General features: G+C 48.6%; 4 protein-coding genes and 1 long non-coding RNA gene across 8 annotated transcripts in view; 3 read left to right on the forward strand and 2 right to left on the reverse strand.

Annotated features, from left to right (window-relative positions):
• The first annotated feature begins 10976 nt into the window (after positions 1 to 10976).
• On the forward strand, positions 10977 to 36364 carry MAJIN (membrane anchored junction protein). Of its 2 annotated transcripts, none has more exons than XM_019645570.1 (8): positions 10977 to 11071; positions 19594 to 19710; positions 24747 to 24792; positions 29318 to 29409; positions 30651 to 30714; positions 34397 to 34469; positions 35561 to 35678; positions 36276 to 36364. In XM_019645570.1, exons 2-8 carry the CDS (start codon positions 19610 to 19612, stop codon positions 36319 to 36321), a joined length of 540 nt encoding a protein of 179 aa, XP_019501115.1. In that variant the 5' UTR covers positions 10977 to 11071; positions 19594 to 19609; the 3' UTR covers positions 36322 to 36364. The 2 variants fall into 2 exon arrangements, with proteins under 2 accessions (XP_019501115.1, XP_019501114.1); XM_019645569.1 differs by lacking the exons at positions 10977 to 11071; positions 30651 to 30714; positions 35561 to 35678; positions 36276 to 36364 and adding exons at positions 18517 to 18564; positions 27765 to 27840; positions 28019 to 28144; positions 28988 to 29019 and having other exon boundaries at positions 34397 to 34529.
• LOC109384309 (uncharacterized) lies at positions 34475 to 38456 on the reverse strand. The gene is made up of 2 exons (XR_002124379.1): positions 37881 to 38456; positions 34475 to 37324 (listed from the first exon to the last, which is right to left on the reverse strand). It is a non-coding gene; the product is annotated as an uncharacterized LOC109384309 (long non-coding RNA).
• A 33-nt stretch (positions 38457 to 38489) lies between these two features.
• GPHA2 (glycoprotein hormone subunit alpha 2) lies at positions 38490 to 39691 on the forward strand. 2 transcript variants are annotated; one of them, XM_019645572.1, is made up of 4 exons: positions 38492 to 38628; positions 39017 to 39119; positions 39250 to 39434; positions 39537 to 39691. In XM_019645572.1, the coding sequence occupies exons 2-4, from the start codon at positions 39017 to 39019 to the stop codon at positions 39636 to 39638; spliced, it is 390 nt and encodes a 129-aa protein (XP_019501117.1). In that variant the 5' UTR covers positions 38492 to 38628; the 3' UTR covers positions 39639 to 39691. The 2 variants fall into 2 exon arrangements, with proteins under 2 accessions (XP_019501116.1, XP_019501117.1); XM_019645571.1 differs by having other exon boundaries at positions 38490 to 39119.
• A 96-nt stretch (positions 39692 to 39787) lies between these two features.
• On the reverse strand, positions 39788 to 48437 carry PPP2R5B (protein phosphatase 2 regulatory subunit B'beta). The gene is made up of 14 exons (XM_019645568.1): positions 47730 to 48437; positions 46791 to 47244; positions 45820 to 46016; positions 45105 to 45206; positions 44853 to 44945; positions 44596 to 44726; positions 43386 to 43445; positions 43177 to 43285; positions 42618 to 42671; positions 42489 to 42539; positions 42248 to 42367; positions 41258 to 41385; positions 40890 to 40991; positions 39788 to 40585 (listed from the first exon to the last, which is right to left on the reverse strand). The coding sequence occupies exons 2-14, from the start codon at positions 46987 to 46989 to the stop codon at positions 40438 to 40440; spliced, it is 1494 nt and encodes a 497-aa protein (XP_019501113.1). The 5' UTR covers positions 46990 to 47244; positions 47730 to 48437; the 3' UTR covers positions 39788 to 40437.
• A 4579-nt stretch (positions 48438 to 53016) lies between these two features.
• The window catches only part of ATG2A (autophagy related 2A), a 19400-nt gene continuing 7557 nt past the window's right edge, over positions 53017 to 64859 (forward strand). For both annotated transcript variants that reach the window (XM_019645564.1, XM_019645566.1), the window contains exons 1-26: positions 53017 to 53277; positions 55305 to 55467; positions 55570 to 55722; positions 55857 to 55959; positions 56326 to 56461; positions 56617 to 56715; positions 57014 to 57110; positions 57199 to 57363; positions 57467 to 57607; positions 58120 to 58357; positions 58442 to 58586; positions 58675 to 58767; positions 59201 to 59359; positions 59459 to 59702; positions 60005 to 60101; positions 60223 to 60382; positions 61033 to 61175; positions 61256 to 61395; positions 61499 to 61659; positions 61990 to 62140; positions 62280 to 62473; positions 62577 to 62657; positions 62803 to 62909; positions 62998 to 63090; positions 63997 to 64067; positions 64269 to 64345. In XM_019645564.1, coding sequence (XP_019501109.1) covers positions 53107 to 53277; positions 55305 to 55467; positions 55570 to 55722; positions 55857 to 55959; positions 56326 to 56461; positions 56617 to 56715; positions 57014 to 57110; positions 57199 to 57363; positions 57467 to 57607; positions 58120 to 58357; positions 58442 to 58586; positions 58675 to 58767; positions 59201 to 59359; positions 59459 to 59702; positions 60005 to 60101; positions 60223 to 60382; positions 61033 to 61175; positions 61256 to 61395; positions 61499 to 61659; positions 61990 to 62140; positions 62280 to 62473; positions 62577 to 62657; positions 62803 to 62909; positions 62998 to 63090; positions 63997 to 64067; positions 64269 to 64345 — 3582 coding nt within the window. In that variant the 5' untranslated portion in view covers positions 53017 to 53106. The remainder of the gene's footprint in view (positions 53278 to 55304; positions 55468 to 55569; positions 55723 to 55856; positions 55960 to 56325; positions 56462 to 56616; positions 56716 to 57013; positions 57111 to 57198; positions 57364 to 57466; positions 57608 to 58119; positions 58358 to 58441; positions 58587 to 58674; positions 58768 to 59200; positions 59360 to 59458; positions 59703 to 60004; positions 60102 to 60222; positions 60383 to 61032; positions 61176 to 61255; positions 61396 to 61498; positions 61660 to 61989; positions 62141 to 62279; positions 62474 to 62576; positions 62658 to 62802; positions 62910 to 62997; positions 63091 to 63996; positions 64068 to 64268; positions 64346 to 64859) is intronic.

Raw genomic sequence — 64859 nt, forward strand, 5'->3', positions numbered from 1 at the left:
GACTCCCGCATGGGATGGTGGCTACGCCCACCTGCAGCTAAGATTGAACACAGCACCTTGAGCTTAGAGGTCATGAGCTGCAAACGGGAAGCCAGATGGCGACTGGCATCCTCTACAACAAAGATTGAAGAACAACTTGGCTGGACCCCTTCCCCAATTCCCCAATACTGTCCCCCCGCCCCTCAATTCCCCAATAAAATCTTAAAAATAAAAAAAAGGCAACATACTGTCTGATTTCACTTATGTAACATTCTCAAAGTGATAAAATTGTCAAGATGGGGAACAGATGAGTGGTGGCAAAGGGTTAGAAATGGTGAGGGGGAGGGGATGGGTGTGACTATAAAGAGTTGCATCCTTGAGTTGATGGGGCAATTCTGTATCTTGTATGTGGTGGTTGCACAATTCTACACATGTGCAAAAATGACACAGAACTTTATAGCAATGATGATTTTCTGGTTTTGGTATTGTACTAAGTCACATAAGATGTAATCATTGGAGGAAAGTCAGTGAAGTGCACAGGACCTCTTTGTACTGCCTTTGTAACTTCTTGTGAAGCTATAATTATTTCAAAATTAAAAAAAAAAAAGAGCACAGAAAACCCCACTGTTAACACATTAGCATATTTCCTATGAATTATTTTCTTCACACAGGACCATATTGTATATCAATTTTGTATCCTGAAATTTTTTCTTAATAGAACATCATCGGCACTTTCTATGTCACTCACTACTCCACAAAGCAATCGCTTTAATAGCTGTGTAACAGGCCAATTTCATGAACATGTCATAATTTACTTAACCATCCATTCTCCGTTGAACACACTCAGGCTGTTCCCATTTTGTCACTGCTTTACATAACCTCATGGTGAATATCATAAAGGGAAATTATCAACTCAAAGGAAATAATTAAAACAATTCAAATAGTTTATTTTTAAGGGGGAAGCCAGTTGTCATGTTGTAAGCTCACTCAAGCAGCCCTCTGGAGAGGTCCAGGCAACGAGGAACTGAGGCCTCCTGCCAACAGCCAGCACCCACTTGCCAGGCATGTGAGTGGTGCTCTAGAAGCAGATCCTCCAGCCCAATCCGGCCTTCAGATGACTGTACCCCCACCAACAACACCCTGACTGCAACCTTATGAGAGACCTCAAGTCAAAAGTACCCAGCTGAGTCACTCTTTGTTTCTGACCCACGGAAACTGTTTTAAGCCATGCAGTTTTGGGGGGAAATTGTTACACAGCAATAGATAATTAATACAAGGAGCTGGCTAGATGATGGGGGAGCATTCAAATGGCAGGGAGAGAAGGCCAGGCAAAGGGAGAAAATTGAATACAGAAGGGCCAAAAACAAGAGGGAGGATGCTTGTGGGGATGGAGTAGGCCAGGCCTCGGGGGACCCTAACCCAGCTGTGGGACTGCCTCCCCCCTCTTCAGAGTTCCCAAGGGCACAAAGGGGTTTGATCTAGACCTACAGCAACATCCAAGGGTGTCTGAGATGGCAAGCAGGGGGCAGCTATTGAGGTCACAGGCAGTGACTACATCTGAGTTCTGAAAGTCCTCGGTTTGAACAGCGCTCCAGTAAGCAGCAGGGACCCTAGGCCAGGGCCCAGCCTGGGGAACAAGGAGCCAGCAGGGGCTTAGCTAAAATCCTCATCGCTGTCAAGAACTGGCAGATGCCATGCGAGGCAGCTGACAGGGAGGAGAGAAGGCCAGCCTTACAGTCAGACACACCAGGTTCCATTTCTGACTCTTTCATTTACTGTGTGGCCTTAAGCAAATTATTTAACATGAACAGAGCCTGTTTACTCATCTATACAGGTGAGACTCCTGACAAGGCTCACTTGGCTGGGCTGGGTGTAGGCTAAGTGGGGTGGTGCACGGGAAGCCCCAGGTAGAGGGCCTGGCACACATTCACATTCGGTGTCTGTTCATTCCATTTATTTCTTCCCTGGGTAAAAATGGGGTGGGGAGGTGAACGGATGTATGTGGTTACAAGACGGTGGGCTTGTTGGGCTCAAAAGTGTCTGGGACTCATCCTGGACACCCAGTTTCAGCAGCTTAGAGGCAAACTCAGGTGTCCAGGAGGAGAGACGGTGAGTTGTCCTGAGTTAGGGCCAGGGCCATTCAGCTGCTTGGGGAGGGCAGAGAAGAGCAGATCTGAACAGATATTTCAGAGAGGAAAATAGATGAATAGTCAATAACCTCATGAAAAAGTGCTCAATATCATTAGTATAAAACCACAGATGTCAATAAGATACTAGTACACATCCACCCAGAAAACTACAATAAAAAAGAACGACAACACCAGAAGTTGGTGAGGACTCACACATTTTTGGTGGGTGTATAAAATGGTATAATCACTTTGGGGAAAGGTCTATACAATGAAACATACATCTAGCTGATGACACAGAGATTCTACTTTTAGGTCTTTACCCAAGAGAAATGAAAACATGCCCACAGAAAGACATGTAAAGTGTTCATAGCAGATTTATTCATAATATTAAAAAACCAGATAAATCCCAGGTATCCATCGATGGGCAAATTGATAAACTATTGTATATTCGTATAATATTGGGTTGTCAGAAAAGTCATGATGTATTCTTTCTATGTTTTTCGTTGTAAAAATGTGTCATGACTTTCTGACAACCCAATAGAATAGTATTCAGCAATTAAAAGGAACAAACTGCAGAATTATGTAACAATATGGATAAATTGCAAAAGCATTATGCTGAATGGAAGAAGCTTTACACAAAAGAGTATACATGATATGCTTTCATTTATATGAATATTCTAAAACAAGCAAACAATCTATGATGAAAGACAATGAGGACAGTGGTAACCTCCAGGATGGGGTGGAAGTGGGGGGCAGAGATTGACTGGGAAGGAGCATGAGAGAATTTTCTGGCATGTTGGTAATGGTCCATATCTTGATAGAGGTTTGGGTTACACAGGTATATGCATTTGTCAAAACTCAGCAAATGCACACTTAAGATTGGGGATTTCACTTTATGTAAATTTTATCTCGAGAAAGAACTTGTAAATCAATATTGATCTCTATTTAATGATGTACATGCTGAAGTATTTAGGGGGACATATACAGATGTCTGCAACTTCTTTGAAATGCCTCGAAAATAATGGATTGATGGATGGACAGAAGAATGGGTCGATGGATGGGTATGTGATAAAGCAAGTAGAGTTAAATTGTAACGGCAGAGTCCAGAAGGTGGTTGTACAAGTTTTCTGTATGTTTGAAGATTTTCATAATACACTTTTTTTTTTCTTTTACCAGCTTATTATAAAGGATACAAATCAACAGCCAGATGAAGAGGTACGTAGGGAGAGGTCAGGAAGAGTCCCCATGAAGTTGGGGCCCACCACCCTCCCAGCATGTGGATTTAGTCACCAACTCCGAAGCTCAATAATTTTTTAAAAAATCATTTGGGATCCTTGGTACAAATGCAGAGTGCTGCCTCCCCTGCCCCCACCCGAATGTGACTCCCTGGGCTGGGCCTGGGTCCCACTATCTAGAACAGGTTCCACAGAGGATTCTTGAGCCTCCAAAGGGCTCCGCCTCCCAGCTAGGTGCAAACACACAACCCTTCCAAGGAGCACTTTTCCGAAGGGGTCTCGCCAGAGTCTCTTTCTCACTTCCTTCCTGGGGTTCTCTGCTATGGCAGCCACCACCTGCAAGAATCAGCCCTCATTACTAAATGTGCAAAGACCTCCAAGGTCTGAGCTGAGCCCAGAAGGATTTTGAGGCCTCTCTGAGCAACCCTAGGCCACCCCATCACCTCCCTGAGCTCTACAAGGCTCGCACCTTGATAATGACCAGGTTTCCCAGCCTTGCTGTGACCCAGATACCCAACAGGCAAAGGGGGAGAAAGAACTGGCCAACCGAATGATCGTCTCCATAGTCTCCACCCTTAGGAGACCCCCTGCTCCCACCCCCAGGGCTTCCTCTCTCAGCTGGTCAGTTCTCCCCATGGCCCTGCCAGGCCAGTCTCTGGCCTCCAGCTTCCCTGAGCTGAGGGCTGAGAATGGTTGCCTGGCAGGTAATTAGTCTGGGAAGCCTAAAGGGAGGAGGTGGGGGCTCAGCGGAGGGAGAGTCCCAGGTGCTGCAGGAAGTGGAGCTGTTGATTAAGTGGCTCCTTCTCAAGGCCTGGGAGATGGGAGCTGTAGAGCCCTCTGGAGCAGAACTCTTAAAGGAGACAAGACCCCATTCTGACCCTCTCCTGGAGTTAGCCGGTCTGCCTGGGGGGTGCCCTAGTTGCTGTCGGGGACTCCTCTGCTCCCAGCACTCTACTCTTCCTTCCTACACCCCAGGCTTCTTCTCAGGTCATGCTCAGGATTTGTCTTGTCCTCTGGGGCTCCCTGGTGGAACCACCTAGTGAGAAGGAAGCCAGTTAAGGGATCTATGTGGCCAGGGCTCCCCTGAGAAGCCCTAGGGAGTCCCTGGGAGAAAAGGACCAGGAGAAAGTACAGTAACTCCTAGCTCTAGCTCAAAGCAGGTGGGACAAGAGTCAACACCAAGGAAATTTCCTGAACGGGCAGGTGGTCAGATGGTTGTGAAAACTGCAGCAATGCCAGCCCTTAACAATGCCCAGCCCAGGGCTTGGCGGTGAGAAGCACCTGAATTGAAACCACAGCCACATCCAAGGTTTCCTGAGTGTGGTTTCTACCGGCAGCACAGCATGACCTGGGAATTTACCTCGCGTGTTTGACATGCAAATTCTCAGTGGCCCCCACTTCCTCACCTGTCCTCCCCAGACCTGTGAATCAGAAACTTGGGAGCTGGGCCCAGCAATCCACAAGCCCTCTAGGTGATTCTGACTGCACACTCAAATGTGAGAATCCCTGGTATAATCTGACAGGACTCGGAGAGGGGCTGCTTAGAAAATCTTCACAAATTCATTAATCAAACATTAATTAGCACCTTCTATGGACTAGGCTCTTGTCAAGCCTCACAAGGAACCCAAAGTGGGGTCAATTACAGTTCTTACCCTCCAGGCAGACTGACCAGTAAGTTCAAGGCAGGGCCAAGAGCCCCAGGAAGAAGCCAATCTTTCTGGCTAGGAGGATTTAGAGAGGGCTTCCCAGAGAAGGTGGCCTTGGAGCTTGGCCTTGAAGAGTGAGGTGGAATCAACAAGCAGAAAGAGAGGGCACCAGAAAAACATTCTTCTAAAACCCAAATCTAAGTTTTCAAAGCATCTTCTTGCTTTGGGGATAAATTCAAGTGCCTCAGCACAAGCTTCTCCATGATCCAACCCTTATCTCCTTCATCAGCCCCATCTCCTCCCCTCCACACCTCCATTCATATATTTGAGTAAAACTGAACTTCTCATAGACATGTACACACACACACACACACACACACACACACACACACAGCATGCTGTTTCTTGTTGCCAGGCCTGTGCTCATGCTGTCCCTTCTGCCTAGCATTCCCTCTTTGTGTCTCTTAGCCCAATGCCTACCCATCCTTCAGGACTCGTTTCAGGTGTTTTCTCCTCCAGGAAGCCCTCCTGACTCCTGGCTGGTGAAGTATCATCCTGTAGGTCCCTCAAGGCCTTGAACACAGATGCATCCGTGCCCTCACTGCATCGATCTGCCTTATGTTCATCCCCATTAGCATGTGAAATTCTTGAGAGTAGGCACCTTCTTTACCTTTGTGACCTTAGAGCCCAGCACGGAGGCTGGCATGCAGTGGGCTTTCAATAAATATTTATTTAATGAAGGGAACATGTTAAATACGAGGACCAGGAAAAACCAACAGCGGGAATGCTGAAGAGTCCCATGGGGAATACACCCCGAAGGCAAAAACACAAAACATTTTCCTCCACATAAAACCTAGAACAGAGGAGACAGTGCTTAGCAGCCAGGAAACTCTTGCTGCCTGCTTGCTGGTGTGACAGATCTGGCATCCGTGCTTTGAATCCAGTTGCCATCTGCTGAGCGTTGCTGTTAAAATGTTCCAGTCAGGCCAAGTGTGAATCCAGATAAGTCTTTTTAGCACTGTAAGTTGGTTTCTGAACAGGGGTACAAATTTATTAATTCTCAAGAATCCCAAGAGCAAGTGAAAAATGCTCAACATCATTAGTCATTAGGGAGATGCAAATTAGATCTACACCTAGATACCATTAACGTCCATTAGGACGGCAAAAAGTTTAAAAACTGAAAATACCAAGTGCTGGTGGGGATGCAGAGCAAGTGAACTCTCATTCTTTGCCAGTGGGGATGCCAAATGGTACAGCCTCTCTGGAAAACAGGCTGGTAATTTCTTATAAAGTTAAACGCACACTTGACTATAACCCAGCAACCCCACTTCTAGGTACGACTTGAGAAACACAAAGACTGCAGTTCACACAACAACCAGTATGTGAATGCTTATAGAAGCTCTATTCAAAATTGCCCCAGACTGGAAACAACCCAAATGTCCATCAGTAGGCAAATGATAAATAAATGGTGGTCTATCTATACAATAGAATAGTACCCACTAATAAAGAGGAAGGAATTAGTGATATCTGCAACAACATGGATAAATTGAAATGCATTATGCTAAGAGAAAGAAGCCAATTCCAAAAGGTTACATACTGTATGATTTTGTTGATATGACATTCTGGAAAAGGCAAAACTTGAGAAATGGAGAACAGGTTGCCAGGGGTTGGCGTGGGTTTGACTACAAAGGCACAACTTGAGGGAATTTTTTGGAATGATGAAATTATTCTCTATTCTGATCTATCCTTGAATCTACGTGTATGTTAAAAATCATCTACATATACACCAAAAACAGTGAATTGTACTACATGTAAATTAAAAAAGAATACCAGTTTAAAGAAAAAAAGAATCCCAAGGGACAAGGCAGACACTAGAGGTGGCACCCCGTCTCACTTTGTTAACTGTGTTGGCTAGGGTCTGTCCCACCTCTAGTCAGTCCATACAACCTTCCTGGGTGGCTCACTAACGCAAGCTCCACATCTGGCTGATGCTCTAGATGATGTCACAGGATTGAACACACCCCCAAACAATTCTGCCACCTCATTTGACCTCAGTATCATCTCCATGATGGCAGTTGACTTTGTATCCCCAAGAACCTAAAACAATGCTTACATATAACAGCTGTGTGTGTGTTATGTACCGTTGACTCAGCTCCGACTCCTGGTGACCCTGAGAGTGATGTCCACAATGTCCCATCCTCAACAACTCTGCTCAGCTCCTGTAGACTTATGCTGATGGCTTCCTTTATCTAGTCAATCCATCTCATATTTGTTTTTCCTGTTTTTCTGCTGCCTTCAATTTTCCCCAGCATTATTGTCTTTTCTTGCCTTCTTATGATGTGCCTGAAGTAGGAAGCTTCAGTTTTGTCATTTTTGCCTCCAGAGATGTTTCAGGCTTAATTTGCTCTAGGACCCACTTGTTCATCTTTCTGGTGGTCCAGGGTATCCGTAGAGCTCTCCTCCAACACCATATTTCAAATAAATCATATTTTTTCCTGTCAGCCTTCTTCACTGTCCAACTTTCACATCTGTACGTAGTAATTGGGAATACGAGGCTGTGGATGACCTTAGCCTTGGTCTCTAATGACACATCTTTGCTCTTGGTGATTGCTCCTAATTCTTCAACTGCCGCACTTCTGATTTCTTGGCAGCAGTCTCCTTTTGAATTGATGACTGAACCAAGGTAAACAAAATCTTTAACAATTTTGATGTCTTCATTGTCTATGTTTAAGTTGTGTATTCCTTCTGTAGTCATGACTTTTGTCTTCTTGATGTTCAAATCCTAACAAGAATATGTTCACATATGGAAACAAGACAATGACCTACAGACTGGAAACATTCAATATACATCCCAATTTTCAAGAAAGGAGTGCAGTAACTATAGAACCATTGTTCTAATTTCCTACGCAAGTAAAGTGATGTTCAAGGTGATGCAACAAAGGCTTCTACCTTATATGGAGCAAGAAATGTTGGATGTTCAAGCTGGATTCAGAACAGGAAGAAGCACTTGAGATCCAATTGCGAACATTCGCTGGATACTGGAGTGCTCCAAAGCATTTCAGAAGGTTAGTCTATATTTGTAGACTACAGTAAAACCTTGACTGCATGGATCATGAAAAGCTCTGGGTTGCTCTGAAAGAAATGGGCGTGCCTAAGCATTTGATTGTCCTGATGCGTAACCTGTATTGTAGATAGGAAGCCCCTTTTGGGACAGACTATAGAGACAGAATGGTTTTCTATAGGCAAAGGTGTCAGACAAGGGTGCATTTTATCTCCTGATTTGTTTAATCTGTACACAGAACATGTCATGTAAAAAACTGGGCTAGACTCAGAGGAAGGAGGAGTGAAAATTGGTGGAAGGAATATCAATAGAACAGTTGCTCAATCAATGTTTACTGATTGAGCAAATATTTGTTATCCCTTTATCTCACTGCCTCCAAACTCCTGAATCCACTCTCTTAAAAACTCACCTCAGCCCCTCCACTTCAGTTACTTACCCTAACTCCTCTCCTGGAATTTTGGCATTTAACATTCCCTCTCAGGTGTTGGCTCTGCCCCTCCTCTGGCCCAAGGGTGTCCTGAGGTTTCAGGTGAGAATTCCTCCCTCTCCCTCTTGATGCAACCCATTATGGCCCCTCAGCCAGAGACCCACAGGAAGCAGCCCTGGCCTCATCACAAACAATGATGCCCAACATGGAGCTACCTCTCTCTTCAAGCAGGAAGGAAATGCCAGTGGGCCACATGGACTGAAAAGCCATCTCAGGTGCTGCTCCCATGCCTCAACAGCAGTGTCTGTGTCTGCCAGGAGGTACTTTGGTTCAATCTCATTCACTCAAAGTGTTTGTGCGTTCCTTTTATTTCGCTTGACACTCTGTAGTTCATGTGAGATGTTCAGTTATTTGGGGTTGTAATAAAGCCCTCTGGTTGGAATCCCCTGGGTTTTTGCCTATTTCCCTCCAGGCTGGTTGAAATTGAAGGCTATTTGTATCTAACCTGCTTATTTCTTCTGCCCTCCTCTACAGGAAATCATCATGCACATCACACAGGTGGCCACTTGACTCATGACCTTCTGTACCACAATCTTAGGTATAAATAATATCCAAGTAGGTAGATTGCAAGTAAACAGCGTAGGTATGGAACAGTTTTCTCCAGCCTCATGAGAAGTCTGATTCCTTAACCCTGCATTGACTCCATCTCCACCCCACCCAAGAAAGGGTCTTTCCCTTGGTTCCCAGGAATAGAGAGCGCAAGGGATGTGCACCCAAAAGCAGTCAGAAGGCAGCCCTGAGCTGGGACTCTAGTCCTATCAACTTGGTTAACTTTTACTCTGTGCCAAGCAAGGTCAGTGTCACAAATTGGGTGGTTCAACAGTTGGGACTGCCAACAAGTGTTAGCTTCAGTCTACACAGTGTATTCAAGTTTTTCAATTAGTAGCCAACTTTTTAAATTGGGAGATTTCCCATGAAAATAAGATCTGGCATTACCAGACCACACTTCCCACAGGGCTCCCTTCAGTGGGGGACTGGATAGCAGATGCCCTCTTTAAATGAGGCAGATGCCCTCCTGATATCCAGTTTCCTTTCTCTCCCCTTCTCCCCCACTTCTTTCCTTTTTTTGCCCCCCTGCCTTGCTTTCCTAAGCCTCTGTGAGTACCATCCAGTAGTAGGCACTTACTTGCCCTGAGTTCGAAAAGATACACAAGATTCAGGCTTCAAGGAGTTTACTATCTGGGCATTGCTGATATAAGAACGTCCAAACCTGTAGAGAATTGGGAGTTTATTTGAGCAAACTGACAATTGCCAGGGAGCAAGATCTCAAATGCTTTGGAGAATAACAGTTTTGCAGTTTTATGCAAATATGTTTTACATATTTGAGATTAAGGAGGGCAAGTAAGGAAGATTACATGAGGGTGGGAGAAAGCAAAGTGGGGATTGGATTACAGGATAGTTAAACAGATTATGTGCTTTCTTGAGTGTGGTTCTGCTTATTTCAAAGGTGTGATAACATAGATGCACAAAAACAATGGACAGGGCTGGCTTAAGGCAAAGACAAACCTTTTACTAAAGTTATATGCCTGGGGTGTGACTACCCACCATGACCTGCCCTGTTAGGAATTTATGATCAGATCACCCTGTGAGGTTACTTTCTGTAGAACCCCTTTTCCTTCCACAGCACGGTGGGGTAGGGTTTAGGAGTAGAGGAGGCATTGCATGCAGAGGGAGTAGCATGGGCAGTTAAGTTAGAGACAGGATAATGAAGGACAATAGGGATGAGTTGCCCCAGGAGTAGCTCCCAAGTGGGGAGGTCCATTATCAGGAAGGCAGACCCTGGCGCCCCCCCCGGTCCTACCCAGCAGATGTGGAGCCAAATCACTTAATATTGCACAAAACTGTCAGAATTTGATCAGCAGGAAGCGCAAGGGAAGGTGCTGGGTGCTAGAATCACATATATCCGTGTTGGAGACCTTGTACCTCCACAATTCGCTCCCATTTCTGGGCCTCTATAAAATTGGGATAGTCATAGCTGCTTTACAGCACGGGCGGAGAGGATTAAAGGAGAACAGGTACAGAAGTTCCACACACAGTAGGGGCTCTGCACTCCATAGTACCTGACCTGACCACTCGAGGCACGTGCTTGGCGTGAAATGAACTATTGCTGGGTACGTCCCGGGAACTACTGAAAGATGCCCAGGGTCTGAGCTCCAGCAGGTGGGGGCCACAGGCCGCTCTGGGCCTCGGACTTGCGTGACCCTAGGACCGCGTCGCAGCGGCGCGCGCATGCAGACCCCGGCCAAATCTGGGGTCGCGCGCCCGCGGACGCGCCCAGCGGGGAAGAGCATTTGCGAGTGCGCAGAAGGCACGGCGGGCGGGGTGGGGGCAGCGTAGCTGCGCGTGCGCAGAAAGCCTGGTGGGCTCGCGTCACGAGCTGAGGGCGCGCGGCTCAGCCAGGCCTGTGTCCTGCCTTCGTACGAGGTCGTCGCCCGCCTTTTTCAGAGAGCGTTCCTTAGTCGGTATTCCTGACGAGGCCACTTTTATGAGGCGCGAAGAACCCTTAGTGTGTGAAAAAGAGTCTGACTGAAGCTGTGAGGTTCTTGGGTGTGAGGTAACGGCCCCCTGCGGCCTGGTGCTCCTGTGAGGTTGGCTTTTCATTGCTTCCCCCGCGCCCCCCCCGCCCCCGGTGATTTCCGGCCTGGTCCCACGGTGCCACAGCTGTCCCCTGACGTAACTTTCATAGTCCCAGGCCCCTTCGGACGCCCAGGACACCTGAGGGAGCGCCTGGCTTTGCCTACCTCAGGGCTTCCTGGTCGAGGCGGCAGCCTGGTGCTCAGGTTGCAGCTGCGCAGGATGGAGGGCGAGCCGGGGTGGGCAGGGAGGGCAAAGAGGTCTGGGCCTCTGCCAAGCGCCGGGTCTGTGCCGAGCCGGGTACGGACCCCCTTCCACAAGCAGCACGGAGGCGGACAACGTCGTCCGCCCGTCTGTCCACTCGACTTCAGGGACCGGTCTTTATGCCATGCCACACCCAGCGCAGAAGGCTGCCTCTCTGGCAGCGCTCCAGTCTTCTCAGGCCCCGGGCTCCCCACACCCCACCCTCTTTCAAAACCACAACAACAACAACAAAAACCTCTTTTCGTAACAAAAGTGTGCATGCCGATCTATAGCCACCCTCTCAGAACCCAGGCTTAGCAGTTGCCAATAAAGCAAGACTTCCGTCGAAGCGCTTCTTGTCACATCATGTCTCAATGATTGGAATGCGTTTCTGGCTTTCAAATGCCTGTTTGAACATAGGAAGTTAAGTATTTGAGTCATGGCGCTCAGTGAGGTATCTGCTCAGCCCCTCGGGGCCTTGGATCTTGGCCTCTGGAAATGTGGACAGAAAGGTTCCAGCAGGTATCCTTTTCTGTACACCCTTGGCTTTTGTAACTTCAGTGTCTTCATCCGCATGCCTGGAGACAGTAGACCTACCACCGTATCCAACAGTCTACCTAGACCCTGGGTATCTCGTGGCATGGGCACCTCCAAATGGAGCATGTCCAAATAAGGACTCAACATCTTCCCCTCCAAGGCTCCTATTAAGTGGCACCTTTGTCTTTTAGCCTATTTCAAGCAACTAGGAATCGTCCTTGTCTGTCCGTCACCCTATCAAGTCACCGAATCATGAGTAGACATCTTCCTAGTCCACATTTCTTCATCTCCACTTTCATCGCTGTAGACCAGACTACTATCAGCTTCTGCCTGGAATCACAGGAGTCTCCTAGCTGGTGCTCTTTCATTTGCTCTTGTCCTGGGTTATTTCCTACATTACAACCAGAGGGATTTTTTTCCCCCCCTAACTCACAGCTATGTGGTGGTGTCATTTTTTTAATTATGCCTTTCAGTGCTTCCCTATTGCTCTTAGGATAGACTCCATCATCCATAACCTGGCCTATAAGGAAGGTCGTCATCCCTTCTCTATGTTGTCTCCCTACATGGTCTTACCTGTTCCAATAGCTTCAAATGCAATCTAAACACTGATGACTCAAATTTATATTTCCATCCTGATTTTTATACCTTGCACAATAGGATACCACCCCCTTGGCATATCCACTAGGATGCCTAATAGGCCTGTCAGACTTAACCAAAACAGAACTATTGATTTTTCTCCACAAACCTCTTTCCCTAGCATCCTTACCCATTTCAGTAAAGGGTGTGTACCAATATCCACCTAACAGCAAAGTCTTCAGTCTAGCAACATCCTTGATTCCCACATCTAGTCCATCAGTCTAAAATACACCCCAAATCCAACTATTCACTAACTACTAAGACCCCAAAGTCCAAATCAGCATCTTTCTCCTACACTACTATAAAATTTTCCTAACTGGTCTTTCTGTTTTTACTCTTGCCTTCTTAACAGTTCATCTTCTCAGCAGCCAGTCATATTCCTAAAGTATAAATAATTTTACTCTCTATAAAATCTTTAGCATAAGGGCCGGCCGAGTGGCTCAGTTGGTTAAGAGCTCGCTCAAGAGTTTGAGCTCTGAGCAACAGCGGTTCGAGTCTAGCCCGAGCTGAGCAGNAAAAAAAAAAAAAAAAAAAAAAAAAAAAAAAAAAAAAAAAAAAATTAAAATCTTTAGCATAAAACCTGAACTCTTTACAATGGCCTGCAGGCCTTATGTGATCTGGCTCCTGCCTAGCTCTCTGACTTCATCCCTCTCTATTCTTGTCCTCATTCTCTATGTTCTAGTCACACTGATCTTTTTGTCCATTAATCCACCCATCACAGGGCATCTGTGCTTGCTGGGGTTTTTTGGGGTTTTTTTCTGCTTGGAATACTTTTCCCCTTGACTTTGCGTGGTTGTTTCACTTTTCTTTAAGGCCTCTACTTGGTTGTGATCTCTTCCGAAAGGCCTTTGCTAGCCACACTTGTTAAAGCAGCCTCCCAGGCACTACTACAAAACCCTATTTTATTTTCTTCATAGTACTTGGTGTACTTCAAATTACACTTATTTATATGTTTATTGTTGCTCTCCACATCTCCTAAAGTGTACTCCCTTAAAGACGGAATCATGTCTCTTTTTTTACCCACTCTGTGAGTGTTCAGAACAGTGCCTGATGCATAGTAGGCTATCAAATGTGTGTTGACTGACTCACTTGTAGTCTTATTTTGTAGAACTGTCCTTATTGCATACTATATTCCAGGTTACTATACTTCTCTCTTTGGAAATGGCCATGCTGCTCCCAACTGAGGACTCTTGCATCTGCTGTTTCCTGTACCCATTCTCCATTTGTGCCTCCCTAACTCATACTCATCTTTCAGATAGGAGTCACTTACTTAGAATGGGCTTTCCTGACTTTCTAGGTTAGGATTCTCTATAACATGTCCCATATCACCCTATCTTTTCTTTCTTTTTTTTTTTTTTGTAGCAGTTGGACTTAAAATTATTTGGAAACTCTTTGCAGGCAGGGAACAAGTTTTTATTCTTCCCCATTTTATTTCCAGCACTTAGTTTCTGGAACCTAGTAGACATGCAAATATTTGTGAACTGAATGAATGTATGTTGAATTAACACAATTTTGAGAGAATCAAATCAGATAAAAATTAGAGCAGTTAGCATGGAGTGTAAGTGAGCTGAATCTGCCCTCCCTACTTCAATAAACATTTTTGAGTCTTGTAAGATAGGGATAGGAAAGCATTGTATAAACTGAAAGTGCTTTATAAATATGAGATTTTTTTTTTTTTGCTAAGGCCGATTTACTCTCAGATCCCTATGGTTTGATGTTCTTTCAAAGTACAAAGTTTTATGTTTTTTAGTGTTAATGCCTGATTCTGTTATTTCAGAGCTATGCTTAGGTGGTAAAATAAAAATAATTGAGGCTAATATTGAGTCTAGGCCAGTTTATAAGGTAACTACGTTCTTGACATCCTTTATTCAGCTGGACTTTCTTGCTTTAGCAATACATCTGAGTTTTTATTTTTTAGTCTTGCCCTTGATGTGTGACCTTGGCCAAATTAGATGATCTCCTTGAGTCAGGTATATCTTTTTGTAAACTTCATGATTATAATTCTTTTCTACCCAATATCTTATCAGAACTGGATTAAAGTTAGTAAAATATTTCAAATTTCCTGTATGAAATTTGCTCTCCTTATATATATAAAGTACTTTAGTTTTCTTATTAACTTAATTTCTTCAGAATCTGCCATTGTTTCATGCCAAGAATAAAGCTGTATATTTTAGAAGCCTTCTTTTCACACTTTATCCTATCCTATTTCTGTCTTCTATCACTAAGACCCTTGAGATATGTACATCAAGGACTCAGAGTTTATAGTTCAAAATTGTAAAAGATGTTTCTTTTTCTCTAGCTAAGGATATTCTTCCACCATTTGCCCTTCTGAAACTACTGATGTTTTTTGGTTTTTAAAATTTTCTTCCTTACATGTACTGCTTCAGGGCAATTCACCCAATGGTGTAACCAAAAAAATAAAATGTCCCTCATTGTTTACAGTTTTATATCCAAGTGCTTTTTGGATTCCTGGGCTTGGTGGGATTTTTAGAGTGCTGCAGTGAATTCAATGTAATGTGAATGCTAATAAGTTCATCATGTAACAAGCCACAACTACTGGGCAGGATGGTGAGAGGAGACTGTTATTACTTTTCCATAGTAAGGAGCACAGTCCTGGACCTATAACAAAAGGTAGTTTCTCCATTAGCTTTTAGGATGGTTAAGATGGAAGTGGAAGAGTCACTTCGATGCAAAGAGTAACTTAAGAGGTTGACTTAAACACCTTTCTGGGTCTGTGGAGTTGTCTACTAAGGTCTTTTGATTTCATTTTAGAGCATCTTCCTACCTCTCTGTGAGGAGGTTTAGTTACTCTTCTCCTCCCAAACAAAAGAAAACAAAATCTGACACAGTTCCAAGGGCAGATCTATTCCTGAACAAATGCCAGTGACATTTTAAAGATTGTGTCTTACCAGAAAGAGTAGGAAGAAACCTAATGAGAAAGAGAATTACATCAATAAGCATGTAGTCTTAGACTAGCCTCTTCCTGGCCCGTATTTTAACACTTTGTTTTTAGAAAGGCTGTTCTTTATTGAGTAACCTACATTTAGAGCCCTACAATAAGCAATTATACGTGCATTATTTCATTAACCATCCTAATCACCCTGCAAGGTGAGGAAACTTGAGAATAGTTCTTTTGAAAATAGAGCTTGAAGACAAATATGAATATAACCCTTTAGACTCCAAGATATAATTCTAAGAACCTTTAATCGGAAAATCTCACATTTTGGTTTGATGCCTTTGTTTTGGTTTGATGCCTGAGTTTGCCTTGAGTCATCCAGAGTCATGAGAGTGACCTTTTGATTTCTGTTACAGTTTAATAAAACTGGGTGATGTATTATAATATAAAATGTATGGGCCAAAGGAATCAATAATCTTTGGGTGTCTAAACCTGGTTCCATACTGAGTTATGTGACCTTGTGGAAGTTACTTTCTTCTTTGGTGAGGTCACTTCTCTCTTGTCCCCCCTGAAACAAAGGATACTTCTAGCTATAGGCAACCACAGATCTCTAGTTGGAAATACAGACTTTCAGAATCTGAATCTGCTTCAGCAAAGGCAGGTAAACCTCTGAGACCAGCCAAGGACTTTTCAAGGTAGAAGGAGGAGCTGGTCATCTGTCCTTAATTTCATTTCTAAAACTTGGATGTTGGATTCATAGCATCAGTGGGATTTCCCTATTTTGTTGCCCACATTCGTTACTGGTCACAGAGCCTGTCATGTTCTTATAAGTAAATATTTTGAGTAAATGCTTATGGAAACTCTTTTATTCTTTAACACTGGGGGGGATTTCCCCATCAACTATCACCAGATGTATTTAGTGACAGTGGGTCCTTATTATCATCTCCTTCGACTTCAGTAGTCAATGTCATTATCCTCATGTAGCATTCAGCCCTGCTTCAGGTTCTGTGCACTGACCCAGATGTTTCTTTATGTGAAACAAATTACTAAAGCCTTGAAAAATCTTTCTAACATCAGTGCTAATGTGTCATTTAAGTCTTAATTACTCAGGATTTTCAAGGAAAGATTATTGATTGGGATTTGTCAGATTGTGCACGAATATTAAAGCTATCAGTTTTCCTCTCTTGAATTTGCTTTTCTAGCAAAGCATTAAGAGAGAAACCCTTCAAATCTATCAAAACAGCTGATGTTTATAAAACACTGTAGAGTTTATGAAGTGCTGTTTATAGCATTATCTGTTAATGCTCACAACAATTCCAGGGGTAGGTGGGATCTCCATTCATAGATATAGAAACAGAAATGAAGAGGCTAAGTGACCTGTTCATGGTCTAATGACTAATAAGAGACAGAGCTAGGACTCAAGCCTTGGTCTTCTAATTCCAAATCTTTTGTCTTTCCCACTATCCCATATGGCCTATAACTTTTTTTCTTTTGTTTTAAAGCCATCATGTTTTGTGATTGCCTAAAAATGGGTTGAGAGTCTGACCCTTCATCTGCAATATCCCATCAACTTAGTAATAGTTATAGGGACATATGATGCTTAGTGTCACAATGACTGCAGTACTCATATTGGAAAATAACCTTGTGAAATCTTTGAACCACTACTACTGTGTGGTTGCTTTGGATTATTCTGTCTAATCTTTATTTTCAAATGAGGTAATTAGTGTGTGGTGTTTGTTTCTGAAGCTGGCAGCCAACAATTAACAGGAACAGGCCCTAGCTAGAAGAGGGCTGTTTTGACTTCTTTCAGAAAGCCAGATGTAGCACAGCACATGAAGTTTCCTCTCTGGATTGTCATTTCCAGCACATGTCCTTAATTTCCTTTGCTACGATGTCCCCAGCCCTCAGTCTATGGGGAGAGATGACTGCATTTTAGAAGAGCCCTCTGAATAATTGAGAGCTAAATTTTTGTGGCAGCAACCTAAGTCTCACCAGGTGGACTCCTTGTCTACTTAGAAAAGTCATCTAGCACCCAAAACACCATCAAATCTAGACTGAGTTCCTGGTATGCCTTGGGCATGGGGAATCGGCAAGATTTTTCTCAGGATATGAACAGTACTTCCCCTCTGGTAACTTTGCAGTTGGCACCAACTGTTTCTTTTCACTTTTTATGCAGTTCTAGCCTAAATAGTCTCCTGGGCTCTGGCTCCAACCTCCTGTCATTCTAATCCCAAGCAGCTGAGATCAGACACTGGGATATCTCTTTACTGGCAGCCCCAGGCATGAACTTTGGAAATTGTGGGAAATTTCATTTTTGGGCACGTAGATCTCTGACTCCACCATATAAGAGTTTACCCTGCTGAGTAGAAATGGTATCGGGGTAATAGAAAAAAGAATAATGAAAATAGTCCTTATGTGTATATGATATTTTGGTACTTACAAAGTGATTTTATATTCATTATTTTGTTTTTTTCCTCCTAATAACCCCAGGAAGCAGAGTGGAAAAGTGGTTAAGAGCATTAAGTCTGGATTTATCAAATATTTTTTCAATATTTGATCAAATAATGTTTTCAATATTCAAAGCTATGGGAAGGTTATTTCGTTTGTCAGTGCCTCAGTTTCCTCATCTATCAAATTTAGACTAATCTCATAGGCTTGTTGTGAGGATTGAGATAATAGGGCATGAAAAAAAATGTTAGTTGTTATTACTGTATAAATAGAGAAATTAAGTAGGAACTTTGGAGCTGAGATTCAAACCTAAATTGTTCTTACTTTGTGCCTGTTCTGTCTTTCTCACCTCAGCTGCCTCTGAAATCAATACCTTGCATTGTATAAAGGTAGCTTTGATACTCAGGAAGTATGGACCTCTTACTCTCATTATTTATTATTTAAGCTTCCATATCTTCATATGGACAGAAAGTGTAGGGTTTAGTATCTCTACAAAGAAAAAGAGGCACAGAAAAATTGTAGTGACTTAGAAAATCACAGTGTGCTTGATTCTTATCTCTGAGCACATACAAAATGCCCTATTGAAGAAGAAGAGACATGCCATTCTTGTTTTTCCATCTCTCCCCTTTCTTGAGTTTCCCGCAGAGAGGAACTTATGTGGAAAGAGATTCTGGAATAGGAAAACTAAAACTAGTAAATGCTAGGAGGATAGTTGGCACTTTTGTGGCACAGGGCAGTCTTCACAAGTAGTGAAGATGAGTGATTGAGAGGTCGGGAAGATATGGCATTGCTCGGCACTATTGGGAAACATTAGTGTACATAATTATTTGCTGCATTGACTGTGGCAAGGAGGTGTGTTCATCCTTAACTTCATCTAAAATTAATAGCAAAGGTCTTCCTAACTGTGCCACTTATTGGTGTATCCTTTGGATTGTTTCATTATTTGACTTGAGCCCTGTTCACATTGGTCTAGTTTATAGGAAAAGTGGGGACAAGAGAAGAGAATAGATTCAAGAGATATCCAGAGAGATATTTAATCCTAACAAAAACCCTGTGATTAATCAGATGTTAGTATCATTAGCTTCATGGAATAGAAGTGATTTGCACAAGGTTGTAAGGTAAATGACAGTACTCATTCAGGTCTTTTCAAGTATAGGGATCATTCCAAAATAGCATATATCCTCCCCATGCAGGTAGAAGAATGGTCGAGGTGATTAATATCAAAACTGAGCCTGAAACATAGGCAGTGGTACTGAGTGTTGGACATTTTACTCATGAAGAGATGCTACAGATTGGGCAGGCTCTCTTTCCCATACCTAAGGAGCCATCTTTAACTTTTTTTTTTTTAAGATTTTTATTGGGGAATTGGAGGAAGGGGAACAGACAAGTTTCTATCCTTTTGTTCTTCAGTCTAGTTGTGGAGGAAGTTGCTTCACTGGCCCAACTTGGCACCGTCATTGCGCTCTTCCCGGGCGAGGCAGATCAGTCGCTGGCTTCTGGACGGCCGCTCACAGCGGCTGCTGGACGCTCACGCTGGCTCCTGGCTACACATAGTAGCCCATGGCAACCCACTGCAGCAGGGGCTGCAGCCTACGCTGTCACCGGCGACTCACGGCAGCCCAGCTCCAGGTNGCATCCCAAGCCAGCTCTTAACCAACACGCCACTTGGCTGGCCCCATCTTTAACTTTTTAATAATTCTGTAATATTTCTACTTTATATAGGCTGTCTTTGGGAGCAATGAGTTTAAAATCCTTCACCTACCCATTTCCAGAGACGAGGTTTTTTCATGCAGGATCCAATGTGTATAAATTCAAAATCAGATATGGCAACAGCATCAGGTAATTTTAAAGCTAAGAGGGGTAGCCTTTGCAAACACAGGTTACTGCATTCCCACAGTCATCCCTTCTCTGCCTCAGCCTCATGAGACTGGCTGAAGTAGCACCTTATAGGACTTCCTTTCCCTGGTATTTTATATTCCATATATTATTATTCACATAAGTTTCTTAATTAGTGATGGCATACCTTTGGGGCAATGACTCTCAAAATTTGTTATCTCACGATCCCTTTGCACTCTTAAAATTATTGCGTATCCTAAGTTTTTTATTACGTGGGTTATACCTGTCAATATTTATACAGAAATTAAAATAACATACTTATTAATTTAAAATGACATATCATTAAATGTAAACAGAAGATTAGCATGGTTTACATTCCTGGAATTTACTCCAGAATGCAAGGATGGTTCGACATACAAAAGATAATCACAGTAATACACCACATTAATAGAAAGAAGGTTGGAAAAAAAATCACATGATCATCTCAATTGATGCAGAAAAAGCATTTGCCCAAATCCAGCACCCTTTCATGATAAAAATACTAAATAAAGTAGGGATAGAAGGGAATTTCCTCAACACAATAAAGGCTATCTATAAAAAACCCACAGCCAACATCATACTCAAATGGTGAAAAACTTAAAGGTTTTCCCTTAAGACTAGAAACAGGACAAGGATGCCCACGTTAACCATTTCTGGTCAACACAGTAATGGAGTTTTAGTCAAAAAAGGAAATAAAATGGCATACAAATTAGAAAGGAAGAAGTGAAACTATATTTGCAGATAACATGATCTTATATGTAGAAAACCCTAAAGAATCCACACCAAAAAACTGTTACATCTGATCCATGAATTCAGCAAAGTTGCAGGATACAAAATCAACATGCAAAAGTCAGTTGTATTTGAATACACTAGCAACAAACAATCTGAAAAGAAAATTAAAACAATTGTATTTCCAGTAGCATTAAAAAAGAAAAATATACTTAGCAATAAATTTAACAAAGGAGGTGTAAGACTTGCACACTGAAAACTACAAAAAATTTCTGAAATAGATTAAGGAAAACACAAATAAATAGAAAGACATCCCGTGTTCATGGATTGGAGGACTTAATATTGTTAAGTACTCAAAGCAATCTATAGATTCAGTGCAATCCCTATCAAAATCCCACTGGCCTTTTTCAGAAATGGACAATCCCATCCTAAAATTCATACAGAATTTCAAGGGACCCCAAATAGCTAAAACAATTGTGAAAAAAAACAAAGTTGGAAGACTCACACTTCCCAATTAAAAAATTTACTGCAAAGCTACAAGTAATAAAAAAGTGTGGTGTTTTCACGAAGATGGCAGTGAAAGTGAAGAAGGAAACCCCTACCCCTCCTAAGTTCAAGCCAAAGCAAAGGCTTTGAAGGCAAAGCAGTGCTGAAAGGCGTTCACAGCCACACACACACACACACACACACACACACACACACAAAGATACGCATGTCACCCATCTTCTGACCTCCCACGACACTGTGGCTCTGAAGGCAGCCCAGACATCCTCAGAAGAGCGCCCCCCAGGAGAAACAAGCTTGACCATTATGCCATTATCCAGTACCCCCTGACTACTGAGTCAGCCATAAAGAAGGTAGAAGACAATAGTACAGTTGTATTTAATGTGGATGTCAAGGCCAACAAGCTCCAGATCAAACAGGCTGTGAAGAAGCTCTGTGACGTTGACGTGGCCCAGGTCAACAACCTGATCAGGCCTGATGGAGAGAAGAAGGCATATGTTTTCCTGCCTCCTGACTATGATGCTTTGGATGTTGTCAACAAATTTGGGATCATCTAAACTGAGTCCAGCTGGCTAATTCTAAATATAAAAGTTTTTCACTGTAAAAAAAAAAAATGTGGTACTGGCATAAGGACAAACATATAGGCCAATAGAATAGAATTGAGAGCCCAGAAATAAACCCTCACATCTATGGTCAATTTATTTTTAATTAGAATGCAAAGACCATTCAATAGGGGAAAGAACAGTTTCTTTAACAAATAGTCTGAGAACACTTGATATCCACATGCAGAAGAATAAAGTTAAAGCCTTACTTTACACAATATACAAACATTAACTAAAAATGGATCAAAGACCTAAATTTAAGAGCTAAAACTATAAAACTCTTAGAAGAAAACATAGGGGCAAATCTTCATGACTTTGGATTTGACAATGGTTTATTAAATATAACACCACAGCACAAGCAACAAAAATTAGAGAAATTGGATTTATTAAAAATTATTAAATTTTGCTCAAGAGGACACTATCAACAGAGTGAAAAGGCAACCCACAGATGTGAGAAGATATTTGCAAATCATATATCTGATAAGAATTTAATATCCAGACTATATGAAGTACAACTCAACAATAAAAACATAAACAACCCAGTTTTAAAAAGTGGACAAAGTACTTTAATAGACATTTCTCCAAAGAAGATATATACATGTGGTCAGTAAGCACATGAAAAGATACTCAATATCATTAGTCACAAGGGAAATGCAAATCAAAACCACAATGAGATAGCATTTCACACCTCTTAGGATGGCTACAATTTTTTTTTTAATGGAAAATGACAGTTGTTGGCAAGGATGTGGTGAAATTATAACCCTCTTACATTGCTGGTGCAAATGAATATAACATGGTGCAGCCACTATGGAAAACAATTGGGCAGTTCCTCAAAAAGATAAGTATAGAATTACCACATGACCCAGCAATTTCACTCCTAGATATATGCCCAGAAGAATTGAAAACAGGAACTCAAACAGATGCCTGTACAGCAATGTTCATAACAGCATTATTCACAATATCCAGGAGGTGGAAACAACCCAAGTGTGCATCAGTAGGTGAATTGATAAATAAAATGTGGTTATATGTGTGGTATCTCCATATATACAATGGAATATTATTCAGCTGTAAAAAGTTGCAAAAGGAATGAAGTTCTGATACGTGTACAACATGGATGAACTTTGAAAACATTATGCTAAGGAAATAAATGAGTAACAGACAAATATTGTATGATTCCACTTATATGAAATATTAGAATAGGAAAACTCATAGGACAGAAAGTAGGAGCTGGGTGGAGGGGAGAATGGGGAGTTACTGCTTAATGAGTATAGGGTTTCTGTTTGGGGAAATAAGCTTTGGAAAAAGAAAGTGGTGATGGTTGCACACCATGGTTGTGAATATAATTAATACTACTGAATCGTATACTTAAAAATGGTTAAAATGGCAAACTTTAGGTTATATTTTACCACAATTTTAAAATGTATTAATTTTAAAATATCCATTAAGTGTTAACACATTTTTATTAAAAACAGCTATATTTTCCAAAAGAAAAAATGAGATTGTTTCAATTTCTGCAAATCTCATTAATGTCTGGTTTAATAGAAGACTGCTAGATTATTATATCTGCTTCTGCATTCAGCCTGTTGTGAATTTTTTTGGTTGAGCTATAGTGAAAAAATCTAGCCCCACATAAATTTGTAGTTGGGAGAGGTAGAAATATATATTAATAGCCTTCTCAGATCATTGTGGATATTCTTTGACCCTACATCAAAATTTGACAAGTAGTAGTTGTTTGGGGTTTTTTATTAAGTGGTAGTTTTTTAAAGGTTAGCTGCAATGTGGAATCTGAAATTTTATCGGTGAACTTTCAAACTCTGCTACATTAAAATCCATTAGTTTAACTTTTTCTTTGAATGAATTTTACCTAGGATGGTTTTGTAACATGATGCATTTCATTGGTCGTTTGGAAAAATACTGGTTCACTGACATGCAGATCGTCCAAATGTCGACTCATTTCATTATACAGGCATACCTCAGATATTGCGGGTTCAGTTCCAGACTATTACAATAAAGTGAGTCTCACAATAAAGCAAGTTGCGATCTTTTTGCTGGTGGAGAGTTTTGGCTTTAATTTGTAAAAAAGGCAACATCCGTGAAGCACAATAAAGCAAAACACAATAAAACAAGGTATGCCAGAACAATATTAAAAAAAGCATATTTGCTAATATCGCTACCAGTCTTATCAGAAAAGTATTTAAGTTATTTGGAACCTGTCAGCCGTGGTGGACAGAAGTTTTCCAAAATGCAAAATTTTGCTTAAAATCCCAAAATTTATTATTGACAACAAATACTATTAGTCATTGTCAATTGACAGCAAATACTTGAATTGATAAGCTCACTGTTCACTCTCGAGAAAATGTCACATTACAAACTCTGAATGACAACCATAGTTTGTGTGTCAGCTGATCATTCAAGTAAAATACTGTTCCGTGAAAAGAGTAGCTAGTTCAGTTTGCAACTTAAACAGTGGCACACATCTTTTTCCTAGAGACAACCATCATATTTTGGTAAGCAGCACAAGTGCTTTATGCATACTTCCCATTTTATCACATAATACATTAAAAAGACATACATTCAAGGGTTGAAATTTTATCAAGTTATTATTATTTTTTTTACTGCTTCCTCAAGGATACTAAATGAAACTGGATTTTCCCCCTCTGTGAGGCAGTAAAGATTATTCAGCTGCTAGTATGGTTTAGCGCAACTGGCTAGATTTGTGCTAAGACACAAGCAATTTTGCCCACCATTGTTTTTGCACTAACAATTACAAATGTTAACACAGTAAAAAAGGCAAATAGTATTTTAGTATTCTATTATGACAATAGTTTTGCCCTTGAAAGCGTCGTGGGGACCTCTAGGGGTCATCAGACTACACTTGAGTACAAATGGTCTAACAAATTATTAACTTTCACAGTGGGAATTTCAGGTCTTGGCAAGTGAGTAGAGAAGGTATTTTGGTATACAACCTTGAACCAATTCTCAGACCACACCACCTAGGTGATCACTTCCTCCTATGATCACTGTGTCAGCCAGCACACATAATTGTTATTTAGTCATGTTTCTTTAGCTCAGTGGAAGTGTCATTTTTGCTCTACTGTCTACTGTAGAGTCTACTTTCCTCAGAGCTTTCCTTCTTGGCTTATCTCTTGTCTATTTACCTTCTAGAGGAGAAGATATTGAAAATAAGGAAGTCATCTTCCAGGAGCTGGAGGTAGGGAAAGAAGCTAACAACTTTTGGGAAAGTGATCCTTTAAACCAAGGATGCACCCGTATCCAGATTTTAATTATTTCTTGCCACCTGAGTCACAGCCTCCACTTGATTACTTGGCTTCTCCCTGACATATTTCCTCTGCAGAGAAACTTTACTGTTTTTCCAGGGAAGTTAAAGCCTGTATTCTTTCTCAATTTTCCTAGTTGAAGTGTCAGCACCTTTGAGGCTGAGTTATTTTGTTTCTACCAGAGTTCCCAGCCCTGGGCAGCTCTCTCTTGTGGCGGCTGGCATAGAGAAAGCTTCCGGAGGACTGGGAGGACTGCTGCCTTCCAGGGCTCTGGGAAACATCATCATCCCAACCACTGCCTGGTACTTGACGTTCAGGAAACTCAACTGTAAATACACAGACAAGGCTGCTGTGTCTTCATTTTAATTGGAAACATTTGCAATTGCTTTATTTCCACTTCATTTTCATTCCTTTTCTATCCAGCTCCTCTAGCTTTAGGTTTTCCCACAGAAAGAAGACTGAGCAGGTGGACATTTTTGTAAATTGGTAAAAGCACTGGGCAAGGGGTTAGAGTTCTGGGGACTAGCCCTGGATTCCAATCCTGGCTGAGCCACTAATTAGCTGTGTGTAACTCTGGGTCTTAAATGCCTCATTTGTAAAATGAGAGTTTTAAACTAGTTTATTGTCTTCTGACTTCACAACTCAGTGATTTATGAGTATTGTGATTTATGAAGACATATGCTGCCACATTTCAAAGAATTCAAATACAATTAAATACATAAACACAAAACTCTATGAAACCAAAAATTTGAATCATAGCCCTAAATGTACCTGTGAATCTTTGGCTAAGTGTTGAAAGATATGTTAGGATCTTGCGGGACCCGAAAGACATCATTATAAATAGAAATATAGGATCATGACAGTTTTCTGTTTATTTTAATTGAGTAGAACAGAATTTATTTCACTTTGCTTCAGTTAATTTGGGCAGAGAAAAGCACAAGGCAGCATAGTAAAGTGGAGAGTGCATAGACTTTAGAGGCAGCCAAAACTGGGTTTGAATTCCAGTTTGGCCTTCACAGTATGAATTTGGCCAAGAAACCTACCTTCTCAGAGTCTGTTTTATTACCTGTCCATGAGGTTGATAAATAATGCCTGTTTTCAGGATTGTGGTGAGGATTAGAAATAGATGTGTTCAATGCCTGCCATATAGTAGCTCAATAAATGGTAGCTAGAGAGCATTTATATGTATTTATAATCATTAAAGTTTTCAAAGTACTTTTTAGATGTCCTCTTTCTCCTGCTCTCATTAGTTTTAAGGCAGGTGTTATCATCCTCTTTTAGTCGTTTAGAAACATTTATTTATAGGTAATATAGCCTAAATGTTAAGGGTGTAACCTCTGGAACCCCATTGCCTGGGTTCATATCTTGACTCCACCATTATTAGCTATGTAACCTTGAATAAGTGACTTCACCTCTCTTTGTCTCACTTTCCTCATCTGTAAAATGGGGATAATAGAAATGTCTACTTCATAGGTATTTTGTGAGTGTTAAATTAATATGTATCAAAATAATACTTGCCATAGTGATTACTCAATAAATATTAGCTATTAAAATCATAAGCTAGATACTGTGCTAGTAAAAAGAATACAAAGATAAACAAGACATACAAGGTCTGACAATTAAGTTCATGAACTTGTTGCAATGATGTTGCTAACCTTTTTGATATCAGAGGGATTATTCATTATGAATTTGTACCAAACAGTTAACCAAGTTTACTATTTGGAAGTGCTGAAAAGGCTGTGTAAAAAAGTTAGATAGCCTGAACTTTTCACCAACAATACATGGCCCTTGCATGACAACAATGCACCAGCTCACATGGCACTGTCTGTGAGGGAGTTTTGAGCCAGTAAACAAATAACTGTATTGGAACACCCCCTCTACTCCCCTGATCTGACCCCCAGTGACTTTTTTCTTTACCTAAAGATAAAGGAAATTTTGAAAGGAAGACATTTTGATGACATTCAGGACATCAAGGGTAATACAACAACAGCTCTGATAACCATTACAGAGAAAGAGTTCCAAAATTGCTTTGAAGGGTGGACTAGGCGCTGGCATCAGTGCATAGCTTCCCAAGGGTAATACTTCGAAAGTGACCCTAGTGATATTCAGCAATGAGGTATGTAGCACTTTTTCTAGGATGAGTTCGCGAACTTAATAGTCAGACCTCATAGTTCCTGCCTTCTGTGAGTCCAAATATGAGGAAAATGAGATTTAGAAAGATGAAATGACAAAGCTAGGAATGAAATTCAAATTTTTCCCATAGAAATCCAGTAGTCTTTTTATGATACCAAATTGTTTAATTAGTGTACACTAATAAGCATAAGTTAATTAGAGATTAACCAACTAAGATGTATAAAAAGAGTAGAAGAAAAGGTTTGACTTAAGCAAAGGCAAAATAACTATCAGTAAATACCAGTATTCTCATTCATTTAATAAATGTTTATTGGAGACCTGTTATGCATCATCCACTATGGTAGGCATCATGGAAGGGATGCTAAAATAAATCAGGTATATGTTCTACCTTAAGGAGATTTCTATGTAAGGAAAATAAAACATGTACATGAAATATAGTAAAGGCCCAAGGCTAACTACTATGAAGTCTGAGACTAACAATTAATTACAACTGGAGAATCAGGGGAAAATTTCTGGAGGAAATGGCTTTTGAACTGTACATTAAAGGATAGATAGGATTTGCACATATGCTGATGAGTAGAACGGGCATTTCAGGCAGAGGGAACAGACTATACAAAAGCATAGAAATGGAGAAGCAGAAGGCATATTCAGGGAACAGCAAGTAGTTCAGCTTTAATAACATATGGGATATGTGAAGAGCAGTGACAAGTATAAATGGAAAGATTGGCTGAGACCAGACACGATTAAAGTCATTTCAAATATTTTTTTTCAGGATTCTATTCGTGTGATCTTGGGAAACTTGGACAATCTGCAGCCATTTACTACAAAACACTTTATTGTATTTCCTTGTATCCTTCATTTCTGGATAGGAATAAACTACAACTCACATTGTAGATTCAAATGGAAGCAGCAAATCCATAGGCAGTTTGGAGGGTAGGTCAGGGAAAGGCGAAAAAGTCTTATTCCTAAAATAGTATCAGGGATTCATACTGACTTCTTTTCTCACTCCTTAGCTCCATGTTCCAGATAAAAGCAAATGGGAGAGAGTATCCCACCTGAAATTCAAACATGGGGAAATTGTCTTGGTCCCCTATCCATTTGTTTTTACTCTATATGTGGAGATGAAATGGTTTCATGAACAACTGTCACCTGGTAAGCAGATTGATGGAAGTGTGGGTGGTGGTGAAGAGAAAGGGGAAGGTTGAATGTCCATGGGTTAGCAGTACAAGCTGAATGTGGCAAAATGGTCAGCCAGACTGGCCCCCAATACCACACAGTGTAGAAGTCAGGAGCAAGTGTTCCAAGTCAGATTGCCTGGTTCAAATCCTGGTAGCTTTGCCACTTAATAGCTGTGTGACCTGAGATAAATTTCTTAATCTTTCTGTACCACCTTTGTGAAATGGTGAAGAATAATAGTACCTATCTTGTTGAGTTGTTAAAAGGATTAAAGATACTAATACTGGTATATGGGCAGTACAAAGTCTGACTTAGAGTAATCACTGAGTGAAAGAGACCTAGTATATAAATACTTCTTCCATTTTAGAGTGTTCAGTGACTTTCACCTTAGTGGTATCTTAAAGTGATGTCTCCCAATATTTAATCTCTAAGGGCCATCACTATTTTTACCCATAGAGGGACAAGTAGATGCCTCAGTTTGATTTGAAAAAGGGTGCAAAGGCCTTGCCTTACAGTATCTCCCCAATTAACTGCTGATGCCTGAAGTTCCACCTTTTTTGTTTCATAGTAGGGACCCCCTTTTAAGTGGCATATTGTTAGAATATAATGTGAATCAAACCCTGAATTTTCAGCTTGTAGATGACAATAGTTCTAAAATAGGGGTGGAAGACTCTAGTTCTAAGGAAAGTGGTACTAGGTAGAAGGTAGAAGGACATACATGGAGGTTTTGTCTAGGACTAGTTCTGAGAAGTAAATGGTAGCCAGAAATCCAGGTGAAACAGTCTTGATTCATTATGACATTTAAATTTCCTATCGTAGGGAAACCAACAAGCAACAGTCCTCTTGGGTTGGTAAGTTTGTCTTTTCTATATAAAATGAAAATTGCCTTTTTTACTTCATGTTGTCCAAAAGTCCTGCTCTAGTGTCTTCCTTTTACTTTGTCCCTTGGTTGCTGCCCAGGTCCAATCAGAATTGTATACATGAGACCATCTTTCTCCCCTTGGCTAGATTTCTGAGACTATCTTTAACAGAATGTCTACCCTTATGTGCAAAGCTGGTAAAGTTGCCTTTGGCAACTTAAAGATGGAGGGTTCACTGTGAGCTACTCTGGAAAAGGGGGAGTCACAGGCATCTCATTCCTCTCTGAAGGTCCTAGCTAAGAGGAAAGCTGCAGAAGCCATGATGAGGAAACGAAAACATACGGAAGTGCCCAACTGCCCCAGCAGGTTGGAGCTGGACAGGTCAGTGGTGTTGGGAGAGAGTGTAAATCCTGCATCCTAATTAGGCTTTGCCAGCCATTGCTGCTGGTTGATCTTGTCTTTGGGCAAGTCACTTCCTCTCCCAGGGCTTCATTGGTACCTGCTTATTCCAGTGGGTGGACTAAAGGAAGGAAGCAAGTTGATATTTGCAATGTAATTTGAACAGTCCCTTCCTCAGTAAAGCAGGATTCTTCTGTTCATCAAGACTAAAGCTGAGAGGAAATGTAATCAGATCTGTACAATTGCATCTAATACATATTCAATGAGTACTTCCTAATGGTTGTACTACCAGAAAACACAGTCAGAAGGCACAAGACTGAAGAAGTCCCAGAATATTATACAAGAACATAGAGAAACCCTCAAGAGAGTAAGAACAAATGAAGTGTAATTCTATTTCACCTAGTGAGCAGTAAGCTTTTAGAACTCTACCTTAAAAGGTAGTCCAGTCTAAAATATAAATGTCTATGAGAGAGTATGTATCAGTTATTGGGTGAGGTATGGCAATATTAGGGGAATGTTGATCACATCCCTAACATGTTGAAGTTGCTATTGCAGAGGCTACTTATTTTCTGCTTTTGACTATCTGTCAGGGACAGAATGAGTCAGTAAGGCAATTCAGTCCTTATTAGCACCCAGAGAGGACTGCTGGAATAATCCAAGGTGTGGTTTATTTGCTCCCCAGCCCAAAGTGCTTTCAGTTCAGGTTCCCAGAGAGTAGCTATTCTTTTCCTGGGACTGTGTGGGCCTCGAGGCATACAGGAGCAGTGAGGGTAGACCACGAGGGAGGTGACCCCTCCACCCTCCAAATGCACATGTTGGCAAAAAGCTAGGAAACCCCTTTTCAATCCAGGGTCGGTATGAGGGTACTTGGAGGTGTGAAGTTTTGCTCGGTTCCACTTGACCGAGTTTTCCATGGAGATGAAGCTTCATATCTCCCCTTTCTCTGGGTTTTGATGCACGATCAAGTATTTCAAAATCTGAGACCTGCTGTCAATCACATTTTCCCTTTCTCAACCCCTAGATCCCTAAATGTCTCCAATTGGGATTCTACTGTGAATTAAAGCAGCACCCAAAGAGAATTTGGCCACACAATTTATTCTGCAGGCCAGGAGTGGTATAAAAATAGCCGACCTGCTGAAATATTCATTTAAGCCCCATTTGCTTGAATGTGGTGATGTTGCTACTGCCAGTAACATTTCCTGGGCTTTTTTCCCCCACCACAGGGCCAAGATGGGGACTTTCAGCCAAAGCCCCAGCAAAAAGAAGCCCCCTATGGAAACTGCGAGGGTAAGCACCAAAATGGAGGCTCTTGGCCGTTCAAGCTGTTACAAGTCAGGATTCCTGTTACCAGCACACCTTGGTCCTAAGTACAGACTTAACTGACTGAACTCATTCTCAGGTTTCACCATCTGCAGAACAACATTCAACCATTCCACCCTTGCTACAACCTGTCCCCAAAGTGGCTGCATAATACTACACACATCGATGAATCCTTTTGTTAAAAGGTCTTCTCGGCTTAAAAAGCTGCTGCTTGTACTCTGCAGTTGAGATAAGAAAATGGGTCTGTTGAATTGAGGGGGGATCCAATGTAGAATTTTTTCTTTAAAAACCTTTTTGACTTCATCTACATTGGGGTCTGAGTCTAGGAACATCTAGTTTTTACAGACTAGCTATGCATGTATCAGCTCAGGATACCGGCAAGAAAACTTCATTTAGAGCAGTGATGGGCTGACCCCAATAATACTTGATTTCATTTGTAAGGTCTATTCCCCATTGAGATATTCATATATCTGCTACTCCTCTATTTCAGGGCTTCTTTTCCATAGTAACCTCTAAAATGATGCCCTTTTCTTTTTCTCCTTTCTTGAAATAGCTGTTGTTATACTTTTTTCTTCTATCTCTCTGAAGCAGCTCTGACCTTAAGTATCCAAACATTCACAACTCACCTCCCTCACCTTCCCAGGACCCATAACATGACCAGCTATCGAGCAAACATTTACATAAGCCTCCATCCAATAAACTTTTACTGAGTCTGTTATACTGTGTGCCAAGTACTAGGGATATCATGCTCTCTCCTAGAAACGCCAACAGTATAAAGCTAGGCAGACCACTACTGATAGATGTGCTATGTGTGGGAATAAAGGCAGCACCAGGTACAAAGGAACCGCAAAGGAGAACCTCACTCAGACCAGGTGGATGTGAGGGAGGGTTCCTATAGTAGCTCAGAGAAGCTCAAAGTATTAAGGCCAAGAGGAGCGAGTACAGTGCTTTTGGTGACTGCACACCAGTGTACCTGGAGTTTAGAGGATAGTGCTGAGAAATGTTACAGAGAAGTCAGCATTGGCTGGATCATGAAAGGCCTTAAGGCTGCCTTTAGGATTACAGAAATTCCCTAAAACATTTTTAAATAGAAAAGTGAAACGATTTTCATTCCTAAATGATTATTCTGTCTCCTGTTTACAAGGCATTGTGTTAGGTGCAAAGGTGCACCCAAACATGTAAAATCTGGCTTCTTTCTAGGAGCTTATCGCTTTGTTGGAGGAAGGGTGAACCTTTGGGACTTAGACTTCTGCCTGTGTGGGCAGGTGCAGGCTGTAGGGCCCCCTTGTGCCATAGCCAGCTGGCCTGCAGAGTGATTTTAGGCAGTTGGCTGCCCTCTTCTCTATTCCCATCCTTTAGAGAGGGAAGAAGAAGAAATGAAAAAGTACACGAGGAGTATGTGAGAACAAAGACGCTTTATACAACTAAGATAATTACTGTTAAAGGAACATATCCTTCACTCTCTACCCTCTGTACCTTCCTATTCTTAGTTTGACAAATCATCTCCCTCAAGAACAGTACTCACAGTTTCTTGCTCAACATAATTACCTTTTCAACCTGATACTGGTTTTAGAAAAAACTCTGAGGAAAAAAAAATGGAACATGTTTATTGATTTTGACTCAAAGCCCAAAGACGGTCTCCAGTGTAGACCCTGTTCCCAGAAGAGAGGATTTCTCCTAAATTAAAGTGATCACAATGAGTCTCAGTGTAAGTCACTTGAGCTGGAAAAATTGTTTTTGTTCCTATGGTCCAATGCTTAATATTTTCTCTCCCCTTTGGGGGAATTTAGGATGTCGAATCACAGTCAGTGTGGATTATGCACGTCTGAACATATCGGGAGCCTATGTGGGGAAAGTTTAGAAGAATACAGCATATATCTGAATAAGGTCTCTGTTCCCTTAAAGGTGTTTTGGGGAGAATGGGAAGGAAGAGCTGACCAATTCCCTTTGTGACCACAGGTCCCAGACCTATATCCAGACTTTGAAAGGATAAAAATTGGGTTAGAGTAGATGAATGGTCCGGAATTAAAACAGACTGCCATGCGCATAGCTTTGGGGTTTTTGTGGGGGGTTTTTGCCACCTCTGCTTGAACTGCACTTCTAAACAGATCTGGTCCTGAACATACAGAGGACAATCTTGTGTCCAGTTTTCAGGATATTCTGTCCTGTTGGATGTCCCAGATGGCACCCTCAGCCATATTTCAGGCTATGTTTTTCCTCTCTTATGACGTTTGCCTGAGAAGGCCTCTCTTGAGATTTCAGGAGAGCACAAAAGCTAAACTATTTTGTGAGGAGAATTTCCCCTGGTTCAGAGGTAGGCTTTACCTCTGCCCTAGGGCCTTTGCCCTTCTGGTTCCCACTACCAGCCTTACTAGATCCTTTCATTAGGGCCAGTGCAGCATGATTTAAGCCCCAAACCATAGTTTCATTAAATTTGTAAGAATCATTCTCTCAAGTTAGAAGTCAGAGCTGAGAACTCTAAATTCCACCTCTGCCCTGTCTACAAGAGATAAGAGATGGTCTCCTTCCTTCCCAGGATTCCCTGTCACTTTTATAGGAATATGACTTAGGTGGCTGTCTATGTGGTCTAAAATTTGATAGTTTGTAGAAAAGTGTATCACAGAAATAACAGCTTATGCTTAGGATGGGGGCTATGTCCTACCTTCCCTAGGGGCTTGCCATGCCTTTGCCTCCAAGACCCCCCTTGACAGTCTTCAGCCCCTTGTTATAGAATTTTTCACCAGCAAAATGGCTCAAGTTGTTCCCCAGCACTGCTGGTTAGTCGTGCCCTCAGCTTCTGCCCTGGTGAGGGGAGTGGCCAGTTGGCAGAGATTCCCAGAGACAATATTTGAACCATGTTTCTGACTATCAAGGAGTCTACTGGAAATGTGGGTTTGGAACCGGGTTGTAGGATATCCCCTTCAAAGTAAAAAGGAAGTTCTATAAAGGGATAGCACAGGGAGAAATCATAAGATTGCGTTGCAGTGTGCTGACTGCTTATGCAGTGAACATGTTTCCACTGCCCCAGCTCTAGCCACACTGATCATACTTATCTGTTGATGGCACCGTACTTCTGTGCATCATGTCCCTGTCTGGAATGCCTTGCTCTCTCTGACCATCTCCTCACCCCCATTATGACAAAATCCCATGTATCCATCAAGGCTCCATTCAGTTAGTACCTCCTGTGTGATGTCTTCCTTGACTAACCGCCACCTGCTCTATTCGTGTCCCCATCCACCACAGCACCCTATCTAGACTCGTGGGGTAGTCTCATACACTGCCTTATAATAGTCTATATGTCAGCATTACCACACAGATTATACATTTCTCCACTGTAAAGTTAAGGTCCTCCTGACTTCTGAAACTCAACATTCTGTCCTTATTAGTAGTTGGCACTCGGTAATATGGAATGGTAAATTAAACCCAGCTTGATTTGTTCTCAGCTCTTCAATCTTACAATGTTAGGACAGTGCTTAGGAAGCTGACATGGGAAAAGGACAGCCATATATAAGGAAACCTAGAACCTGCCTGGGCAGTCAGAAGCCAGGCCACAGCGCTGATGTGAAAGTTCACCAGCAAATAGCATTCAGACCCCCAAGCTGTATAGGAGTGAAGTTTAAAACTTTCTTGGTCCTTTTTTTTTTAACAGAACGGGGAAAGAAAAACCCAGCAGGAATGTGAGGAGCCCCCAGCGTTTGATATCACTGATGTCCAGGAACAGGGTAGGTTCTGGGAAATTCGTATTTATTCTCCTTCAGTAACCACCCTATCGCTGTTAGTTCTCTGATGAGCAGGGCAGCACGGAGCTCTGAGCCTGGGCATGCTCACTCAGTGGGTGATGTGCCTCACTCCCATGGAGGTGCCTGTTGGCCATCCTCCGGCCTGGGGGCCTGCCCTTGAGTACTAGAAGCCACATACCGCCCTGTCACCTTACAGCTTCATCCTTGACCACCACCCCCACACCAACCCCTGACCTAATGAGGTCACGAGAGAGTGTCTCAGAACGCTGAGACCCGGCGGAATCATGTCTGTTATCGCCCTTATTTTCATGGTCATGGCACAGCTGCACCATCCTGGGGGTTGTGTGTGTAGGAGTATGAAGGTACAGCAGGTGTTGGAATACAGTGGGGACTGGTTGATGGAAATTAGCCATAAGGCAACACCACCCCCACCCCCACTCGCTCCCAAGAGGAGTGAAGGGAGGCAATGCATGCCCTTCCCCAGCTTCTGATAGTGGAGCCGATATTCTCACTGTTTCAGAACAGTTCCATGTGGAGTGATAGTTTTACAGAAAAGTTGGGAGGGATGTGTTTCACTTTTCTCTCTTGCTGGAGGACAATCTCTGGGAAGCAGTCTCTTCTCTTCCCTTCGGGGCGTTAGTGTTAGTAGCGAAAGTGCGTGGATGCTGGGCAAAGGCTGGAAATGCACATCGAGGTGTTGCCCTTCCAACTTGCCGATCTTTTACGCAGCAGCGTGGGGATTCAGCGTGGCCTGCAGCTATCACAGATGCAGGGGTGTAGGCGAGTGAGCTCTTCAACAAGTCGTCATTCCGTGTGAAGACACCAGCCGTGGTGGGTGGCTGGGACTTGAGTAGTGCAAAAATCTCCGGGGCCTGATTTTGAAACATTCCAAGGTCAGAATAGCATCTTACTGAGCTGAGGTGAAACTGGGAAGGTCAGAACAAACAATTCACCTGGCTTCAAAAACCCCTGGTGTGAGGCTGCCCTTGGCTCATGCTTGGGTGTCCTTGGGTGCTCACGTGACAGTAGCCCACGGACTAACACCTTTCCCTGCCTGAGTGTTTTCCTTGCAGATTCTAAGTGGGAGGACAGCCTAGCAGGGCAGGTTATCCCTCCACTGCAGCAGAACAGTCCACCTCCACCTAAAGGACCCACAGAGCTGGGAACCAGGGGCTTCTTTGGCTTTCTAAGGTAGGACAGACTTCTCTCTGTGACCCAGGTGAAATAGCTCAAGTCTGCCTCATTGAGTCTCTCAGGGAAGTTAGATTAGAAAAGAAAGCAGATTACCTGCATACTCTCTATTTTGTCCCAGATAGAGATGGAAATGAGATTGAGCACAAGGGCCTTAACTGTGAATTTAACAAAAACTGTGTTTATTTTTACACAACCCATCCACCCAATGTGCCCAGCATTGGACCTGGTTCCATAAATGCTGCTTGGATAGACTATTCTTATTGTACTTGGGCCATTCAGATGATTGGTTACCAAAATGCTTCCATTCTCCCCTCTGAATCTAGGCTGTGTCTTCAGAGTCCTTTTTGCAGAGGACACTTAACAAATCCCTTTATCTATCTAGAGCTCAGCCATCCCATTGCGGTTGTCTGTATCCCCTCCCCCTGCCTGAATATAATCTAATTTGGGTACCTTTTCAACTGCTCTTCCAGACTTGAATTTTCATTCGGTGGTTCCCCAGAGCAAAAATGCCCTAGCTAATGGAGCACTAATGGGACCTGGGAGAAGGGAAGGGGACCTCTAGAATCTCAACCTGCTCTGCTTTCTTCCCTGCAGCTCTCTCTTCCCGTTTCGGTATTTATTCAGAAGGAGCAGCCAGTGAGCCTTCCAAAAGCAGTGGTGGGAAGAGTGTTGTCTCACAGTGACTCCTCCCACTCTAGCCTCTGCTTATGACATGCCAGTCATGAGGAATGAGGGCCCCAAACTCCTTGAGCCCTCTTGTGATTTTGTCCTGTCTTTCGCCCCTTTATAATAGAATTTTTTTTTCAATTTAAAACACTAAGAAAAGAATGGGACTTTCTAAAATGCTCTAGTCTGAAAATTGTAATGCTCTGAGGTTCAGTTTAGGACTTTCATCTCCAGCACTTAGGATCCTAATGACAATAAATTTTTTATGAAGAGTTATTGACTGGATGTAGTGAAGTAGAATGAGAGAGCAAATTCTTCCCTCAAGATACAGGGGAGCAATGCCTGAAAACCCCCCTGGGTCTACCTGGTTATTGCTTTGGGTTGGGGGCGGGTTCTGTACCTGACCTCAAACCTTAAAGTCCCCTTTAAGCTGTAAGGTTAGGGAATGAGGTCTTACAAGACTCACTGTCCCAAAGCCGGCCGACCCTCAAAAAATCATCTCTCCCCAATTCACCCAGTTTGACCCCAAAGTGCAGCCTGGCAGTAGGTCTGTGCTTCCTACCCACCTCCCTCTGGCTTTTGACAGTAATGCAGGTAAGTTTATCGAATTACTGAGAAGTCAGTCCAGGTTGGGGCCCCTGGAGAAGACCAGGGCACCCGAGCTCTGTCTTCATGTAACGCAAGGGCTGATCCAGGTCAGATTAAACTTGTATGGCCACAGAGGATCAAAATAATAGATAGGAACTGACAGAAACTCATTTCAGCTTAGAGATGTTTAGTATTAGAATGGATCGCCTTGTGAGATAACGAGCCCTTGTCACCTCTAGTCTTCAAACAGCTGATTTATCTGCCAGACGCTGGACGCTTCCCCTGATGAGTGGGAGAGTTGGGACTGGACTGCTGAGACCCCTTGTTTTGCTGCCTTTATCTTGGGTGGGGAGAAGAGAAGGGGTGGGTTGCTGTGGAAGGGCGAGGACCTGAGGGAAGGAGGGCAAAAGGGGAAGCCATTGGGTGTCAGGACTGGAGGACTAGAAACAAGTGCGTTTACAGCCTTTGCCACGCTGTCCCCAACATGGCCGGCTTTATGAAGCTGCTGGAAGGCACAGCTCCGGAACCTGGAGAACTAAGCACCGTCTGACTCTGACTAGCGTGTAGTGAAGCCTTGGCAAAGTCGCTCTTCTCTCTGGTGCTTATTTTCTCATCTGGAAATTGAAGGGGTAGGATTTGAGGAGCTCTCAAGTGCCTTCCAGCTCTGGCTGTCTGTGCAGCTGGCTCTGCCTTTCTGAGCAGGTTCAGTGAGACCGTGGCTCTGGGGTGTGGGGGCCAAGTCACCACAGGCTTCCTTCTAATCTCCACCCTGCCCCAGCCCCTGCGGCTACTGCTGACTAGGGGTCTTTTTCCAACTTCACCTTCTTGTGCTAAATGCAATTTAGCACCACACATGGAGAGCAGATTTGGGTTCCAAATCAGCCCTGACATTAACTAACCTGGGATCTTTAGTAACATTCCTTCTCTGAGCCTTACTTGTCTCACCTGTAAAACCAGAGCCAGCTCTGGACTAAACGATGGGATTTGCTGGGTAACAGCTTCAGGCTTTTCCAGGAATCAGGTCGGAGTTGTTCCAGGAACTAGGGGGAGCCCCACCCTATAGCTGACCCCCAGGATGAGAAGTGAAAGCGAAGCTCTGAAATGGACTTAGAGCCCCCCACCCCACCCCGTTTCTTCTGGCCGCTGTCACCAAGCACATCTCAGGAGACTGCCACTGGCGTCATTTCCGTTGTCCTTAAGAATCTCCTCCCCGACCCTTTCCTCTGCAGTGGGTGAAGGAGACAGACAGGGCTGAATTTAATAGTTTTAAGGTTGGGGTGGTGAGGCCCTAAACAGGAGTGTCCTGCCCAAGGCCACACAGAAAAGAGAACCTAAGTAGCCACACCTCAGCCCAGTCTTGAACCCTCTCTCTGCAACTGCACACAAGCTGCCCTCTCCACCAGTCCCTGGGCTTTTCTCCCCCCCTCACTTCCCCCAGCCCTGGACATTGGGCAGCTCTTGGACAGAGGGAAGTAGAAAGCAGCAGAATCTGCTCCCCAAGGATCACACCTCAGAGAAGAGCTGGATCTCCCAGGTGGCATCCCTGAGGCCTCTGGCAGGCAGGGCAGCATGCCTGAAAGCGGATCTCCACGAGGGCGTGGCTCCAAAATGCTGGCATATAAAAATCCGGAGAGCCAGCACCATCTGGAGACCAGCGCTCAGCAAGCCACTCAGCTCCTGGGCCTCGGAAGTGGTAAGCCCCCTGAGGCAGGAGGAGCCTTCAGAGGGCCTGGGGACTGCAGATGGGGTCCTGCGGGCCGAGATGGGGCAGATGGAGGGAGGCAGATGTTTGTGCTCCAGATGGTAGGAGAAATGCTAGGGGAAGGTCACCGCAGTGGGCTGACATACAAGTCACATGCAGAGACAGCTGCTCCACTCACACCCATCCGGAGAGGCACTCACAGGCAGACACACACAGCCCCAAAGGCAGGTACAGGGAAAAGACAGCCCCGCTCACAGGCTGGCTCGCCTGTCAGTTAGGCCAGCCTAGCCCCGGCTCATTCTGGAAGCATGCGGTGTTTAAAGAACTCACCCTCCCACCTGCACACCATCTAGAGACATCTGTACCCACTGTGTTTCAGATGCCCATGGCGTCCCCCCAAGCCCTGCTCCTTGGCCTGCTGGTCCTGGCGGTCACTGAAGGCTGGGGTCGGCAGGCAGCCATCCCAGGCTGCCACTTGCACCGTGAGTAACCCTGGGAGCAGAGAGCTGGGTGGGAGCAAAGAGCTGATGGACAGCTACTGAGGGAACAGGCAACAGGAACTGAGGGAGCCTTCGCCGAGGCACCATCTACCACTCGCCTGTCTCCTTCTAGCCTTCAACGTGACCGTGAGAAGTGACCACCAAGGCACCTGCCAGGGCTCCCATGTGGCACAGGCTTGTGTGGGCCACTGCGAATCCAGCGCCTTCCCTTCCCGGTACTCGGTGCTGGTGGCCAGTGGCTATCGACACAATGTCACCTCTGTCTCTCAGTGCTGCACCATCACCAGCCTGAGGAAGGTGAGGGGGCCCAGCCCTGTGGTGGCTCATTGGGGGTTGGGGGGATGGGAATCTAAAATGGCCTGAGGAAGGGGACTGAAACATGAAACCCCCCCCCCACAGGTGAAGGTGCAGCTGCAGTGTGGGGGGGACCAGAGGGAGGAGCTGGAGATCTTCACAGCCAGGGCCTGCCAGTGTGACATGTGTCGCCTCTCCCGCTACTAGTCCATCCTTTCCCCGCCCCCTTTCCCTTGGTCAGAGGGTTGGAGAAGAGGCAAGTTTCTGCCTCTCTCCTGCCTCTGCCTGGCCTCCTAACCAGTTTTTTATCATTTCACTTCCCTCTGTGTTCCTACCCCTTAATAAAGCAAGCAGTCCTTGAATTTCTGTCTTTATTAAGTCTACCCCCAGCCAGGGGAAGGGGGAACAGACCATGGTAACTGTGACCCCCTCTTGCCCCAGGACATGGGGAATCTCTTCTGCCTGTGCCCTCACCCCACCCCCCTGCCCAATAAATAAAAAGGGGACAAGGAAGTACAGGGTGAGGGAGGGGAGGGAAGGAGGGTGCCCCAGGCCCAGGACAGCTTGTGTGTTGGGGGTGAGCAGGGGAGAATAAATAGACCATGGATCCCATGGTAGGGTGAAGAAGGACCTCGCGCTGGCACAAGGTGGGGTAGGCTAGGAGCTGAGTCCCCTTGCCCTAGGCCGGGAGCAGGGGGTGGGAACCTGCCTGTAGTCTGGAGCCCAGCTTTGCGGGGCAGGGGCAGATCCCCGATGGCAGCTTCCCAGTCAAGCTTGCCCTGGTCAAGTCCTGCCACAAGGGCCTGAGAGTTCTGTTGCCAGGACCACCATCTCCTCTCCTCCTCTCCCCACAGTGAAAGCTGCCCATGCTGGGCCAGGCAGGGAGCACTCCGAGCGCACTCTGGCAAGGCCAGGGGTAGGTGTGTGTCTCTCTGGGCCCCTGGGCAGGAGAGGGGATGGAGGGACTGATAGCTCTGGGTTTAGCTCCTCCCCTTCTGGGGGATCTCTAGCTTTGACCCCCACTGGCAGCCACCTGGGGTGTAAGGCGCTGGAGCGGGGGCTCTTTGGCCCCCTGGGTCCCTTGTAACCGGCGTAGCCGTAGCTCCTCCAGGCCTTGCCACAGCTCCTGACGCTCTCGGGCCTTCTGCTGCTCCCTGGGGAGAGACGGTGAGGCAGCTCCCCTACCTCGGGCCCTGCCTTCGGTCCAGCCTCTCGCCACCACCCTATCTGCAAAGGGACTCTAATACCTGGAAGAAGCACTTGGGAGGTGACTGGATGCAGTGGGGAGCTGGGCACGAATGGGCCAGCACTTGCCAGGAACACAGGGAGAGACTTTAAGTATCTGATCAGATGGGATGTGAGGTCGTCCTCTTAGGTGCCTTCCAACTATGAGGAGCTGGTTCCTTCCTGCTTTTCTCCTCTCCCCTCTCCCTCCATCCCCAGCCCCCCAACACTCACTGCTGCTTTTCCAGCTTATAGGAGGCTGTGAGCTCATCAAACAGCTTTCCGTTCATCTCCATGAAGGTCTTGAGCACGTTGTAGATCAGAGATACGATGGTTCTTGACAGGTCAAGGAAGGGGGGTGAGGAGATGACAGCAACTTCAGTGAGGACCACCTCCCTCTCCAGTTCTCTGTCTATCCCTGTTCCCCAAACAGCATGCAGCCCTGAACACCACAAGCACTGCCCTCTACCTGCTCCTTTCACCACCCCTCAGCCCTCTTCAGATGCCTTTCCTGATTCTCTCCTGCTAGGAGTAACCCCAGGTCTGGACTGGCTGGCCCTGGACCCAGTGCCTGTGGGTTAGGTCAGGGCCTGGGCACTCACTGATTCCAGTGCTCCTTGGACACTTGGTAGAGGGTTCCAAACACAGCAGGCAGCACAGTGTGGCAGTTGTCCTCAATGAGGCTCAGGATATACTCGTTGTTCCAGAAATACAGAGCCCGCTCTGCAACCTGGGGCAATGAGAAGGCAGAGTGAATACCTACCAGTGGCTTCCCTGTGTGTGCAAGAGCTGGTGTCCACCCCCATCCCAAAATCCAGGGCACCCTGTCCTCCACACACCCCATCCCCAGGGCTCATGTGAGCCACTGGAGGAAGCAATGTGGCGAGGAGGAAAGCATTGGACTTGGAGTCCAGTGGTCAGAGTTAAATCCTAGCTCCTGCCACACTGGCCACATGACCTTGGGTGAGGCATTTAACCTCTCAGCCTCCATTTTCTCATCTGGAAAATGGGGCTAATAATAGCTACCTCCCCAGGGCTGTTGTAAGACTCAAATGATGTGTTTAATAAGCTGTTGAAAGTACCACAGTCACTATGAGGAAGAATTGACTTCCTCCAGTATGGCTCGTAAGAATGGGAGGAAGTCTACACACCTATGCAGGAGAACCAGTTATAGCCAGCCTGATGATGGGGGGAAGCCTAACTGGGACTGAAGTGGGGCTGATGAAACTGAAGGTCACTAAGGAAAGGGGAGAAGTGATAACAACCCATCAGTTTACCAAACATGGTTACGCTACGATCTCTTCAGTGCCCGTCACCACCTTGTGAAGAGATCTTTGTTGGCCCCCGTTACAGATGAAGAAGCTTAATCAGACTCAGAGTGGCGAAGTGATTTGCCCAAGGCCCCTGAGCCAGTGGGAGGCAGATCTGAGGCTTGACCCTAAGTCTCCTGACCCTAAGTCCAGTGTCTCTCCATTATCAGACCCAGAGGGTCCAGAAGAGAAACTGAGGACAGAGGGAGCTGTGTTAGGTCAACTGGCCATCCTTCCTAACCCATACCCTGGCTCCCACCCTCACCCATCCCCGCCCCATACCTGGAAATGGGGGCTGGACACACAGCGAGCCACCTGCTTAAAGAGAGGCTCCTGGATCTTCACAAACTGGGAAGGCTCAATGACATCAAGAATCTCTTCCATCTCCCCCAGAAACATCACCTGGGGAGGGACAGGGACACAGGGGCAGCAGTTCCATCTCCCCTGACACACACCTGACTTCCCTCCTAGAGCTAAGCACCCCCAACCTCCCTCTGGAGGTCATCAAAGCCCTTCTTCATACCTCCTTCTGGGTGCAGGTTTTTGGCCAGTATTTGAGCAGCCCCCGGATCACCTGAGGGAGTGGAGGCAGAAAGGAGTCAGGCCTGGCCTGTGGGAATACAGACCCGCATTTCCCCACAGAGGTACTCACATGCTCTGTCAAGGTGGCATCCTTTTCCAGGAACTGCACCACACAGTATGCCAACTGCGGAGGGTGGAGAGAGAGGATGGGTCAGGAGGGGACCAGGATAGGACCCCAGACATTTGCTGTGTGTACTTTCTCATTTACCAGGCATGTTCTGACTACCTAGGATGTACCAGGCACCCCACTCCATGTGCAGTGGACACAATGATGATTTTGCAGGGGAAACAGTCAGCAAATGAGTTCTTACACATTTTACAGAGGGTTCCATAACCGAAATCTGAATCACAATCTACAGGACTATAGGAGGAAAGTTTAATCCTAATTGGGCGGGTTGAGAGGGAAAGGGCTGGGAAGGCTTCACAGAGCTGATGTCTCAGATCAGCCTTACGGGGTCATGGGAATTCTCTAAGGGAAATGGGACAGGATTAGTAAAGAAAGAGAAGGTGAAAGGGGATCCCATGAGTTGGTGGCAAAGAGTGGCTGGAGCCAGAGTGTCAGGCTGACCCATATGGCTGCCCTGACTCTGTCAGCTCTCTGCTGGGGTAGGGCCAGGCCTGGGCCTTACCTGGGCATGAAAGACAGACAGTGACTTGACGGAATGCAGGGGAATCAGGACCCGAACCAGGAAGTGCTTGTGCTCAGTCTTCAGGGGCAGCGCAAAGCCATTGATGATGCTGAGAAGGGGGCAGAAGAGAGAAGGAGGGCTCAGATGACTGGGCCTCAGCCCGTCTTCTCAGAATGCTGATGCTCTAGCTGAGGCCGAGGGACAGTCACCTTCCTAAGATCTCTAGTAGCTCAGCCACACCATTGAAGTGCTCGAGTTCATAGATGAACCTGTAAGAAGGATGCAGAAGGGGTCAGAGCAATCAGAGCAGGCCCAGCCCCCGTCTCAGCCATCCTGCCTGCCCACCTCAGTCCTGCACACTCATCAAACTTTCTCCCAACCCAGAGGCCATGTCCTTCCCAGTATCCTACGCCAGGCCCCACTGAGATCCACACACACCATGAATCGCCCTTCTCAACCCAGCCACCAATGCCACTCTTGAGTCCCAGCTCAAACCACTTTTCTGTGAAGCATTCCAACTCATCTCTCCCCGAGACCCTAACCCTCATTCCCTGGTCCCCATCCAGTCAGCAGGCACCTAGCCTGTGTCCTTCACTCTTCCATGCCAGTCAACCCAAAAAATGACAAACAGCATCTGCTCTGTGCTATACACTTCTCAAAATTACCACCCTGGGAGGCAGGGCTTCTTAGGTCCATTATACGGATAAAGAAATTGAGGCTCAGAGGTTAAATGAAACTCGTCCCAAAGTTAATAAGCGGGGGATCTAATGGACTCAGAGCTCCTGGAGGGGATCATGTCTCACCTATTTTGTAGCTAATAACAATAAGAGCTAATTTTTTAGAGCCCCGGCCTCAGTCCAGGTGCTGTACTGAGTGCTCTGGAAGCATCACCTCATTTTATCTTGATGACTGTCCCTGGTATAGCTATCATTCCCATGTTGGAGTTGAGCAAACTAGGAGACAGCTTAAATAATTTTCCCAAGAGTACCCAACTATTGTATTTGAACCAAGCTCAAACACAGGCTGTCTAACTCCAGCACCAGTCTCAACTAGAGGGCTATGTGGGCCCGATGCCAAGCAGGCACTGGCGCTCAATACACATTTGCAGAAAGAATCTTTGGGTCCTATGGCTCAGCACAACAGGGGTCAAAAGATTTAGATCCTAGGCCTCCCGGACTGACCTAGTCCCTTAAGCCACTTCATCTCTATTTCTTCATCTGTAAAATGGAAATAAATACCTTTTCTCTGCTGCCTTCACAGGCTTTGAAAAATCAATACTGTGTAATATGTTGCCAAGAAAGAACTTGGTAAACCAGAGTTCCACAGGGGCCCCCAGCTGGGAGCTTGTGCCTCAGTCTTCTCCCCACAGCTCTCCCTGTCCCTCCCCGAGTCTCGGATGGACAGACAGCAAGCACCTACCGGAGGAAGATGTGGCTGCACTGTTTACGGATGTAGGCCCGGAGCCCCAGGAACTTGCCATAGACCCGGTGCAGGATGGTCTTGAGGTACTCACGCTCCCGGGGGTCCTCGCTATCAAATAGCTCCAGGAGCTATGGGACCAGGGCTCAGGGGTCAGGCGAGAGACCGAGCCCAGGTCACTTCCATCCTATCCCCACACCCCTCAGTGAGTCTGCCTCTGCCCCATGGCACCACCCAGCAAGGGCTCCCCACTTCACCATCAGGACAAACTTTTGGTCCACATATCTCTTGGCCACGGAGGGCTGGAAGTCTGGACTCTCCAAGAAACGCAGGAAAAACTCATATACCAGCTGGGGGAGGGGACAGACAAAAAGGTGAATCCAGGAACAGCCTCCCCCACTCACTCTGCCCTATGGCCCTCATCCATCAATCCAAGACTTAAGGAGGCCCCCTCCCCTCTCCTCGGGTCTCTTCTGAAACTTGGATCCCTGCCTGCCCTGTTCCTCTACCTGCAGATGTGGCCAGGAAGGCTCAAGGTTGGGCTCATCCTCTTCAGGGTCAAATTCAGGGTTCTCACTGGGTGGCAGGGTCCGGAAGATATTCACTGAAATCTGAGGGACACAGTCAGGGTTCTTTAAGAAAGAACTCTCGAAGGCAGACACCAGGGGGTCCCTCATCCAAAGTTCTAATGGGCCTCGGCAGCTGCCCCAGCAAGGAATTCACTCCTTGGCTATCACTACCTGAACGTGGAGTTCATGGAAGCCCTGGGCCAGGGACTGGGGACCCAGGGGTGGGCAAGACACATCCGTCCCCTCTATCGGGTGCAGTCCAGTGGGGAAGACAAGATGGAAAGCAGTAAGATCTTCAGACATTCTAGGCAGCAAAAGGGAGATTTCTAGCTTGGGCATTGAGAAGGGGCTTCATGGAAGAAGCAGCACCTGAGCCAGATCAAGGCAATAAGGGACTTGGGGGTGGGGGGGAGGTGCACGCCAGGTCTTGGGAGAGTGTAAGCAAAAGTGCAGGGTGGGACAGGCCCAGGAGGCACTGCTGGCCAGGTGCCGGGCAGCAGTGAGGCTGGAGGGTAGAGTGGGGCAGGAAGAGTAGGACTTGAGGCCAAACAGAAGAGTCTGGGGTTTATTCTCTGCACAGGAGCCCCTGGGCGGGTCAGTAAGGTCCCCATGCCCCCCAAGCCCTCTACCCAGAGGTTGGGTGCCAGGTGCTCACCATGCGGATGATGTCTGGGTAGACGGGCTCAATGAGGACCCCCCGGCTGCTCCCCACACACTCCACCAGCTCGTTGAGCGCTGCCCGCTTCACCTCCTTCCCCTTCAGGTCAGCCACACAGTCCAAGAAGTCAAACATCACCCCACACTGGGCCAGCTTCCGGCTCAGCAGTTCATGCAGCTCAGAGGCTGGCACATCTGGGGAGGAGAGAGGGGCTTGAGACTGGGTCCCAGATGCCACCGCTCTGGGGAGGGGCAGACCCTCCGAATTCCTAGGGCAGGGCCTCCCCTGCCCCCAGAACCCAGGCTCTTGTGTCAGCCCCACTCCTTGCAGAGCGTAAACGACTCTTGTCCCATCCTCCATTCCTGCAGGGTAAAGGAGCTTCATCTCTTCTTCCTAACCCAGACTTAAAGGGCATGATGGCCTGATTTTAAAGCAAGGTAAGAGGTCCTGGATGCCTGAGCTTTCCACAGGTGCCCAAAACAGCACTGCTTCCCTCTCATAGGTGGCACTGTGTTCTAAGAGCCAGAAGTGGGGAGGAGGGTCGGAGCTGAGGATCTTTAGGGTGCCCTCTGGTTCAGCCAGTCAGGCCCTGTGGCCCAGAGGTAGGGGGGACTACAAGGTGGTGATTGCAGGGAGCCATGGTAAACACCTGCTCTAGGACCCTAGCAGCAGCTGGGCTGCTTAGTGGCCTCCTGGAACCCAGGCTGAGGGCCCCACCCTTGGCCCTGGTCTGCCCCCCAGGGTGGCGCCACCTCCAGATGCCCCACCTCCAAGGATGACAGGCCAGTCAGGCCATGCGTCAGCAGAGAGGGCTGGAGGGTGGGGGTCAACTCTGATGGTGGAGTCCCTCTCCTGGAAGGGGCTGTCCAAACTCCCTCAGATCACAGCTGCTGCTTCTCACTACCCCCTGCAGCCTGGCTTGCCAGCTCTGGGGCTTGGGTACTCTGGCAGCCAGCAACTGGGCTCACCTTTGAGCAGGGGCAGTGGAGTGAGCTCCTGCTGATTGCTCTGATAGCGGAACTGAGAGGAACTATGGGAGCGCCGGGGCCGGGCCCTGCGGAGGGAACGGCGGGAGAAGCCATCCACCTTGTCGGGTGGAGGCACAGGCGACAGCCCTGGGGAAGAGGGGCTGGTGGGTGTGCTTGCAGGGGGCAGCTTCGTCTCCATGATGGCCAGGCAGCTGTCAAGCCTTCAGAGACCCTGGGGTTCCCTCTGAGCCTGGTGGATGCTGAGTGAGGCTGGGATGATTAACTTGGGCCCATCCTGGGGGGGGGCGGACACACAACCACAGTCCTGGGCCCCCCCCCAGGGCCTTCGGCAACTGCCCAGTCCTGGGGGGCAGGCAATGTAGAGAGGAGGATGGCTCAGGCCTCAGGTTCTTCCTGGGGGTCACGAAGAGTCCTTAGGGTTCCCACCCTGGCTCTTTTGAAAATGAAGTCAGGGCAGAGAGGTCGGCAAGAAAGAGAGAGGAGAGAGAGAGAGAGAGAGAGACTGTCAGTTCTTCCAGGAAAGAGAGCATGTGGGCTGCTGCTGAGTGCCCAAGTCGTCTTTTTCCCCCCCTACCCTTGCCTAGACCCTAAATAGAGGTGCAGCCCCCTCCCATAGGAGACATGTCCCCCCCTTCTCCCAGACTGAAAAGCCCCAGCTCCGAAAGAACTCCTCTCAGAACAGGGCCTATCCCCCAGGCCAGCCCCTACCTATAATGGGAACCCCGTACCTCATCCCTGGCCCCAACTAGAACGGGGCCCCGTTTCTGCCCCACTAATCCAGGCCACCAGGAACTTCCCCAAGAATGGGGGCCCTATCCCATGCCATCCTCCTCCTAGAACCCGGCACCCTCCCCTACCTCAGCTCTTCCTTCCTCGCCCCCCAAATCTCATCTGCCTCCTGGTTGGGGGGACACTCACTTCTTAGAAGCCCGGACTTTGGTCCCCGGACCCCAAGGGCTGCTGGTGGGGAGGAGGGCGGCTGTTCAAAGCTTCTTCACAGCAGATCCGCTCCGGCCGCTGGTGCTGGGCGGCGTCGCTCTAGGGTTCTCTCTCGGGCTCTGGGGGTGCCGGAGCATACCCCCAGTTCAACCCCGGGTCGGGGCGCTTGCGCCCAGGTCGGGCTCTGGGATGATCTGGGCAGCGCGCGGACCTCTCCTCAAGTCGTGGGACCCGACCAGGCGCAGCGCGGCGCCGCGGGAGCCCCGGCTCTGTGCGCACCGGCACCCGCCGCCCAGCTGCTCAGGATGACATCAAGTCACCTCCCCCCTCCAGGCCCGCACCTCCCCGCGGGCTGGCGGCGGGGGTAGGGTAAGGGGCTGCGTCAGGAAGTTCCCGGGGGCCGCTGGGAGATGTAGTTCCCGCGCCGCTTAAAGGGGGCTGCCAGACCAAAGAGGTAACCCCTGCGGACACCCGGAGACAAGGCTGAAACAGAGTGGGATGGGGTCCAAATGGTGCTGAGTTCCTAGGTTCTGGAAGGGAAGCTGCATAGGGAACAAGGAGGACTAGGGAGTTTGTACCAGCAAGCTGGCGGTGATGCCAGGACACTTGCAGAAAGAGGCTCAATCCTATGCTAGGCCCAAAGATTTGGCCAGCTTCATCTGTGCCCCAGCCATTCCACTCCCATGGGGACCCCAACCTCACCCCAGAACGGCCGGACACTAGAGAATCCCTTTGGAAACCGGCACTGGGCTGGTTAATAGTCTGCAGCGATCCTGTGCCTGCTGGGAGGGGTGTGGTGCACTGGAGGTGCTGGGAAATGTAGTCCATCCTCAGGCCTGCAGTCCCCCTCCCATCCTTTGCTGTCTAAGGTGACATCATGGGTTGGGGTTTAAAGGGCCAGCCTTGGAGTGGCAAAGAATCTGAGCAAGAGGTACTCCCTGGCACTGCCACCCTCCCCCACTCCAGGCAAGCTGGCCTCCCTGGATTAGCTGCTCTGGGCCCTAAGATGGCCCTCTTGTTCAAAACCCTGGGCAGAGTATCCAAGGCACAGGTGGGTTTCCAGGAATTGGGCATTCCTACCAGAAGTTCCCGGCCTGCAGTTCCCTGAGCCCCTTCCTAGGATCCAGGACCCCACAACCCTTTATAGCCCTGAACTACATCCCCCTACACTACATTGTGAAATCTCCACCCAGAAGTTTTCCCTGGATGAACAACTAGTCCATGTGAGCAGCCGGAGTGGGCAATGAGACCAGAAAATGAGGTCAGGAAGAGGGTTGGGAACTGGGGCCCTTTTCAGAGTCTTTCCCACCCTGCCTTGGACCTTGGTGACCACTCAGTGCTCCAGTGGAACCACGCAGCCATCTTTCCTATTGCAGAGACAGCCTGAATGCCCAAAGGTGCCTACTTGCTAAAGCAACAGAAAGCCAAGTCCCCAGGTTAGCCAGACTGGGATCCAGGACTGTACCAATGCAGAGCTGGTCAGCCACCCTCTTGCTCAGAAATCTTCACCAAGCCTAGTTCATCTGACCCTTGGTGTCCCCGTCTGTCAATGGAAACTCATAATCTCCTCCTTGCCCACCTCCCAGGCTCAGGAGGTAAAGTCTCTCCCACACCCCTGCAGAAAAAAACTTGGGGAAGGCAGCCCCACGGAGCCTTCTACAGCTAGGTGAGGATTCCAAGGCCCCGGGAGGAAAAGGCTTTGCCCAAGGTCTACAGCCTATCATCAGAAGCTGGGACCAGGGGCCAAGCCCCCATCTCCCAGCCTAAGTCAGGCAGCTACCAGCTCCAGGCCCCCAGGAGGCTAGTGCCCTGGACTCCAAAGGTCTCAAGGCCAGACTGACAGTGGAGGGGTGGTGCTTTGTACAAAGCGGGTGCTCAGTTTGATGATTGGGGGACTCAAGGGTGAAGGACAGACTGAAGATTTCCTGTAAAAAGTAGAATTTGAACTGGGTCTCAAAATAGATACAGTGTCACCTGGGAGGTGCAGATGAAAATTCTTTTACTTTTCATCTTATTGAGATGTCATTCACTTTCTATAAAATTCCCTCATTTTGTTATTGTTTAATGGGTATGGAGTCAGTTTTGCAAGATAAAAAAGTTCTGGAGATTGGTTCAACAACAATGTGAATATATTTAATACTACTGAATTGTACACTTAGAAGTGGTAAAATTTATATTATGCATATTTTACCATAATTTAAACAAAATGCAAAATCAGGCCCTCCAATGTTGGACAAAGTCAAGAGCCACAGCCCCTTGCTATCTTCTGTGACCTCTACCACACCCATTCTAATCCCATTGATGAAATACCCAGAGGGGCTTCTAAGAGGGCCATCCCTGGGGAAGGGACAGCCTCCTCCCAAGACCCGCCCCCAAGCCTAGAACTCAGGTTTTGCCTGATGAGTTCCCACCTAACCTAATGTGGAGAGGTCTGCAAAGAGCCCCACAAAGCCTGGCCCTCCCCCTTTTCTTTCTGTGGGGAGGAACCGTGGCCCTACCTTTCCCCAGACCAGTTGAGTTCTCCAGAATCCAGTTATCCAGTAAAAGGCTCCCTAATGCAGTGCCCAGGGCCAGTGTATTTGTTGGGGCTGCTGAACCTAAAGTGGGCCTGGGACTTCATCCCAGAAACATCCTTATGGGGTCTCAACACCACCTTCCCTCCTAACAGAATATCATCCCCTTTACATGAGAGGTTTTTTTTAAAAGACTTTTATTGGGGATTTGGGGGAGGGGAACAGACAAGTGGCTGTCCTTTTGTTCTTCAGTCTAGTTGTGGAGGACTGTTGTTTCACTGGCCCATGTTGGTATCATCATTGCGCTCTTCCCGGGTGAGGCAGATTGGTCGCCAGCCTCTGGATAGCCGCTCATGGTGGCTCTTGGCAACTCACATCGGCTGCTGGCCACTCATGCTGGCTGCCAGCCACACACGGTAGCTTATGGCATCCCACTGCAGCAGGGGCTGCAGCCTACGCCATTGCTGCTGACTCACCAGCAGCTCCAGGTTGAGCTGTTGTTCACCATCTTAGTTGTAGAGGGCAGTGTCACTGACCCTCATGTGGGATCCGAACCAAGCCAGCTCTTAACCAACGCGCCACTCGGCCAGCCGGCGAGTATTTTTTATTCTCTCCTTCAGCTCCTACTCTAGGCCTGGGCCAGGTTGTGGGATGACTATGCCTTGGAGTTGGATTTCTGTGGAGCTCGCAGTACTTTGGGGGAGATGGCAGGAAGGAACCTTGGGCCCCACTGAGTCTACTCCTCTGCTGTGGCACAAACACTGTGCTGTGTCCTGGTCACAGTGGGAATCAGACTCAGGAGTGAATTCACAGACACCCACTCCTAAGAGACAGATGTGGCTCCCAGTCAAGTTACAATGAGAGAGACTTGAGTGCAGCCTCATTGGAGAGAATCTGACCCAGAAAGCAGCAATCCAGATTGGGGTCCTGAATATTGGGAGTGGCCCTGTATCCCCCACCTTTGCACATGTTGTACCCTGTCCCCACTGCAGGGGAATGGTCACTCCCTCCTAGACTGGGCACAAGGACAACATTTCCTAGTCTCCAGAATACTCCCTTCTATTCCCACTGTCTTTGGGAAGGGGAGTGATGCTTCTCTTTGTTCATTCACTCACTCCACAGGCTCCCAGCCTCAGTTTTCCTCTACCGTAAAATGGGGATATTAATAGTGTCTCCCTGTGAGCAGTGGTGAAGAGCAGATGAGGTAATGCAAGTAAGGTGACAAGCCCAGGGCCCAGGGCATCACACAGGCTCAATTCATAATGTTTATTATTTTTATTACTATTAATGTAACCAACATTTGATGAACACAACAGTGCCCTTGGCCTGTCATGGAGGTCAGGCAGGTCTCTTGCTTTATTCCATAGCATTTGCTGAGTGGCCATTTTATTAGCCTGCCTCCTTGAATGGGGCCTTCCCAGTGATTCCCAAAAATTGTCCTGGAGGCTCTTCCTCAATCCCTTCCAAGTAAATGTGTCTTCCCATCTACTAAACCAATCCCCAGTTACAGGGATAAAACAGGCTCACAGGCTCACAGAGGAGCAGTGACTTGCCTGAGGCCACACAGAGCTGGGACTGGCATCCAGGTCCCTGCCCTTTGGCCAGGACGGTTGCTCTTGCTTCAGGCTGCCTTTTGCCTTTAGACTGTGGTTGAATCCATCTCCCTAGCAAGGCTAAAATAGAATTACAGTTACCTGTGGGTATCCCTTAAGTCACCCATGATGTAACAGGGCTTGTGTGACCAACCCTGTAGAGCAGGAGTTGGCAAACTTTTTCTGCAAATGACCAGAAAATATTTTAGGCTTTCCAGGTCTCTGTCTCAGGCACTCGACTCTGCTACTACAGCAAAAATGCAGCTCTAGCACTTAATTGAATGAGCAGGCAGTGTTCCACTAAAACTTTATTTTTGGACTCTGACATGTGAATTTCATATGGTTTTCACGTCATAAAATCTTATTCTTCTTTTCATTTTTCCCCACTATTTAAAAATGTAAAAACCATTCTTAGCTCACGGGCTGTACAAAAAACAATAGACCCCCTACTCGAGGGAGTTAGAATCCATTCTTTATTAATTTTAGGATTAGAAATATGAAAAACTATTATTCCAGAGAGGGGCTGGAGGCCCGACAGGAAGAAAGGAAGGACAGTAAATCTGCCAAGCTTTCCAGGTGAGGAGTAGAAAAAAGACCTTGATGATGCACTCACAGCAACCTTGATAAATCTCACCAAATTGTTTTCTCATCTGTAAAATGGTGACTATAATCTCTACCTTAGAGAGTTGTTATGAGGTTTGAAAGAGATAAAGGATGGTAAAGCGTTTTGTAAAATGCAAATGTTTATTCACTTCTATCTATAGTTGCATGCTGGGCCTCTCATATGGACTTTATTCCTCTAGGAAGATTTCTACGAAGTTTTATGAGACACTGTCTCTTTAAGTCTTTCCCAACTACTTTAAGTAATTGAAAGAGTCCGCACATGCGCATTCCTTGCGGGGCTGGCACCTCAAGCAACAGCCTTCCCAGAGCTTGTAGAAGGGAGACTAAAGGTCCTCCCACACGGAACTTCCACGCAAGCGTAAATCAAGGCTGGGAGAATTATGTCACGCAGAAAGCCCAGTCCTTTTTTCGCGCTTGAAGGCTCCGCCCCCTCGGCCAATCAGTGGGCCTCGCCCTTTGCAGTGACCAATGGCAGTAAGCATGGGGGGCGTGGCTGAGCGTCCGGGGGCGCGGCCTGGCGCTGAGAGAAGCGGCGGGGCAAGCCCGGGACTCTAGTGAACCGCGCAGCCGGGCGGGGATCGCCGGCAGTCGGCGAGCGGAGGCGGCCCTGGCCCGGCGGTCTCCGAGATGTCACGATGGCTGTGGCCATGGTCGAACTGTGTGAAAGAGCGAGTCTGCCGCTACCTGCTACACCACTACTTGGGTCACTTCTTCCAGGAGCACCTCAGCCTGGACCAGCTCAGCCTCGATCTGTACAAGGGCAGCGTCGCCCTGCGGGATATCCACCTGGAAATCTGGGTGAGGAGCCAGGCCCGAGCCAGGCAAGGGGGCGGGGGCGCGGGGCTGTAAAGACCTGAGGCTCTCCACCAAAAGATCGGGCCGAGGAACCAGGTTCTGGGCGTGTTGAGGCCGTGGAAGTCCGGCCCTTTGGCGGCAAAGGCACCCAGCTGATCGCCTCCAGAGCCAAAAGCTGCCTCCACTTCATAGGAGGAGAAACTGAGGCTGGGGAGGGGGATGTCACTTGTCTGGAGAATACCAGAATAAGCACACTGAGTTTGGGGCCTGAGTTGAGAAGCGTGGCACCAAGGGCCTAAGGAGAGTGTGAGGAGGGAGCTACGGAACTAAGGGGTTCCAGTAGGACCAGGCCAGAGCAGTGATAGAGTTGGGGCTATGCAGTTGTTCAGGGAAGGCTGGTAGGGGTCCGGAGCCTCGCCGAGGGCACCTGTGGGAAAGGGGCCCTGACCTCCTGACCCTCCAATCCTGGGCCCAGTGGGTGGGGTTCGCCTCCGGATGTGGATGTCAACAACCGCGTCAGCACCAGTGTTGATCAACACCTCGTGTTGCTGCTGCTGCTGCTACTGCCTACTTCCTGGTTTGGGGAGAGTGGGATGGATTTAGCGGGTGTTTGGGGAGGGGCTTGGGCATGAACATCCCCACCTGGAAGGAGGCTCCTGGGGAAGGGCAGAGCGGTCTGGCCTCAGGCAGGGAGAAGGAGGGGGAGATGCTGGGGAGGCAGAGAGTAAGGTCTGGGTCTAACCTGAGGCTGGGGGCTGTGACTCACAGCTCAGCTGACCTGGAAAGTTGCAAAGGAGCCACCAATTAGAGGCACAAGCCCAGGGCTGGCACTGGATCAACCCTACAGTTCAGAGCAGCAGGGGTGGGCATGGGGACAGGGGCATCTTAGTTTTCTGGCTGGGCAGACAGCATGCCTGGCCTCAATGCAATCTGGGCAGAAGAGTTGGGCTTTAGGGGTTGGCCAGGCCTTCCTGAGCAAACATGGTGTAGGAGGAGACCCCTGAGCCCAGAGCTGGGGGCACCTCCCAGTAGCCTTTTGCCTGTGAATCCCTGTGCTGGAAGCCTTTTCAGACCTCTAGGCTGCCTCTTCCTACTTCCAGTCCCAGGAATCACTCCCATCCCGCCTGCCTGCCCTCCTGTTGGGATTGAATTGGCTCTTAGCTAGGCTGCTTTCAAGCTGGCCTCCAAGGAGTTGAGCCCTGGAGGAATGCAGGTGGTTTTCCAATAGCCATCCCCTCCTCCCAGCTGCTTGGCCTACAGCCCCTACTTTGAAGACCCCCGAAGAAGCCCAGTGTCTGGGGACTCTGGCATGGAATGAGAGGCCTGATCCCAGTACACTGGATAACTAGACTAGTCCCGTCTCTCTAGACCTCAGTTTCCCCATCTGTGGATCTTTTGGTGAGGAATTTGGACTTGATCTCTGTGGGCCTTTGTTCTGCCATGTGTTTGTTTATTGCTGTATCCAACAACTGTTTACTGAGGCCCTGTCTGGATGGCACCACACAGAGTGCCTGGAGCCACATGGAAAGGTGGGCTCCTACTCTCAAGGAGCTCCCAGGCTGGTGGAGGTCAACCTTGTGCCTCAGAGAGAGTTACACAGCTACACCAAGTGTTTGGAGTTAGGGGAGCAACCCCTCCAGCTCAGGTCAGGCCCCTGCCTTCCTTTCCTAATACTCCCCATGAACTCTGCTTGCTCAGCGTGAACGTGGGGTGCGGCACCCTCTGCTGGGCTTTTGCGTGTGCTGTTCCCATGCCTGGAACACGCCACGGTTCATCCCCTCCACGTGGCTGCCTCTTCACCCTTCAGCTCTCCCCTCCTCTGGCTTGAAAGATTGGGCCAGTGATAGGGCCTGTTGAAAGTAGGGATCAGCATGAGCAAAGGTAGGGCCTTGTAGATAGTGTGTAGGGGATCAGGGAGCGCAAGGGCACTGTCCAAGGTGGTGCAGACAGACGAGGGGTGCGGCAGCCTGGGAGAGACAGCCATGCTTGGGGTTTCCCCCGAGCCAGCTTTGTCCCCTGCCTGCTTGCAGTCTGTGAACGAGGTGCTGGAGTCCATGGATTCGCCCCTGGAGCTGGTGGAAGGCTTTGTGGGCTCCATCGAGGTGGCCGTGCCCTGGGCCGCGCTGCTCACCGACCACTGTACCGTGCGCGTGTCAGGCCTCCAGCTCACCCTGCAGCCCCGCCAGGGCCCAGGTGAGGATGGGGTAAGGCAGGGGTGGGGCGTGGGGGAGCAAGTGGTGGGCACCCAGGAGCTGATGGGGCCTGCCTGCCCTGAGACCCTCTTCCTACCTGCAGGGCTGGGGGCTGCCGACTCACAGAGCTGGACCTCATGCATGACCACAAGCCTGCAACTGGCTCAGGAGTGCCTGCGGGATGGACAGCCTGAACCCTCTGAGCCACCGCAGCCCCTGGAGGGCCTGGAGATGTTTGCCCAGACCATCGAGACTGGTAAGCAGGCGCCTCCCGGCCACCGTGGCCCCTGCCCCTCTGTGGCCCACAGGACAGGAGCCTTAGACAGCAGCATGGCCACCCTGCTGCCCCTTGTAGCTCTACCTGACTTGAGACCCCTCCTCACCCCTCAGTGCTACGAAGGATTAAGGTGACCTTCCTGGACACTGTCGTGAGGGTGGAGCACTCACCGGGTGATGGGAAGCATGGCGTGGCAGTGGAAGTACACGTGCAGAGGTAGGGGCAGGCCCAGTGGGGTGGGCTGGCATAAGAAAGAGAGGGACTGAGGGGCTGTCACACGCTGGCACTAGGCTCCTGGGAAATGGCCTGGGTAGTGGCCACAGCGAGGGGGAGGTGGGCTGTGTTGTGAGCCTGGAGTGGTATTCAGGGGCCAGGTGGTACAGGCCCGGAGTGGTAAGGGACCCTCTAGGATCAGGTTACATGCCAAGGGTCTGAGGAGCAAGGGCTGGCCATGGAGGTCCAGGATGGCCTGGCTATGATGAGGCAGCTCTCTGACCCCAGGCCCCTAGAACAGAATACTGTGCAGGCTGAGAGGTTCCAGGCCTGGGTAGCCAGGGCCAGGGCTGACTCTACACTCCCCAGACTAGAATACTGTGACGAGGCAGTGCGGGACCCAAGCCAGGCGCCCCCAGTGGATGTGCACCAGCCTCCTGCCTTCCTGCATAAGCTGCTGCAGCTGGCAGGAGTCCGCCTGCACTTCGAGGAGCTCCCCACACAGGTGGGCCGACTCTGATCTCCAGAGTCTCTTTCTCCTCCTTGTCCCTGCCCTCTCTGACCCTTGACCCCTCTGCCTACCCCACCCCCCAATCCCTTCCGACCATCTCTGATGTCATCTTCTCGACCCCTCCCCTCCTATATCCTCTTTCCTCCCAGGAAGAACCCCCAGAACCTCCCTTGCAGATTGGCAGCTGCTCAGGGTACATGGAGCTGACAGTGAAATTGAAGCAGAATGAGGCCTTCCCAGGCCCCAAGGTGGGTCTCTGGGCCCCTGGGGAGGCAGAAGCATGACCCATCTCAGCATCCTCAGCAATACTTGCTTTTCTCGGGGCGAAGCAGGGTCTGTGAGTCGGGGAAATTACTGCCTTCCTGGCAACTGGAGAAACTGTGGCTCAGAGAGGTCAAGTTGTGGCCAGGGTCACACAGCTGGTTGGTGAGAGAGTTTAGCTTGGCACTGGCATCCTACCTCCTCAAAGTGAGGGCAGGTGGGTAGAGGCTTTCAGGGGAGCTGGGTGGCAGGTATAGGCTCCATGATTGCCCCCTCTTCCCCCAGCTGGAGGTGGCTGGACAGCTAGGCTCCCTACACCTGCTCCTGACCCCACGGCAGCTCCAGCAGCTTCAGGAACTGCTCAGTGCCATGAGCCTTGCAGGTGAAGCCTCTGGGTAGTCCAGGGGATGGGGTGGCTGGGGAGGGGCCGGCCAGGCTGAACTAACACGAGACAGGGTTCTCTCTTATAGACCCCAAGAGTCTGGTTGACAAGCTGAACAAGAGCCGCCCACTAGGTGCTGAAGACCTGTGGCTGATTGAGCAGGACCTGAACCAGCAGCTGCAGACAGGGGCTGTGGCCGAGCCCCTCAGCCCAGACCCCCTTACCAATCCCCTCGTCAACCTGGACAGCACTGGTGGGTGTGGGACCAGACCCAGTGGTTGGCAGGGTGGCTAGTGTGGGTGCAGGAGTAAGGAGGCCAAGCCCAGCTGTCCCTGACTCCCTCCCCTGACCCACAGACCTCTTCTTCTCCATGGCGGGCCTCACGAGCAGTGTGGCCTCAGCTGTCTCTGAGCTCTCCCTGTCCGACGTAGACCTGGGCTCCTCTGTGCACAGTGACATGACCCCCCGCCGGCTCTCTGCCCAGGGCCACCCAACTGGTGAGTGCTTCAGGGGTAGGAAGAGCTGGAAAAGGCCTCGGTGCTGGTGCGGTGTCGCATGTACATGGGAGGCCTCCAGTAATGCCTAGAGGTGCCTCTGGGGTGACTTGGTTCCCTGGGGAGGCTGAGGTGCAATAGACAGAGCCTAGGTTTCAGAGTTAGTGACCTTGGGCGAGCACTTCAATTCTCCAAGACTCGGTTTCCGCTTCCATTAAACGGGGGTAATAAAACCTGACCTTGCTGGGCTGCATGTTTCAGCCGATGTTTACTGAGAGCTTGTGTGGTTCAGGTACTGGGCTGTGTGCTTTATGAATCTCCAGTCCTTCTAGCTCCCTTGCGAGGGTTAAATTGAGCCTGGGCTCAGTGCCTGGCGCAACAAAGCTCTGGGTTACCCCTGCCTGGCCTTGCTGGCCCAGGGCTTCTCCCAGGCCCCAGCCAGATATCTGACCATCACTCTACCTGGGGTACCCATGAGCTCTGGGGAGCCCCTGGTGAAGCCTCTGTCCCCTCAGGCAAGACGGCCCCCACACCCCTCCCGGACACCCTGCGCCCTGACTCGCTGCTGAAGATGACTTTGGGGGGCATGACCCTGACCTTGCTTCAGACATCTGCCCCGTCTTCTGGACCTCCTGACCTCACCACCCACTTTTTTGCCGAGTTTGATGCTGCCAAGGATGGGCCCTTCGGCTCCCGTGACTTCCACCATCTCCGACCGCGCTTCCAGAGGGCCTGTCCCTGTAGCCATATCCGGTATAAGCCCAAGGCAGGGGCCTGAGGAGAGACTCCCTGAGTTCCCCAAGCCCCCCCATCTGATGCTCAGCTTCTTCTCTACAGGCTAACGGGTGCAGCTGTTCAATTGTCCTGGGAGCTGCGGACAGGCAGGGGCCGGTGGACCACCAGCACGGAAGTGCTGTTCGGGCAGCTCGAGGTGCTGGAGTGTCTGTGGCCCAGGGGGACCTCGGAGCCTGAGTACACAGAGGTGAGGGCCGAGGGCGCGTGTGTGCAGTCAGGGCCTGGAGGTCGGGGTGGGTTGGCCTGGCCTTCTTACCTCCCATGTCCCATCCCAGATCCTGAGCTTCCCAAGCAACCTGAGCTCCCAGGCCTCGGCCCGGCCCTGTGCCCACCTGCGCCACACACAGACCCTGCGCCGTCTGCCTAAGGTAAATAACCTACCTCACTCCAGGCCTACTTCCCACAGTGTGTTGACCCCACCCCCTCAACCCAGCCTCCCTGGTGCCCCCTGCTCCCACCCTCTACCCGCTTATCGTGCACTCCAAGCAGAGCATACCTCCCCATCCAGGGCCCTTGACTATGCCTGGACCTGTACATGCCGTTGTCTGGCCTGGTTGCCCCTCCCTTGGCTCATCCTGGCAGTCCCCTGCTGGCTTCCAGGGCCGGGAGTGGCGGGTATTGGTGGCTTTTATTAAACATGCATGGCCGCCTGCTCAGGCAGGGTGGTGAGGGTCCCCTGCCCAAGCTCCTCTCACCACCACCTGGGAGGGCTGTGTTCTACTTTTGCTCAGGGGGGGCCCCTTCCTGTCCTGCCCTCACCTGCCTCACAGCCCTCGCTGACCTGAACACCCTTGCCCTCAGAGCCGATCCCGGCGCCCAGCTGCCTGCCATTGCCACTCAGAGCTGGTCCTGGACCTGGCCGACTTCCAGGCGGATGTAGAGCTGGGGGCCCTGGACCGGCTCACTGCCCTGCTGCGCCTGGCCACCACGCCCCCTCCCGAGCCGCCTGCCGGCCTGCTGGTAAGATACCTAGCCAGGGTTACGAGTGGAGCACTGGTCCTGTGGCTCGTGGTCACAGTGATGGAGACCCTGGCAGCAGCTTGACCCCCACACCCACAGATGGACCCCCAGCCAGCTGCCGAGCAGCAGACAGTGGTACGGCTGTCAGCACCCCGGGCCACACTGCGACTACGCTTCCCCATTGCTGACCTGAGGCCTGAGCGTGACCCCTGGGCAGGCCAGGCTGTGCGGACTGAGCAGCTGCGGCTTGAGCTGAGTGAGCCCCAGTTCAGGTCAGAGTTGAGCAGCGGGCCTGGTCCCCCAGGTCCCACCCGCCTGGAACTTACCTGCTCCGACCTACATGGTGAGAGCCCCCGCGGGACAGCACCTGGGGCACAGTCAGGCCTCTAGGAGAGGTGGGCTTGGGGCTACTGAAGGGGCTGGGTCACAGTGGGGGCAGACCCAGGCCCAGGCTTTACCAGCTCTATGGGGCATCAACCGGGCAGAGAGGACCCTTTATCCCTGGGCTGCTGCAGACCATGGGCACGAGGGAGGGTGCAGGTCTGTAAACAATAGAGGACAGTCACCACTGACTCCACCTGGCATTGGGGCAGAAGTGGGGAAGGGCAGCAGTGACCACTCCCTACCTCTCCCCACCCCCTCCAGGCACCTACGAAGATGGAGAGAAGCCACCTGTCCCCTGTCTGCGGGTTTCCAAAGCCCTGGATCCCAAGAGCCCTGGGCGCAAATACTTCCTGCCTCAGTAAGTGGGGCTCTGGGAGGGGCAGACAGAGGAGGGCTTTGCTACTGAGGGCAGCGGGAGGCCACTTGGGACCAGGGGTTGGGGGGCCCTGCAGGCCAATGACAGGCCTATACCCCGGCAGGGTAGTGGTGACCCTGAACCCCCAGATCAGCAGTGCACAGTGGGAAGTGGCCCCAGAGAAGGGAGAGGAGCTGGAGCTGTCGGTTGAGAGTCCGTGCGAGCTGCGGGAACCTGAGCCCTCACCCTTCTCCTCCAAGAGAACAATGTACGAGACTGAGGAGGTGAGGCCTGGGACCCCTTGGGGCTTGTGGAAGCCACTAGGTGGCTGTGGGCCAGGAGGAAAGGGCTACTTGGGGCACCAGGCGATGTGACCCAGCACCAGTGAGAATTTCGTTTCTTCCCTCACCTCATGTCAATGGGGAGTCGGAAGCACCGCAGTTCGCAGGGCCTGGGAGTGAGGGCAGGCCCTGGAGGGAAGATCAGGACCCCATCCCATGAGCCGTTGTTGGCAGTATACAACTGGTCCTGGGATCCTCTTCTCTGAAGGTGATGAGGGTTGAGTGAGAGACAGTTAAGGGCCTGGCCTCTGGGCCAGTCTGGGTTTGAATCCAGGCTTTGCTACTCAGTAGCCATATCATCTCAGGTTATTCCCTAGTTACATACAGATGAGTTTCCTCTGGAAAGTGGGCACAATGACCTATCTTGTAGGCCTGCCCTGAGGATAAAGGAGTGAACATACGTGAGGCCCTCAGAGAAGGGTTAGCATGTGGTCAGTGTTTCACATGACATAGAAGAGCATAGAAGGGCTCTGATGAATGAATGAATGAATGAATGAATGAATGATAGGTCAGGATGCAGACCTGGGTCTGATTCCCAAGCCAGCAGCAGGCCCCAACATCTCTCAGATTCCTTTCCCCGCTTCCCCATCTAGATGGTGATTCCTGGAGACCCTGAAGAGATGAGGACCTTCCAGAGCCGGGCCCTGGCACTGTCACGCTGCAGCCTGGAAGTGGTCCTGCCCAGTGCCCATGTCTTCCTGCCCAGCAAGGAGGTCTATGAGAGCCTCTACAACAGGTGGTGATGCAGGCCGGCTGCGCGGGGGGGTGGGCCGGGCTGGGCCTCCCTCACCGCCACCATCCACCTGCCTGTTTCAGGATCAACAATGACCTGCTCATGTGGGAGCCTGCGGACCTGCTTCCCGCCCCCGCCCCCGCCACTCATGCCCCTGGCTTCCCAGGCCCCTCGGGCTTCTGGCATGACAACTTCAAGATGTGCAAGTCAGCCTTCAAGCTGGGTAGGAGGGGTGCCCGGCGGGGTTCTGGGGCCCCCAGAGCTGGGCAGGGCTGGGGCAGCCCTCCCACATCTCCTTCCCACTCGGCTCCTTGATCTCACTCCAGACTCAGACTCGGACGATGAAGATGCCCATTTCTTCTCAGTGGGAGCGTCAGGCGCCCCCCAGGCTCCTGCCCGCGAGTCCCCGAGCCCTCACTCCCAGAGTACCTTCTCTACACTGGTGACGGTGCTGAAGGGTCGGATCACAGCCCTCTGTGAGACCAAGGTGAGGGCAGCCCGGGTGAGGTGAGCCCCTGACTCCTGTGCAGGGGAGCAAGACCAGTGTGAGCAGCACCAAGTTGGGAATATGGGAAACAGAGGCCCCGGTGGGGGCCTAGTGTGGCCTGTCCAGCCAGCAGCACCCACCTGCCACCCCACCCATCACTTCACACCCTGTCAGCCACTTATTAGCACCTGCTGTATGTAAGGCACCGTACTAAGAGTCTGAATGGGCACTTCTGATGCCAGGAGGCAGACAAGGCAGAGGTGATTCTTCCCATCTGGTGGGGACTGCTGGGTGCAGCTGGTGAGGCCACCCCACATGCTCTATCTGCAGGACGAGGGTGGCAGACGGCTGGAGGCCGTGCACGGGGAGCTGGTGCTGGACGTGGAACAAGGCACCGTCTTCAGTGTCTCCCAGTACCGCGGCCAGCCGGGACTCGGCTACTTCTGCTTGGAGGCTGAAAAGGCAACACTCTACCACCGAGGTGTGAGGGCTGGGGGCCAGTCGCCGAGGGGCCTCTAGGGTCCATGGATAGAGGGGCTGGGGCTTTCACGAGGGACATGGGCCCTGGGTGGAGGGGGGATCAGCTGGCTTGGCAGGGGGCTCACCAAATGCCTCCCCAGCGGCCGTGGATGACTACCTGCTGCCCATTCACCTGGAGCTGTCCAGCTTTGCTCCTCCAGCCCAGCTGGTCCCAACCATCTACCCATCGGAGGAAGGGGTGACAGAACGGGGAGCCTCGGGACGCAAGGGCCAGGGCCCCCACATGCTGTCCACCGCTGTGCGCATCCATCTGGACCCCCACAAGAATGTCAAGGTACAGCCACGCCTGCTTCTGCCCACCCACTTGGCCTGGGTGACTGCCTGCCTGGTGCATGGTGGGCTGGGCTCCCACCGCGCTGACTGTGTCCCACCCCCAGGAGTTCCTGGTGACCCTGCGGCTGCACAGAGCCACCCTGCGCCACTACATAACCCTCCCAGAACAGAGCTGGCACTCCCAGGTGAGCCAGGGTGGCATGGATGGGCTTTGTAGGCTAGGAGGAGGCCAGTGCCTGGGGCATGGGCTGGGCCATGCTGGGGCAGGAGGTAGCGGAGGAAAGAGAGTCCTCCTTATCTTCACTGCTTCTCCTGCCTTGGCCCCCAAAGCTGCTGGAGTTCTTAGATGTGCTAGATGACCCCGTGCTGGGCTACCTGCCCCCAACGGTCATTACCGTCCTACACACACACCTATTCTCCTGCGCCGTGGATTACAGGTACCCGGGCTGGGAGGGCCCAGTGCTGGGGAAGGGGGCAGGCTTTCTACAGGTAAGAAGCTTGCCCCAACCTGATTGTGACCCCCAGACCCCTCTACCTCCCTGTGCGTGTCCTCATCACCGCTGAGACCTTCACCCTCTCCAGTAACATCATCATGGACACCTCCACCTTTCTGCTTAGGTATGCAGCCCCCTTCCCACCCCCATCCATCCCACCCAAGCTGAGCTGCAGCTGCCACTCCCCCAGGGTCCTGTCTACCTGCTGTGTATCCCCAGGCCACTCTGAGCCTTTCTGTATATTAAGGTGATAGCTCTTCTCCCAGAATTGGTTCCACCTTCCCGAAGGGCAGTCAGACTTCAGAATCAGAGCCTTACGAGCGGTCAGGACCTGTGACCTGATGATCCCCCTTCTGGTGGTTGTCCTAGGATGTAAGGATAAGACAGGTGGAATATAATGCCTCCGTAGTGTAATTTAAAACAGTTGGAACTCACAAACAGTCTGAATGCCCCAAATTACACCCTGAGTCAGTAAGCGTGTCCCATCCAACCTTTAAAGTCAAGTCAAAGAATAGCATCGAAAAATATGGGGAAAGGCCATAGTTTTTCAGTGATCACTGAAAAAAGCAAGATATAAAAACTACATATGTTTAAAACAAAGATTGATGAGGAAGTCTTTATGTGCATCTCTGTGTGGTTTCATAGAAAAGACTGAAAGGAGACATATGTCAAATTTGGGATTATGATTAGGGATCATTTCTCTTTTATTGTGATATTTTAAAATCTGTTAAACATATTTTAAAATATGTTACCATTAAAACATTTATTTGAAAAGAACAGTGAATGCTGGAAGGGAAAACAGGACCCTTCCCTCCCAGGGCTGCTGGAAGTACTTGGGGAAGGAAAAATCTTGTCCCACAGCACGGGAGACCAGACCCATTCTCCCCATTGTATAGACAAGAACACTAAGGCCAGGGAGGGCCCAGCACTAATGTTTTGTGGGCTTGGGACCTGCTGTGGGTGCCCCTCTGCCTGCCTCTAGGAGCCCCTGCAGTGGCTCCGGGCCCTTCTCAGCCCTGTTCCCCACCAGGTTCATCCTTGACGACTCGGCCTTGTACCTGTCGGACAAGTGTGAGGTGGAGACCCTGGATCTGCGGCGAGGTAGGCAGGTCCCGGACTGGGCCTCCTCTCCTCTGAAGGACCGATGTCCACCCCCAGCTGCTGGCCCGGTTCTCAGCACCCACAAACGTGTGCATGCCCATGACGGCTGTACCCAGATAAACCCCCAGCTCTCCCATCTGGCGGTGGGCCGGGGTCTGGGTGTGGGGAGGCGATAGCAGTGTGTCCTGCTCTCTGCCCCAGATTACGTCTGTGTCTTGGATGTTGACCTCCTGGAGCTCGTGATCAAGACCTGGAAGGGGAGCACCGAGGGCAAACTGGTAAGTGCAGCTGTTGCCCAGGATGTCCAGAGCCAGAGCAGCGCAGCCGCCACGGGAGCCTTCCCCCGTGCTCCGTCACTCTGCTGCTCCCTGGGTCTGGAATCAGGTCATGGTCACTGTTTGCCCTTCCCTTGCTGGGCTGTGGTCATCGGCACTCCTGGGAATGTCCCTCAGGGTGAGCCCTGCCACTAGAGGGCAGCTAAGGCCATGCCAAAAGTAGGGCCTCAGGAGTCAGACCGTTTCCTCGTCTGGAAAATGAAGGCAGTAGGCCCCGCCTGGCTTGGCTGAGGTCGGGGGCAAAGGAGACGGGGCTCCAGAAGCCCTTCGCTCGGGGCATGGCATTCTGCTTCCTCAGGTGGCCCGGGGCCAAGCCCCTTCCACTCTCTGGGCTCAGTGTGCTCATCCATTCAGTGGGGCTCTTGAGCAGGCTGACCACCCCAGGGAAGACCCAGCCGGTCCTGTCTGTTGCCCAGGGTAGAGCCCGGGCTGATGGCGCCCCCACCCTTCCCCCCCA

Source organism: Hipposideros armiger, unplaced genomic scaffold (assembly GCF_001890085.2).
Source record: "Hipposideros armiger isolate ML-2016 unplaced genomic scaffold, ASM189008v1 scaffold_93, whole genome shotgun sequence".
NCBI classification, from domain to species: Eukaryota; Metazoa; Chordata; class Mammalia; order Chiroptera; family Hipposideridae; genus Hipposideros; species Hipposideros armiger.

Excerpts from the sequence above, each read along its gene's own strand:
- MAJIN (XM_019645569.1), top strand. The coding sequence starts at position 19,610 with ATGAGTTTAAAATCCTTCACCTACCCATTTCCAGAGACGAGGTTTTTT. Across the intron at positions 27,841-28,018 it reads ACACTTTATTGTATTTCCTT|ATAAAAGCAAATGGGAGAGA; the intron begins GTATCCTTCATT and ends TCCATGTTCCAG. Across the intron at positions 29,020-29,317 it reads GCAACAGTCCTCTTGGGTTG|GTCCTAGCTAAGAGGAAAGC; the intron begins GTAAGTTTGTCT and ends TCCTCTCTGAAG.
- GPHA2 (XM_019645571.1), top strand. The coding sequence starts at position 38,678 with ATGGGGTCCTGCGGGCCGAGATGGGGCAGATGGAGGGAGGCAGATGTT. Across the intron at positions 39,120-39,249 it reads CCCAGGCTGCCACTTGCACC|CCTTCAACGTGACCGTGAGA; the intron begins GTGAGTAACCCT and ends GTCTCCTTCTAG. Across the intron at positions 39,435-39,536 it reads CCATCACCAGCCTGAGGAAG|GTGAAGGTGCAGCTGCAGTG; the intron begins GTGAGGGGGCCC and ends CCCCCCCCACAG.
- PPP2R5B (XM_019645568.1), bottom strand. The coding sequence starts at position 46,989 with ATGGAGACGAAGCTGCCCCCTGCAAGCACACCCACCAGCCCCTCTTCC. Across the intron at positions 45,207-45,819 it reads ACCCAGACATCATCCGCATG|ATTTCAGTGAATATCTTCCG; the intron begins GTGAGCACCTGG and ends TGTGTCCCTCAG. Across the intron at positions 44,946-45,104 it reads CTTCCTGGCCACATCTGCAG|CTGGTATATGAGTTTTTCCT; the intron begins GTAGAGGAACAG and ends CCCCTCCCCCAG.